Raw genomic sequence first — 72,089 nt, 5'->3', positions numbered from 1 at the left:
GGCTTCTATCATTGCAGCACATGCACCAATTGCCACACTCTAGATTACAGAAGCACAAAACCTACTACCACTTTCACCTCTGCCAAAACAGGTAATACATACAAGATACAGGAACACATTTCCTGCAACACCAGCCACGTAGTTTACCTATTAAGATGCACATGCAACCTACAGTATGTAGGCAGAACCATGAGGCCACTTAAAACAAGATTAGCAGAGCACCTCAGAAGCATCAGAAACAAATCAGAAAACCAAAACATTTCATTACATTTCCTGGAGAAACACCAAAGTAACCCCAAGGACATTGAATTCCTAGGTATCAAGACCATCACTCACAACTGGAGAGGGGGTGACATAACCAAAAGACTCAATAAAGAAGAATTAAAATGGATGTTCACTCTGGACACCCCGCGGCCTCAACATAGACAATGAGATCCAGTCAATCATCTCCAAATAACGCACATCCGAACCAACCACCACCCCAACATAAGACTCAAGTTATTGCTCCACTGCAACTCCATAGGATGACACCATACACCAAAACCCATCATTCTTCACAACACACAACTATAACCCATCCCAGTCACACACACATGACACACCCAACCCCAACCTGTACATTAGTAACCACCACGCAATCAGCCCCTGCACACACCTGCACCTCATCACCATTCAACAAGTCCCTGCATACACCTGCACCGCAAATTAAAAAAAAAACACTCATCACTCCAGCCAGTCCCCTGCACACACCTGCACCTCATCACCATTCACCATTCAGCAAGTCCCTCAACACACCTGCACCACATTACCATTCAAACACACCATTGGTTTAATCTGATTACACTCATTACTCCAAAAAACAAACAGACAAACAAACAAACACTCATCGCTCCATACAGTCACTGCACACACCTTCACCTCATCACCATTCACCATTCAGCAAGTCCCTGCACACACCTGCACCTCATCACCATTCACCATTCAGCAAGTCCCTGCACACACCTGCACCACATTACCATTCAAACACACCATTGGTTTAATCTGATTACACTCATCACTCCAGCCAGTCCCTGCACACACCTGCACCTCATCACCATTCACCATTCAGCAAGTCCCTGCACACACCTGCACCACATTACCATTCAAACACACCATTGGTTTAATCTGATTACACTCATTACTCCAAAAAACAAACAAACAAACACTCATCGCTCCATACAGTCACTGCACACACCTTCACCTCATCACCAATCACCATTCAGCAAGTCCCTGCACACACCTGCACCACATTACCATTCAAGCACACCATTGGTTTAATCTGTTTACACTCATCACTCCAACCAGCCCCTGCACACACCTGCACCTCATCACCATTCAGCAAGTCTCTGCACACACCTGCACTGCATTACCATTCAAACAAACCATAGGTTTAATTTGATTACACTCATTACTCAAAAAAAAAAAAAAAAAACACTCATCACTCCAGCCAGTCCCTGCACACACCTGCACCTCATCATCATTCACCATTCAGCAAGTCCCGGCACACACCTGCACCATATTACCATTCAAACACACCATTGGCTTAATCTGATTACACTCATTACGCCAACCAGCCCCTGCACACACCTGCACCTCATCACCATTCAGCAAGCCCCTGCACACACCTGCACTGCATTACCATTCAAACACACCACTGGCCTAATCTGATTACACTTATCACTCCAGCTAGTCCTTGCATACACCTGCACCGCATCACCATTCAGCAAATCGCTGCACACACCTGCACTGCATTACCTCTCAAACACACCATTGGCCACTTGAGTCACCTGACCACACCCCCACCCCCAGAAGTGCACTACATAAGTACCTCAGAAGCATTGATCATCTCACACCTCCTTGAAGAAGGCACCTGTGCCGAAACGCGTTGGAGACCCCCAGACACCTACCCATCTTTAACCCACCTGTATCTACATCCACCCCAATCCAGGCACCTGAATGGCAGCAGCAGCGCTTAACCGGACGCTGGTCCCCACTCACACCAGCCCCAGGCTCTGCCAAACGACAGCGCTGCACGCGCTCATAACACCACCGCACGCAGCATAGGTTTCACCTGCACTGCATCCACAGATGTGAGCCACTGAAACAGTGCATGTCCCCCACCGCGGCATCATACTAGACTTTGAGAAGAAATGATCCCACACCAACGGACCTGGGCACCTACCGGTAGGTCAGCACTCATTCTCCTCACCAGTGCAGTACACCGCAAAGTGGGAGCACCCCTGATCACCTCCAACAGGGCATCCCAGTTCAGAAGTCTGTCAACCATAGGTCCAGCAGGGAAGCATGCAGTAGTCAGGACCACATGTCAAGGAGCCCCCTGAATGGGTTGACCCTACTCCCCACACTGTGGATACACCCTGTCACCCCAAATCACTTACAACTGGGCAGTGTGTGCTGCCACAAACCATCTAAGAGACATTTATCTTCCAGGAACACTGTGCCTCCTACTGAGCAACTACCACCCTCTATGTGCACACACAGATACAAATAAACGTATTTGTTTCTTCCACCGTCCATCCAGCCTCCAGAATTTCTGTTCTACCACAACACATCCACCACAACACACAGCCATCTGCTCCCCCCAACCTCCTCCCCCCATTTTTTTCCCTCCTCCCTCTCTACCTACCAATACACACACAACCAAGGAGCGCACGTACCCTCCAATCTTACCATATCTATCCAATAGAAGGATCAGGTACCCCTACTGTATGGTGCAGCACCATCCACACCTGGATCCCCCTCTCTTTGTCTCTCTCCCCCCCTCCCTTTTTATTCTGTCCTCACACTTCTCCCCCCTCCATCATCCAACCCCCTATATCACACAACACCACCACCACCCCGAAGAGCATCCCAAACCCAGTATTACCGATCAAAAAAACTGATGCCTATCTTAATCCTGACACCGGAATGCTGAAGGATGCCATACCGATCGAAGTAAGTCCAGCTGTACTTAGCACTTAGCTACTGGGGACAGAGGAGTAGCGTGTAGCCAGGGCGCCTGGACCGTGCATGCTATGGCACCCCCCTCAAGTGTTCCAGGGAAGAGGTGGGTCCTTAATATGGTAAAAACCAGTAGCAGATAGCGTTGTCAAAAAGCTGCTGTTTCTACGAGGATGTCACTCTCTTAATAAATGAATGGCAAAGGATATAATGAAAGAAACTGCACTGAAGTCTCTATATAGATAGAGATGTGGTATCAATATCTAATGGTCAATGACACAAATATCTCCACAATTCACATAATTGGCATAACAATAAATGCTAATGGATACTGAAAAGTAGATGAAAACTGTATAGGCTTGATCAGTGGCGTAACTATAAATTTTGCTCCCCCATGCCAAAAAAGTTTCAGGCACCCCCTCCCGCCCAAAGATCAAACACACCCAAAGACGACATTTAAGGTGTGTGGTTACATGATACAGCAACGTGCCTTACACATTATGACACACTAAGTAATGCCACTTACAAACACATGTGCCACACCGGAATGCCCCTTACACATGCCACCCTATAATAGTGCCCCTTATGCAATGCCCCCTGTAGTAGTGCCCATTATGCAGGGCCCCCTGTAATTGTGCCCATATGCAGTGCCCCTTGTAGTTGTGCCCCTTCAAGTAGTGCCCCCTGTAGTTGTGCCCCTTCTACTAGTGCCCCCTGTAGTTGTGCCCATTTTAGTAGTGCCCCCTGTAGTTGTGCCCAGTAGTTGCCCCCTGTAGTGAGCCCCCTGTAGTTGCCCCTTGTAGTTGCCCCCTGTGGTTGCCCCCAGTAGTGAGCCCCCTGTAGTTGCAACCAGTAGTCAGCCCACTGTAGTTGCACCTAGTTGATCCCAATAGTGAGCCCCCTGTAGTTGCCCCCAGTAGTGAGCCCCCTGTAGTTGCCCCCAGTAGTTAGTCCTCTGTAGTTGCTCCCCCCCGCACGCACACAAACACACAAAAAAACAAAACAATACAAAAAAAACCACAAACACTTACCTTTATACCCACTCCAGTGCTGCTGCCGCCCATACCCTGGCGTCCGTTCCTCGGCACTATGGGACCAGCATGACGTCACTCCCATAGTGCTCTGCGGGACCCGGAAGACGGAGCTCACTCCTGAGCTCCGTCCCCGGCGTCCGCTCCTCGGCACTATGGCAGTGACGTCATGACGTCACTCTCCCAGTATGCCCTGCGGGACCCGGAAGTCGGAGGGAGCTCCGCCCTCCGGCTGCCGCCGGGGGTTTCAATAGGAGCCGAGCGCCCGCTGGTAACACACTCAGCGGGCGCCCGGCAGATGGAGGGAGTCACGGGAGTTCCTCCACTGAGTGGCGTAACTACTGCCCCCGTCGCCCCCAAGCTATCCAGCGCCTCCAAACCACCGCGGGGGCTGCGGGGGCAGTAGTTACGCCACTGGGCTTGATTGATATTAAGATGTATTCATTTAATAATGCATGTCATGACATGCCATAAGTGATGCACAAATTTAAATAGTATAGATATAAAATCCAATTGGAAGTTTCAGGCAATAACATGTGATGAATATATGTGATGAAATTCATGAACGAACAAATTAAAAGAAATCTCAGTCCAAAAGGCCCTGTACTGATACCCAAAGGTAGTCCTCAATGGTAGAATCCAGAATAATGTCTAGCTGTATAAATGTATAGTTACCAACTGTGTTGAAACATATGTCCCGACGAGTAGGCGGTGAGCCCACAGATGGTGAGGAAATGAAGCAACGTGGTTGGAAGGCAATAAAGGAGCTGGTCCGGAATTCGCAATCCGCAAAAGAGGTTCTCAGTCAGTTAAGGCCACGTCTGATTGGGTGCTAGACACGTTTTTCATTGGCGAACAAACAGCTTCCTCAATAGCATAGTCCCCTTTGTTAGAAATCACGGTTTTAAATACCTCTATCTTAATGAAGAAGTGCAACAGCTGTGTTTTGGATAATTTAACCAATCAATCAAGCCATATACAAAAGTATATCAATCTCCTATTCTCACCGGAGACTGATATATACATTATTTATATTGTCCCTAATTAAATACTTAAAATAAAGAAAGGTATACATACTCTTTCTTGTTGTAATCAGCGGCATTTAGTCACATGGTATGTGTATCTGAGACCACGTGACTCGATCCCACCTATCAACGGGCGGTTCAACATCATTCATCACGTGACATAAACAAGGCATATTAGATTACGTGTGTGGAAAAAGGAGCATTGACATATCATCACATGATGTATACGTCAGAGAACACGTGACTCGGTCCACCAGGGAATGTAAATACTATTCGTCACGTGATAAATATCTCCAAAACGTCACTTGAATGATCATAATATATTAGTTCTCTTATATTCTATCCAACACGTGATATATATAAATGAGACGATACACCATATCTCACTGATTCTATTCAATAAGTCATTGACATTCAATCTCAGGGATTAAAAGATTACGTGATATGAATAGCGTCCCGTGTACACATGACTCCTAATGTTCTAAAGTATGCTATAAATCACGTGATGTAAACAAAGCCGCATGATCATATGGAGTATAGACGTTAAAAATGTCTAATAGTACCAACACATACCCTTATTGTTATATAAAAGAAACACTGGAATGTAGCATAACTAACACCATAGTTTAATCATTGTAAAGGTTCTAAAAAACAAATAAAATAAGACTTTATCTATGTATAGACCATTGTTCTAAATAGCATCAATGGTGATCCTGGTCTATTAAATGGGTGTGGGATTTGCACATATTTATTGTCAGAACATTGAAACATAGATATACTTAATTTTGTAATAATATATCATCTCTAGCTTGTATACACACTTGTATAGAGATCATAACTGAATATAATGTAATTGGAAAAGAATATTATACAGTCAACACAACTTGCTTGATATAATACATAAACTGCAACATATAGAATAAGTGAAATTGTTCCACAAAAATGATAGATATAGTAGAGAAAACCAAGAGATGTAAGAATATATTCATGATTGGAAAAACACATAGGTGATGGGGACACATGATTAAAGGATTGTCCAATAGTGTTTTTTTTAGGAAACTGAGTAAATATTTTAGCCAATCATCTTTATTTTACCCCATGTATATTTCATGTTTTCTGTAAAATCGGCCATTCCCATCATGAGAGCCGCGGCCGTTACCCGTCGGGAATTGAGCATCCTGGTAAACATTTTGGACAGGCGGCTTACAAATGCCCAGCCTCCCATTTCCAACCGCTTAAACCGTGCGGCTTATGCGGAGGTGAGGAGATCACTTCGCCGTGCTGGATTTCGGCGCAATATAGGGCAACTAGAGAGGCGGTGTTCCGATTTGCACTGCTGGTCGCCAGTCCTTTTGGTTAATTTGCGGGCACGATTAAGCAGACGTAAGTATGCGTTTGTATAAATGTTAAAATTAGTGGACTGTTAAAAATGTCTGTTCCTTTTCCAATTCTTTTCTTAAATGTAAACAAACCCTCCTGTATGTTTTTTGGCGTGTTGTTGTTATCCATGTTTTTCTTTAAATATTTTGGCTGTGTGTTTGTTTTCATTTTTACAGTATGGGTGTCATAATCATTGCGCAGTAATCCTGTTACTCAATATTTTGTGGTTATGTTTTGTGCCTGGGCCCTTATTTTTTTGGGGGTGCCCAAAAATGTATGCCTTTTTTTTGTGTAAAAATTGATTACATTTTGATTTGTATTTTGGATTTAAATAAAACATGTCACAGAACTTGGGAAGGTGATAGGAACCAGACTAACCTTGTTAATGTTGTGTACACTGTGTTTAAAATGTACTAAGATGTAACTTCATTAGGAAAAGTGATGTTAGCCATAGCAATCAAACACATTGTAGTTTTGGATTATCAAGAACATTCTAGAAGTGAATACGTGCAGTGTGTTTTAAGGATATGGCCATCATGACTTAAGAATACACCTCCCAGTTGTTTATAAATCATCCTAGAGTATTTTTGATTATGCCACATAGTTAGGGTTTCAAAGTGTTTTTACACCATAAAAGTTTCTACATAATAATAATGTTGTGTGGAGTAAACTTTAGAACACACCCTAACATCATTGTGTCTACCCACTGTTTGGGACATTGAATAATGTTTAATGTTAAAATGTGGGACTTTTTTTTAGATGTTTTTAACCTACAAATAAATGTTTCTGTCCACAGATCTAACCAACATACTTGTTGGAATACGTGAGGAGCTCACTCGAACAAGTGCCCATCTATTGGAGGCCTACTGCTGCCTACAGCGGATTGTGGGGAGTCTGGAACGTTTTTAGTTTTTTTTTTTCCCTTTGTACATTTAAAGATGTTTACATTTCCAGTAAAGTTTTTGTTCTAAAAACATTTGTCCTCTTTTTTTCATAAAAATTAAATGGTGTAATTCTGCATTTCAAATACTTTGTGAACAAAGCTTGGTGCCTTTCCATAGTGTAACTAATACAAAAATGTTTATTTTAACCTTAAGAACATTTGCAGTAATGTTTTTTTTGTTTTTTGTTTGTGGTTGCCCTACATTATCCACCTCAAAATGGGTTTCAAAATACGTTTACACCAAACCTTTTTTTTGTAAAACATTTATTAAATAACAAACATGTTGCCAACATGCTTTTAATTGTAAAAAGCATTTCATCACAGAATCAAACAAAAAAAGGCCTCAGTTTTTTCTAAAAAAAAAATATCTTGCTTAGTCAGACACAAACAACAAAAGCAAAACTCAACATAATATTTCTTTTTTAACAAACAAAATAAAAAAAAATATCAAAATGAACTAAACATGTGGTGGTATATCTGGAAAAATTATGTTAGTTGTCCAAAAACAGTACAGGGTATTGCCAATGGGTTCCATTAGTTTTTCAGTTTCGGAAAGTGTTGTGATTTTTGTGAAAAAAAAAAAAAATAAGGTTCACCTTAAAATACATTTGCTCGAAGTGTAAAATTATAAATAAAGTTCAAAATTATTACCTGAAAAATCTAGAAACCACAGAATCGCATCTGCCCCCCCCCCCCCTCGACAGCATCACAACACCTTCCTCTGGGGGGCCATCCTCTGGCAAGGCATCCTCTGGCTGCATGGGTGCTCGACTCCTTATTGTAATGTTGTGTAAAATCCCACACAGGACCACAATGCGAGAAACCATATCCGGCGTGTACATGAGTGCACCACCAGAGTGATGGAGACACCGGAACCGGCCCTTTAAAAGGCCGATACAGCACTCCACCACCTGCCTGGTGGCAGTAAACGTGGCATTATATTGAGTTTGTGGCCCTGGTGTGGGATTCAAATAAGGAGTCAGCAGCCAGGACGTGCAAGGATATATCCACTGTCACCTGATGGAAATGGGACACCAAAAGATCCATAAATTGTCAATGAAAACATGTTTACACTATTACTATAGCTACATACTGGATTTATACTTACCAAGAAGCCACGCGTCACCAGCGTGCAGTGTGCTTAATTTTGGCCAAATCCCTGAATGCTGGATCATGTACGCATCATGGCTGCAGCCTGGAAATTTAGCATTCAGGGAGAGGATCTGGAGGGAGGCATCACATAGCACCATTACATTTAGCGAATGGAAATGTTTATGGTTCCTATAGATTTGTTCTCTGCATGCCGGGGGCTGAAGTCCTATGTGAGTGCCATCCACTACCCCTATGATGTGTGGAAAGCCTGCAAACTTAAAAAACTTCTGCTTTACCACATCAAGGGCTTCCGTATCCTAAGGCATACTAATAAAATGTGCTATATGATTGAAGAATGCATCTAGCACATGCCTCAGGATCCGTGAAAATGAGGGCTGGGAGAGGCCACCCACTAGCCACACAGTGGTTTGGAAGGACCCTGAGGCACAGAAATGTAACACCACCAACAACTGTGTAAGTTGTGTGATTGCTGTAGGAATGTTAATCTGACTTTCTAGATCATTCTTTATTAAAGAGTGTCTAGGATAATATTTGGAGGCAGGCGATAAGTGGTTACAACCACATCATCAGGCATTCCAAAAAGGGTGACACGTGTTCTATATATCTTGGCCTTTGCACGCCTCCTATGCCTACACCCAGGAGAAGGCTGAGGAAGGTTGGTGGGGGGCAACATGGCCACTATTAGCTGGCCCACATCGCTGTGTAAAGTTAGAATTTAAAAAAAAAGTGTTGTTGAGAAAGAATTTATATTTTTCAAAAAATACTTAGCTTAGTAATAATGGTGCATATTCTTACAGGGTCAGGCTGTGCCATCTTCGGGAACCCCTACAGGTGTTTGTGTATGGGTTTTTATTTTATGGAAGAAAAAGAAAATATTATTTTGAAAAAAAAAACATCTATTACTACTATTATTGTTAAAACAATCCTTAACTTTGAAATTGGGCAATATTAAAAATTGAAAACATAGTTATTGTTTTATCAATAAAAACCACAAATGCATTATTAAATGTAAAAAATACATCATAAAACACTTCATTATTAAATACAACAAACATTAAGGTTTTTAAAAATAGACACTTACCTGAATCCAGTACAAACTGGACTGTTAAACACCTAAAACAAAACAATAGAACATGACAATAATTTTTTGAATAATGTCCTTTTTTTGGTTTCATATTCCAAAAAATAAAAAAACAGCTTGCAGTAGGCTGGCACACTTACTGGAGTCTGCAAAGAACGTTGTTATTTTGTTCCTCCAAAAACACATCCACCCAAACACACAAAGTAACCGGGTTTGTTAAATTTAAGGCCAAACAAGAATTAAAAAATAACCCCCCCCCAAAAAAAAAAATGGAACCTCCCAAAAAAAAACAATAAAAACCCACCACCCAAAAAAAAAAAAAAAAAAAAAAAAAGGAACACCAAAAAAAAACAAATAAAAAACCCACTACCCAAAAAAAAAAAAGTAAAATAAACAAAAAGCACCACTCAAACAACACACACAAGCACCACTCAAACAATACACACAAGCACCACTCAAACAGCTCCAAACACTGTAAACACTAGCAATACCTTCCTGCACCACAAATCACTCCACCTACAACCCACAAGTAGGGGAACATTTGGCTTTGCCTTAAATAAGGCCAAAAAAACACAATGATTGAATAATGCAGGCAAGGTGTGCATTCTACGTAGGCAAATAGGGATGCATGGGTAACCATTCCAGGGATGCGCTCACATCTCGGACAACCCACGCAGTGGTTACGGAATGCAGGCAAGGTGTGCATTGTATGTAGGCAAATAGGGAAGCACGGGTAACCAATCCAGGGATGCGCTCACATCTATAAAATAGTCATCAAAAGCATTATTCTTAATGCTCTCTCACAAGTTTTGAAAAAGGCAAGCGAGGAGCATGGTGGGCAGAGGACAAATGAGGCAGGTAAGTGTTAAACACATTTTTTTAAAAACACAATAACAGTTCATATCTTCCACAAATGCATTTTTTAATTAACAAAATTAAAAAATATTGTAGGTGCTGGGAATCCACTACTACCAACAGAGGAGGAGGAGGCGGGCCAAGCAGGCCAAGGCCCAGAAATCCACCGTTTTCAAGCCTAGAGCTTGAGACATTGGTGACCATGACAATGGATAACCTTGTCCATGCCCCAAGAAATATGGGGGCTGGAGCCAAAGACAGGATTTGTGAGGAGAAATCCAGGGCTGTTAATGCTGTGGGGACAACCCACAGAACCATGAAAGTCGTAAAAAAAAGGTAAACAAATGATATTGTGAATGTACTGAAGTCAAAAGCGACATCTTAATTAAATAAACTAACCCTTAAAAAATGCCAAATCACATTGTCAGATGGACTGATTTCAAATACCAGCTGAAGAGGAAGCTACGGAGTAGGGTGGACCATGCTGCGGGGACAGGTGGTGGTCCCATCCCTGAGGACCTAAACTTTACAAGGCTGGAGACGTTGGCTCAGGGATGTGTGACGGAAGAGGTGATAGTCGGCGTGTCCACTATGGACACTGACATGGCTGACTTCAACGCTCCACATGTGCAAGAATGTAAATATTTTTTGGACTCAAAAAAGTATAAAGCTAAAACGTGTATGCGTTTTTTTTTTATAAAAGATACAAATGTTTTTTTTTTTTCCCAGACACAGAGGAGGCAGTGCCTGCTCCTGAGGTCAGGTCTGGGTCCAGCACAGATGGAGACTCTGCAGGGGAGGATCCAAGTACTCCATCTGGGGACCCTGTGGAGTCTACTCCAGGGCAACCATTGGAACGAGCAGTGCCTCCCCTCACCAGGTTGGTCTCCCAAACTCAGGAGAACAGATGTGTTCTTCTGAGGATGGAGACCACTCTAGTGATGGTGGCGGTGGCCCTGGAGACCATTGCTGGGGCCATAGATCGTTGGGCCAATACCCAGGAGCAGGCAAACCCACCTGCCATGATGGAGCGAGACTCCCTTCCTCCCAGGACTACCATCTCTGGCAGCCCAACAGCCACCCCCACAAGTATGGATAGCCCTATGCCTAGGCCTGAGGAAATACCATCTACCTCTGGCCAGGCCAGTCGGCGGGTTACACGCCAGTCGGCTGTCCGTAGCTTACCTCTTCCTCCGAGCTGGCCCAAATGATGCAAGTAGCCCTGGATATCTCCTCCCTCACCTCTTGTCAAGTCCCCATATTTCTTGTCACCAATGTCTCAAGCTCTTTTTTTTTTTTTAATTTTAGAATTGTGTTTTTTATTTTTATTTATAGGCAAATGTTGCCCTAACAATTGTAACTAAAATTGTGATTAAAGCCTAATTTCCTAAAAATAAAAAATTTTATTAACAAAATGTCTAAATTTAACTATATCAATGTATACATGGTTTAAAAAGTATGGTATCTGAAATGGCTGCTACGCAAAACACAATGCTATATGTTTTAAAAAATGCCCGAGAAAAATACGTTTAAAAAGCACAAATAAACAGTTGTGTTACGAATTCCCTAATGCACACGCAAGTGAAATCATTTACAAGGTAATTAGCAGTGTTAATAGTTACAATGCACCAATCTTAGCTGCTTGGCTTGTGTGGTTCCAATTAGAAATATCACAAGTAACATCGGATTAACGATTGAACTGTTGTGGCTTACGGACGCTTCTTGCCTACCTTAGCCTGGACGATCATCCTGTTCGTAGAGTGACGTTGTCATGCATCCGCCATTCATGGTAGTACGAAGCAGATAATTTATGCACTCCCCTAAAACGCCTGGAAACGCTGAAGCACGCCTCCGTTTGCAGACCACCACCCCCGTATACACCCACAAACGGACTTTCCTGTCAATCAACTTTCGCAACCCACTTCCGTTTCGGAAGCCCTACGACCGACAGTATTTTGCATCGGTAGAGCTTGTACGCACATGCGCACAGCTAGCCGTGCGCAGGCGCAGAAAGAAAAACATCGGATGCGTACGACCGTGCGGCCGCTACGACCGACTCTGAATGAGGTCCTGTGTGTGGTAACTTTATTTAAAACATTTCTATGATGTTCTTGGTTTTCTCTACTATAGCTATCATTTTCGTGGAACAATTTCACTTATTGTATATGTTGCAGTTTATGTATTATATCAAGCAAGTTGTGTTGACTGTATAAAATTCTTTTCTAATCACATTATATTCAGTTATGATCTCTATACAAGTGTGTATACAAGCTAGGGATGATATATTATTAAAAGATTAAGTATATCTATGTTTCAATGTTCTGACAATAAATATGTGCAAATCCCACACCCATTTAATAGACCATGATCACCATTGATGCTATTTAGAACAATGGTCTATACATAAAGTCTTATTTAATTTGGTTTTTAGAACCTTTACAATGATTAAATTATGGTGTTAGTTATGCTACATTCCAGTGTTTCTTTTGTATAACAATAAGGGTATATGTTGGTACTATTAGAAATTTTTAACGTCTATACTCCATATGATCATGCGGCTTTGTCTACATCACGTGATTTATAGCATACTTTAGTACATTAGGATTCATATGTACACGGGACGCTATTCATATCACGTGATCTCTTAAACACTGAGATTGAATGTCAATGACTTATTGAATAGAATCAGTGAGATATGGTGTATCTTCTCATATATATATATATATATATATATATATATATATACACAGTTGTCCGGCACTCGCACTTCAATTGGTCCTTTTCACTGGGGTGCTATCCAGGGTTGCTTATTCAGCTTCCCGTGTATATAGTTATGCAATCATCTACCGACGACGCGGAAACACTCTCCAGACTTGGGCCCTCATTCAGAGCCGTACGCTCTGAGCAGAGCGCACGCTCTGAATGAGGGCCGCCCTCCATAAAAATGGAGCGTCCTCCTGGACGCTCGTATAGCCGTGGGTCACCACCCACAGCATATACGAGCGTGCAGTTTGATGGCCGAGATGGACTTGACCATCGCGACCATCTAAACTGCGAGCCGGAGCCTGCGGTTGAGGTTTTCAACCGCAAGCCCCGGAGTGATTTTGGCTCTATCAGAGCCAAAATCACTCCCACTGACATCACTAGTGATGTCAGTGGGCCGGCTTCTGACGGGAGGCGTTCCCGTGGGAACGCCCCCGTCAGGGAGGCACGCCCCCGGCACGCCCACCAAAGGGGGCGTGCTGTCAATCAACATCGACAGCACGCCCCCTTTGATCAGACACAACGAGCGAAGGACTTTCCTTCGCTCGTCGCGTCTGGCGCATGCGCACGACGGAGCTCCCTCCGTTGTGCGCATGCTCAGTGCAGACCATCGACCCACTTGCGAGCGGACAGCCGCTTGCGAGTGGGTCTGAATCAGGGCCTTGGTTTGTAGTTGCAATATTAATCAGCTTTATTATGCATACCGAATTAATTTGCCGACATTTCGGTTCTTACTGAACCTTATCACGGCATCAGAATTCTTAACATCAGGATTAGTTAACTAAAGTATAGGTAGATACAATAACATCAGCCAATGGTCTAACAGGTCCTCTCATATGGACTCAATATTGGAAAATCAAATATCAATGGATAATAAACAACAATAATTATTCATACAGTAAAAAGTGCCTAGTCTGTAAACCATACTAGTGTATGGATATCAATTTACTGTACGTTTAGTGCATATCTGCACTCATTGTATTATGCCCAACATAAGTAATCATACTTGTAAATTCCTAAATGTGTTATACTGGCTGGCTGTACACTCCGTCGATAGGTATCTAACATGATAGGGCTCAGACAATAGCTTCATACTTATAAGTGATATTATTCAATGTTTAGCCGATGGCAGAACAGGTTAAATAATAGTATGTTAACCATATCTTTTTAGTGTGTACTAGCACGAGATGGCTATTGGTGAATTACCAACAGCTTCCTGACTCAATGTGTGGCTTAATATCAGCTACTGCTATAAGTGGTAAAAAGCTATGTCTTACCTGCTTGTCATGATTTCTATTGTGGTATGCCGTCCTGCTGCTGGATCAGTGTGGAGCTCTACTGCCTGTATTAGTACCCGCCTACCCGAAGTGCGTCACTCGTGCCTGGCCGAAACCGGAAGTGCACGCGCGCTCAGTTGTTAGCATATTAAGTTGCTGATTACTACTCAGCGGGGGGTATGGATGAATTAATGTATGTGCATGGTCCTATGACTTGCCCCTGTGGGTCTGCCCCTTAAAGTAGTGCCCCTATTGATCTGCCCCTTAGAGTAGTTCCCCTGTAGTTGTGCCCCTTAAAGTACTGCCCCTGAAGTTCTGCCCCTTAAAGTAGTGCCCCTGTAGTTGTGCCCCTGTAGTTGTGCCCCTTAAAGTAGTGCCCCTGTACATCTGCCCCTTAAAGTAGTGCCCCTGTAGTTCTGTCCCTTAAAGTACTGCCCCTCTCCCCCACAGTACTTACCTGATCCATTGTGGCCGTCGTCCAGGTCCCCTGCTGCCGTGCTGACTGGATCTAACTAGATTCAGCACGTGTGGCCGCGCAGGCTCCACAGCGTGCGGGTGACGTCATGACATCACCCGCACACTGCATCACTGGGAATGCTGGCCTCCGAAGTGATCAGAGGTTTCCTTAGCCTCTGATCACTTCAGAGGCCAGCGTTCACAGTTGCAGTGGGGAAGCAATGGCCCCAGGTGGCTGTCAGCTTAGACAGCTGCCGGTTAGACTCTCTGGCAAGCCAGCAGGCACAGCGTGTGGCGCCTCCTGACACCTTTTGTGCCTGGAGCATGCGCTCCACTGGAACCACCCTCCCTACGCCCCTGGCTGGGGGGATTAGGTTTAGGCACCCCAAGGGGTACTTATGGTTTTTCACCCCAGGAAGAGTTTGGGATATGCTAGGGTTAGGGGGGGTTAGGGTTAGGTGCCACTGGGGGAGGTTAGGGTTAGGCACCCCCCTGGGGAAGGGTTAGGTTTTGGGTGCAGGTGGGGGGAGAGTTAGGTTTAGGCACCCCTGGGGGGGGACTTAGGGTTAGGCATCACCCAGGAAGTTTTAGGGTTAAGCACCTCTAAGAGAGGGTTAGGGTTAGGGGGGGGAGAAGGGTAGGGTTAGGGGGATTACCTGCTTCATCGGGATTCTCCTCTGTCGGGCTTCCGGCATCAACATTTCATCCCAGCGGCTATTGAGCCACCGGGATATCATACCCAACCCAATTGAAACATATGATTCTATATCATTCAAACTTCTGTGCACTAAGAGAGCATGTGCAATGCAAGAATGTACAAGATACAATTGCCAGACAGATATTTATTCAGTTGTGCATCAGTCCAATTGTCTTTCTAGACTAGGTCTGGCCAACTTGTGGCTCTCCAGCTACAAGTTCCCTGGAAACAGTTTTGCTATTAGGGAATGCTAAAACTGTGGCTTGTAGGACTTGTAGTTTCACAACAGCTGGAGAGCTAAAGGTTGTCCAGGCCTGTTCTAGACACTGTTGAAGGATTTACGATGGTACAGTTGTTTCTCCAATATATTGAATAGAAAAGTTACAAAAAAAAAGGAGATCTCTTTTCTAAAACTCTGTAAGAGAGATGACTACTGGATCTTTTGCCTTTAAGAAAATATTTGTATTTTTTACTTAAATATTATGTACTAGCTGCATTGCCTGGGTTTAAATCTTCAAGTTATTAAGTTTTATTATGTGATGTCATCCAAATCCATCCAGTGGAAGGCCCTAAACAGGCTTCTTGGGTCAAAGTTCTGCCCAGCGCACTCCGCTGTGAAGTCCAACCGGGACCCCAGCCACAACATTAGGCATCCCAAACCAATTGCCACCCCTCTGTGAAGTTTTCATCTAAATACATCAAGTTGGAGGCCCACAACAGGCTCCCTGGGTCTGCCCAGTGTCCCCGGGTCAAAGTTCTGCCTAGCATACACCAACGGGAGGTACGATCGGGACCCTAACCCCCCTAAAACCTTGCCAGGATCCAACTGGAGCACCTTGCATTGGTTTCATCCCAATCAGGGCAGGAGTGTTGGAATGCATAACCGGAGAGGCAAACAAACAAGCAGACCAATGAATTTTATTTGTCACAATGTCGCTATGTGGTCTAATAGCTTACTTTTTCAATACTAAATAACTGTAAGATTTGGCAGCTTCACCTTGAGAACTGTGGAATATATTTGCCAACAAACAAACTTCTTCTTTTACATATATATAGATTTATTTATTTATTTCTATTTCAAGAAGCTCCCTGTCAACTGCCATGTACTAATATTACGCTCAGTTTAATAAGTGCCAGCTCATATCCACATTTTCTGTGAACATTTTTTTGGTAAATACAAATAGTCAGTGCTATTTTTCAGCAGGAACTCGGGACCTTATTCAGAGTCGGTCGCGAGCACCGATGCGCTCGTAACCGACTCGATGGTTAGGCCTGCGCATGCGCAGCGGCCGCACTGTGCATGCGCAAGCCCCAGAGCGACAGAGAAACTCTGTCGCTCCGGAGCTCGATACCAATGGGGCGGCTGTCGATTTTGATTGACAGCTGCCCCCGTTTGGTAGGCGGGCCGGAGGGGTGGTTTCCAAAATGGATGATGTCAGTGGGGAGCTTCCTGCTCCATCAGAGCAGAAAGCTCCCAGGGGCTTACGAGTGCCCAGACCCAACCTTAGGGTCTGGTCGTAAGCCCCGATGGTCGAGATGGTGATCACCATTGTGACCATCAACCTGGTCGGTCGTTAAGCTATGGGTGGTAACCCACAGCTTAACGATTGACATGGAGGCGGCCGTTCAGGATGCAAGCGGTTGCCCTGATTCAGTGCGACCACTTGCAACTAACAACCGCCTCTGAATGAGGGCCTCAGGGCCTGATTCAGACCCGCTTGCGAGCACTAAGCGCTCGCAAGCGGGTCGATGTTGGCCCAGTGCACATGCGCACGACGGAGGTGGCTCCATCGTGCGCATGCGCGAGACCCGGAAAGCAACGGGCAAGCCATCACTCCGGGTCTCGCTACAAAGGGGTGTGCTGTCGGTGGTAAGTGACAGCACGCCCCCTTTGGTGGGCATGCCGGGGGCGTGGCTGCCCAGATGGAGGTGTTCCCATGGGAACGCCTACCGTCTAGGGCCGGCCCCACTGACATCACAAGTGAGGTCATACATACAGGTATGTCTTGATAAAAGTGTGTCTACACTGAAACGTTGACCCTAAGCAAAGTCGTGCTATTGTTATTTATTCAGCTGTGAAGTCTCACTGAGTGCCGTTCTGCGTATCCCATTGTCTATGCTGTTTTTGGAAAGGGCACCGAAGCATTGTTGTTTGGTTGCGAGTGCCGGGCCAGTTTGGACTCTATATATATACATACAGACTGGTACATAGAAATATATACATTTGCTTACACCTCTATACAGACATATGAACAGATAATACATTACAGATAATATATATATATATATATATATATATATATATAGATATATATATATATATATATATAAGGTTATGTTGCCTTGGTGTATAATTACCATATGTATATAACATTGATCCCAAGTTGCTGGTTATAATCATATTGTGCTATGGAGATATACCTAGGCTATGTGCTTGCGATCCATGTTGTATCATAGTGTAATACTATGTAATTAATATTGCAAACTTCAAGCCAAGTCTGGAGAGTGTCTTCCTTTCATTATATGATGATGTTATATGTATATATATATATATATATATATATATATATATATATATAAAAATATATCTATATATAAACTTGTTTTCTATAGCTCCACCCCCAGTAGCTCCACCCACAGTTCCTGAACCTATTTTTTCAGAAAAGCTGCCCTGTAAACAGTATTTCAGATTATTTTTCAGTTTGTTAAGATACTTCAGGCGGAATTAATGCCGGCTGGCTATACAGTAACTAACATTGATTTTAGTGCCTCAACGGACACTCATACTACTGTATGCAGGATAATATGTATTAAACATATTTTGAGAGAATGGTGTTCTAAAAATATATTAAATTGTATTGGAAAAACATTGTTTTTCTTCATTGTCCCTCTTGTGCGCAGTAAGAATTTTTATGATTGGTTATGTTTTAATAAATGCATTTAGCTAAGTTAAACTCTATGAGTGTTCCTTGGAATTTGTTTGTATATGGTTATATTAAATACAGTTACAGTAGACAGTGCTTCTTACATCAATTTGATTTTTAGATATGGGAAATGGCTACCAAAATGGCACATGGTCCAATGACAGAATGAATTGAGTGGGAGTAGGGGGTGGGTAGGACATCCTGTCCTCCCTCTTCGCTTGTTTAGGTCTAAGAGATCCAGTAAGTGCCAGAAAGCCGAGGACTAAAGGCAGGGAATAGCATAGAGCTCTTATGGAAGAAACAGGCAGCATACTAGCTTGGAATTATCTCTCTTTCACAGAAAAGATCCCAATTGGCAGATCCCGCTGCATCAGAGCTCAAGGACCTCAAACAGTTTCCCAAGGCTCATTTTCTGAATCATACTTACATCTCATTACTCACGCTATGTCCAGAATCAAAGTGTCCAACAATTAGGACAGTCCTTCCTTGATGGCTTCAGGATGGACTAGCAGAGAATGCCTCTATGAGAAATAAAGGGTACAGAGGATTAGAATGGTGCTCCAGAAAAGGTAAAAAGCAACCTGAGCATTTACAGGTTTCACCCAAATAGAAACCCAAATCATTCAACAATAATATATAGAGGAACCTTTGAAGGCGCTAAACCTTAATGACTACATTTAAATACATATAAGCAAGTAAATATAAGAAGGATTAACACTTCCCTTAGTCGTTGAAGTAGTAATGATGTGATTTCCCTTAGGTCGATGCCAGATTTAAAACAAAAAAAGAAAAACAACAATAGCGTGATACTGTAATAATAACAAATATAATGAATGAATAAAGTGCAACAGAAAAAATCAATGTGATGATTTTTCAGGGTTTCACTGTAACCCCTTAGGTAATATGCTTATACTGAAATAGACTTGAATACTCTGTAATATTGATCTTTGTATGCATTTGATTTGTTCTAAGAAGAATGCCTCCATGCCTCCATGAGGCATGCAATAAAATTAGAAAATCTACACATAATAAAGGTTTAATAACAATACAACTGTTTACAGTAAAACAATAGTAGATAATGTAACCATACCAGAACTACACTTCAAGAAAGTATTGGAGTGATTAAAGATGGGAGGTTCCAAACCTCAAATATTCTTTAAAGGTGGTTCAGATATGGGTTCTTCTTCTCATATCATTCCTTAGGACATCGGGGTCCAATTTATGTAGCCAACATGTTTTGAGTTGTTTTTCAAGCCAGACGTGGTCATTACTTCCAGTAACCACTTGCTGGGTGTCCCAATGATGCCTTGCAGCCTTGTTGCAATATAGAGGCTGTCCGGGAGTTTCCCTCATGAGTGAAAGGTTTTAATTTGGTTTCCTTGACAACCTTAAAATGTGAAACAATCTGAAATACATTAAGGGACTGGGTTTTATATACAAGTAAAAGATGGGTAATAAAAATGTAAAATGATGTGTTCATATTTAGGACATTATAGTATAGTAGAAGTACATATAAAACCAGCCAGGAATAAAGACGCAAATCGTCACTTCTCTCCAGTGCGGCACCGCATCCTAGGACTTTGGACTTCTTTTTCTCACTACTTTTTGAGACAGTTTTTGATTTTTTTCTTACTGAGACAGTTTGTACTTTTCTTTCCTCTTTTTCGAGACAATTTTGTCTTTTTTTTCTTCTCCTTAATGGCATTTTGTAGTTTTTTAATAATCTTTATTGAAACAGTTCTGATGCACTGTAACACATCCAGATCAACCATGTCTCAGTTTACAGCCACTTTTAAGATATGTTCTGTATATACAATATTTTTGCTGGGTTGAGATAAAAGTTAGGACATATTTTTTTAGAGCAGGTGCGGCAACATCAGCAGCTGAGGATTAGTGCTTCCCCTGGGATATTCAGTGGTAGAGGAGATGGAAGTGAAATAATTACGTGAGGCTAGCAGTGGCGCAGCAGAACAGAGGGGTATAATTTATTAAATTATTCCCCCTTCTATATTTACCATTGACCCCGTATCTGCATTTACTGTACCAGTCTCTTCATAGCTAGCAGTTGGAGGAAGCAAGTGTGGATCATGGACTACTCCTAGGTCCATTGGGCAGCTAAGTGGGCAGCTGTTTGACTTTTTGGGCAGTGCTTAGGTTTATAGCAAGTGGAAGTGATTCTGATTTTTCTAGGTTAGAGGTGCATTGCAGGTCAGCCAGATGAGTTTCTTCTAAACCTTGGAGTGAACAACCGCAGAAAGGTTAAATCCCTGAATTTAGTCAAGGTCATCCATAAAGATATAGCAGGGATGAGGGAGTATTGGAGATCCGTGACCCTAATATGGTCAAATATCTTACAAGGCACCAGAAATGGGTCAGGCAGTGACAAGGTGAGGAAAATAGTGAAAAGCCATTATCAAGCTCATTGCAACCTACAACAGCAGCAGCCTACTGTACACCATAGGAATAATGGCATGAAATACACAGGCAATACAGCAGTGAAGGGTATTTTGGAGAAAGCAATCATAACATAATAATTAAGTTTTCTTCTAATAAAACATTACCTAGAGGAGCAACAAAGGTAATCATTTATGTAAAGATTACATTTAATCAGCTCAGGAAGGCATTAAATCTTCTGGAGAGGGATAATAAAGTATGAAAGGTAAATAGAAAAATACAGTGTTTTAATTGTCAAAACTGGAATTAAGTAATCATCAAATAAATACTCAAATGCAACAAAGTGTCCAAAAAGGTCAAAGTCAAATTAACTGGGATAGAAGCAGAAATATAAATTGCCAAAGTAAAATACTCTAATCTCATCAAGCTTTATAGGTGCAAGAAAAAAATATATAATAGTTTTGTAGTACTAAAAAACCATTAAGTCACCCATTTGTTTTATTATTCCCTTTTGTTAATTTAACTTAATCCTAAACCTAGGAATAAACACACTGACACATGTATGGAATTAAAAGAGGTCACAGCCAGAATTTATTGATCAAATTGAAATTTTAGAATAGGTGGCAAGAAGAAAGCAGTGCTCCAAGGCCACAGCCCGATGGATACCAATACTAAATAATAGGGGCGGATCCCCGCCCTGCGCAGACTGACCTGGGGCAGTACCATCCTTCCCTAATTGGCACAGCATTGGCCCCTCCCTTAGAACAAAGACCATGTCCCCCCTTTAGGCGGTGACAAACTGGCCGCTCTCAAAGGAAAGATGATACCACAGGCACTCCTGCGCTAATAATAGGCCGCCCGTGAGCACTGCTTCCCGCCAAAGCCCGGTTCGCAGAACCAGACCCGCCACCAAATTGTGACCTTCCTGAAAATAAAGGGAAACTGCAGAGGTCACTGATCAACCACACTAGCCCCGCGCCCAGGAGTTTAGCCCCATTGGGTCTTGCATGACGCATCCGCCAACGCTAAATGACAAGTGTGCAATGACCATATCCGCTCAATACCCATGCATGCGCCCAAATCATTGCCTCCCAAGTGGGGCCCCAAACGTCTCGTCTGCTGCCCATAGGGCATCTAGCAGGCGCTTCCAATGCATTTCTCGTAATCCTAACAATTGCAACTTACCCACTCACAACAAAAAATTGGACCTGCAAATCCAAGGGGTGCTGGCTAGCCCAGTAAAAAATAGGAATTTACCCACACCCAACAATTAGCATTCCCGGACAAACCTGTCCGAGAGTTCAGGTAGACATAAATTGGCATTTATACAGACAGATATTGGAATTTAATACAGACAGAAATTGGTATGTAATAATAACAACAACAATTTAACCCCAAGGAAAGGGAAACAAAATAGTTGGGTGACCCATCTGAAGATGAAAAACAGCAAAACCTCTTTGAGGGCAAAAGCTGAAAATCCTTTCAGAATCCCTAGCGGCAGTAGGCATAAGGCCCCTAGGTTTCCCAACAAACTCGCAACTACCTAGTGCAACTTATCCTCCTTTAAATACGACCTCACCACCCTAACTGTTTTTAATAAGTCGACTGAAACACCTGCCCCCGCTGCGCAAGCTGCTGCCCCTAACTAAATTAATGAGTCCTGCAGAGCTCCGTAGCTATACCTAAAGCAATAAGATAATTCTGAAATACCCTCATAAACTGCCACCTGGACAAAGGGGGTTAGATTAGCAAGGATAAACCAGTGCCCGCCACCTGGAGGGAGAACATTATTAAAGCACCCTGCCTGAGCAACTGGACAAAATCACGAGATATGCAAGCGCCTGAATAGAAATGCAACGCCCCTTGGCCAGCTAATCTGTCTTAAACCTATGTAATTAGCATAAGATCAATACCTGCTTAATAACCACCTTATTAAACCTTAAACCTGCTAGCGCATAAAGCTTATTAGCAGCAACTAGCTTGCCCATGCTTAGTATAATGTAATTGGCCAGATCCGCCCACGGCGTGCCTGGAAAAATGTAGAGATACTTGATAATGCTGAAGACAAACCGCCTTGGAATGACCCCTTTCGTGGCATGCCCCAGACAAACTGTGCTATATAATCATCAATCGACCTACCTCACCCGCTCTTGGAAGCTAAGACCCTGCCCATCGTACCAAACCGCCGTGTAGGTCTTTAATGTACTAGGCGTCAATGACTTCAGTGTGAGGTCCTTGATGCCAGCCCAATGAAATGCCGGGCATGGAAAGGGAAGGTTAAACCATTTAAACAGGAGGCACGATAAAATGAACCTGTCCCACTGAAAAAGATTTTAGGCGTCTGCCATACCGTTTGCAGCGCCTGAAACCTGCCATGCCCTAAATTCAATATTCCTTACCCACTTAGCAGTGTAAAATACATCAACAACCGTAAGGCCGGATCTAAGTACGTCCCTGATTAGCACCGACCTACACCACGCTTAAGTTATCCAAAAGGGAATTCGCCTATTGCAAATCTTGCTCTCCTACAGCTACCTACCATTGGGAACACTCTCTAAAAGAAGGATGTTCTTGTTTAGGCCCTGAAACCCATAAGTAACCGGCCCGGGCTCCATGCACCACACCCTTACAAAATGCACCAAAACTTAAGGAACCGGACACATCTGTAAACAGTTGAAGTTCGAATTGGCTACAGATGCCGGAGGCCATATCTTTACGCCATTGAATTCGCACATAAACAACCAACCAAAAACGCAGAACCTCACTCAGCTCCAAAGAGATGCAGAATGAGGTTATGAGGCTTCCTAACCCCCGCTGAGGTTCCTCCTAGCCATCTGCTGAAAAAAACCAACTCCTAGGTATGACTCTAAATGCGAAACTTAGCGATTGCAACTACATTAACTAAACCTTCTTTACTGAAATGAACGCTTCTAGCAACTCCCCCGAAATGCCACGCCCTCTCCATAGACAAGTGGCATAACCCTATCAAGGTATCGGTTTCTACATCCAAGTAATATATGCGCATAAGTAGACCTTACTAACGACGAACAAGGCCGGCAAGCAAAAAAGTAACTAAACCCTCGAAAAGTACATGAAATGAAACAGCCCATCGACAGACATCAGTCTACGTAATAGAGCTCTACTACTTTAATTGCCACATATCTAAAGGACTCGGGGTGAATGGGCAACAGCCGTAAAGCGGATTCTATATCCGCCTTAGCTAGTAGAGCCCTCCCCCCGAAACCTTGTACTATCTCCAGGGCTTTTTATAAACAGATTGGCAAACGACACGATAATCTGATGGACATCATGCGTGGGAGCCCAACCCTTCTATCTGGGCAAGAGAGATGCTGTATCAACCCAAATCTACTCGGTTCCCTCTACGGTGCCGCCTTAAAGGCGGTGCACCTAAACTTTCAGAAAAGGGGGGGGATGCAAAAAGGTGGCCGCACATGCACCCTAACCTGGCTTCCGCCTCCACCGTACACCTAACGACTTCCAGATGGACATGCGCTGATTTCAGAATCCTCCTAGAAAACCCAGATATCGCCCATGTCAAAGGTAAACACCAACCCACGCCAAAACCTTGCCCCCCCCAAAAAAGGCTGCTTCCTCCCCAAGGGGATAACGACCCAACCAACTCCTCAAAACCCCCAAATTACTCAGCAACGGCGCTTCATTGAACACCTCCGCGATGCTCGTTGCCCTATTCTCCTCAACCTGTTCCTGCGCCGCAGACCCCCTGCACATCTTGGCTGGGAGACCACTCCCGCAGAGCATGCAGATATGCCAATATCCACAGCCTGCCCCTCATGATGCTGCGTGTTATTACACGCGTAGCACGACACGCAACTGATGCCTGCAGATCCAGGGCGGATCAGAAAAGGCTGCTTCAGACCAGCCGAGGAATCTGCAGGCGCGTTAGGCAGTTGATTGACTGCAAGCCAAACCTCGACGTCCTTGAAACCGAATTAAAACACTGCTACCCCTCCTGCTGTGTCCTAAATGCGTCGTATTGCCGCCAAGCGGTACCTTTAGCTGACTAGTTTAAGCCGTGTACCATGTGCATGTATTTTAGCACATTTATAATACTCCCCAGGCCTGGATTCAAGGGGCGTGCCACAAAAACATATACACACGCCACCGAATTCTGGTAAGAACGACATGTCGCCTCCGCAACTACCCCAGCTGACAAAGTCTGATCCAAAGACCTACTTGCGTAATCCGCAACCGCAAACATATGCACAAATTTACTCTTCTTGATCTGCTCCCTAAATTTAGAACTTAAACCCTTAAGGATAGCCATATTCGCGCAGTGAACCTAATGCATCCGGCACCTTAGTTGCCGACACTGTGTTAGACCTCTTATGGCTCCCCCGCTTTGCCTTAATTTTTATTTATTTATTTATTTATTTTTTTGCGCAAAGTAACGCCTGAAATTGCACGGCCTATCAGATGAACTGGAAGAATCGCTAGAATCAGTGGAAGATGAATGTGCGCTGCGAAATGTAGAAAAACCATGCTCACCAGAAATTGCCGCCGAAGGACCAGACATTTCCTCCTAAGCGTTCGCCAACTGTCCCTCGCTGCGCGGTGTGCCCACCACGATTTGACTCGCTGATACCACTGCATCATCCGTCTGCTGGACCTCGATAACGCGACTGGAAAGATCAGAAACTCCTACCTGGGGGCTTGAAACAGTAACTGGTGAATTGGACCGCACAGCAACTGTGCCTGCGGAATGGGGGACAGGGGGGGCAATGGGTGGCAGTGGGGGGCGTGGGCAGATTGCGGGGAAGGCAGGGGGGACAGAAGGGGGGAGGGTTGCAACTAGGGGTGTGCACCGGACACTTTTCGTGTTTTGTGTTTTGGTTTTGGATCTGGATCTTTCTTCGTGTTTTGGATCTGGATTGGTTTTGCCAAAACCACCCTTCCGTGTTTTGGGTTCTGGGTTTTGTGTTTTGGATCTGGATTTTTTCTTAAAAAATAAAAAAAACCCGCTAAAATCACATAAATGGGCCTTTTTTTGTTCCTACGCTATTAATAACCCCAATAACATTAATTTCCACTCATTTCCACTCTATTCTGAACACCTCACACCTCACAATATTGTTTTTAGGCCAAAAGGTTGTACCGAGGAAGCTGGATGACTATGCTAAGCGACACAAGGGGGCGGCACAAACACGTGGCCCATCTAGGAGTGGCACTGCAGTGGCAGACAGGAAGCCAATCAGCGTTATGGTGCCCATTTGCATGTAGCACGAACCCGGGAGATCCGTGCTACATGCATCTGTGTGATTGGCACAGAGCAATGACAGGTCCGTGAGACCCGTCTGTGCTGCTGTGGTAAAAAAAAAAAAAAAAAACCTGTGTAAAAAAAGAAAAAAATGGCGTGCACCCCCCCAAAAAAGAGCAACCAGCCCCGGGCATTAGTAACCCAGTGCTGGGTGTGCTTAAATACAGGGGACAAACGACGTAGGGGTCCCCTGTACTTAAGCACAACCAGCACCGGGCTAGTCAGAACCAGCGCTGGTTGCCAAAATACGGGGGACAAACGACGTAGGGGTCCCCTGTATTCTGCGCAACCAGCTCTGGGCTCTGATCCGGTCCCTGGTTCTGGAAATATAGGGGACAAAAAATGAGTAGGGTTCCCCTGTATGTTCCAGAACCAGCACTGGACTTTTTCTAGCGGGGGGCTGATGCCACAGCCAGGGGAGCCCTTTCACCGGGCCCCCCAGCCGCAGCATCAACCCTGACCGCTAGTCAGCCCAGGCCGGGGATCCCTGGAGAGCTGGGGACCCCCCCAATAAAGGGGTCACCCTCTCCAGGGCACCCCAGGCCCAGGCTGATAGCCCGGGGCTATCCCCGCCACCCCTGGTGGCGGTGGGTGGCGGGTTGATTGTGTGGTGTGGTGTAAATAAAGAATATCAAACATTGTCTTTACAAGTAGAACTGCAAGTCCCAGCTAGCCTGCCCCGCATGCTGGTACTTGGAGAACCACAAGTACCAGCATGCAGGGCATTAAGGGCCCACTAGTACCTGTAGTTCACCTGTAAAAAAAATGTTTAAAAAAACACAGGACACACACACCGTGACAGTATAAGTTTATTAAACATACATACACACACACACATGTACACATACTCACCTATGTAACCTGTAGCATCGGTCCACTTGTCCGGTAAAGTATCCCTAGGGGACCTGTGAAAAAAAACATACTCACCATCTCCTATGCGAGGTTCTGTCCTCTTCGTTCCAAAGTAGGCATCCCCGGACTTGGCAACAAAAAAAAAACGAAAACGCGATCCACGAACTTAGTACCGTTCTATAGAACGGTACTTCCCGAATGAGAGCTTAGCGGCGGGGTATCACCATGGAAACCCCGCTGCTAAGCGTTCATTGGCTGAGAGAGGTCATCTCCCGTCTCTCAGCCAATGAACGGCTCCCTCCATTGTAGTCAATGGTGGGAACCGCAGGGTAAACTTTAATAACCTTGCGGCTCCCAGCATTGACTACAATGGAGGGAGCCGTTCATTGGCTGAGAGAGACGGGAGATGGCCTCTCTCAGCCAATGAACGCTTAGCAGCGGGGTTTCCATGGTGATACCCCGCCGCTAAGCTCTCATTCGGGAAGTACCGTTCTATAGAACGGTACTAAGTTCGTGGATCGCGTTTTCGTTTTTTTTTTTTTGCCAAGTCCGGGGATGCCTACTTTGGAACGAAGAGGACAGAACCTCGCATAGGAGATGGTGAGTATGTTTTTTTTCACAGGTCCCCTATGGATACTTTACCGGACAAGTGGACCGATGCTACAGGGTTACATAGGTGAGTATGTGTACATGTGTGTGTGTGTGTGTGTGTGTATGTATGTTTAATAAACTTATACTGTCACGGTGTGTGTGTCCTGTGTTTTTTTTAAACATTTTTTTACAGGTGAACTACAGGTACTAGTGGGCCCTTAATGCCCTGCATGCTGGTACTTGTGGTTCTCCAAGTACCAGCATGCGGGGCAGGCTTGCTGGGACTTGCAGTTCTACTTGTAAAGACAATGTTTGATATTCTTTATTTACACCACACCACACAATCAACCCGCCACCCACCGCCACCAGGGGTGGCGGGGATAGCCCCGGGCTATCAGCCTGGGCCTGGGGTGCCCTGGAGAGGGTGACCCCTTTATTGGGGGGGTCCCCAGCTCTCCAGGGATCCCCGGCCTGGGCTGACTAGCGGTCAGGGCTGATGCTGCGGCTGGGGGGCCCGGTGAAAGGGCTCCCCTGGCTGTGGCATCAGCCCCCCGCTAGAAAAAGTCCAGTGCTGGTTCTGGAACATACAGGGGAACCCTACTCATTTTTTTCCCCTGTAGTTCCAGAACCAGGACCGGATCAGAGCCCAGAGCTGGTTGCGCAGAATACGGGGGACCCCTACGTCGTTTGTCCCCCGTATTTTGGCAACCAGCTCTGGTTCTGACTAGCCCGGTGCTGGTTGTGTTTAAGTACAGGGGACCCCTATGTCGTTTGTCCCCTGTATTTAAGCACACCCAGCACTGGGTCACTAATGCCCGGGGCTGGTTGCTCTTTTTTTGGGGGGGAGGACGCCATTTTTTTCTCTTTTTACACAGGTTTTTTTTTTTTTATTTACCACAGCAGCACAGACGGGTCTCACGGACCCGTTAGTGCTCTGTGTCAATGACACAGATGCAAGTAGCACGGATCTCCTGGTCCGTGCGTGCATCTGTGTCATTGAAATACACAGCAGCACAGACGGGTCTCACTGACCCATCTGTGCTCTGTGTCACTGTCAATCACACAGATGCATGTAGCACGGATCTCACGAGTCCGTGCTACATGCAAATGAGCACCATAATGCTGATTGGCTGAGAGCCGTGACAGACGGCTCTGTCAGCCAATCAGCACTTTGCCCATTAAAGGCAAAGGCATTTTTTTTTAAATGGCCGCTCGAGGCAAAACCTCGAGATCCGACAGCAGATCTCGAGGTTTTGCCTCGGGAGAGGGATCCGGGGCAGACAGGGAGATCCGAGCTTGGGCTCGGATCGCCCCGGATCCCCGAAGTTCGGGTGGGTTCGGTTCTCAGGGAACCGAACCCGCTCATCCCTAGTTGCAACATATGTGTAGTTTGGGAATATGCAGGTGCGGGGGCATGAGGCAGGGAAAAGGGGTGAAAAAACCTGATAGGAAGGTGCAAAAACCTTGTAAAAGGGGGTTAGGGTCTGGAGTTGCAGCAGGGGGGGGCTGATGGTACACGGAAGGGGCAGGATGGTAAGGGGCAGTATATTTCAAGGGGATTCTGCGTGTAGTGTGGTGGTGTATAAATATGGGGACCTGTCCTACTGCTGAGCCAGAAACGGGGCGAAGGAGTATAACTCCCGCCCCTGGGTGCCGGCAAACAACAGGGGAAAGATTGCTGGGTGGGGCACCTGGGGCCTTGGAAAACCCTGTTACTAAAGAACAGCGGGGAGTGCTGGGGGAGGCCCTGCTCCTGGAGCAGAGGGGGCGGATGAAGGGGGGAACAGGACCAAGCAGGGCTCCCTGCGTAGGCCGAAAATATATAAAATGGCCGCCGTGACCCTGTGGCCGGGGCCAACCGCCGGCGCAGGGAGCGGGCTGGCCGTGATCTGCGGTGCTGGGACGGGGGGCTGTGGCCACCTGAGCTACTCGCGGCGCCGCCGGAGAGCCAGACGGCCATGATCTGGGCCATGTGCGGGAGCACAGACAGGTGCGCGGTCGCGGCCTATAGCAGGGCGCGCCCCGCTAAGAGGAAGCCACTGTGGTGAGAGGCGGGGGGGAGGGCGTTGGCTGAACGGCGGGGCCTGGGAGTAACTGAAGGGGGTACTGGAAGGGGACGAGGGGGCCGCAGGGCGAGAGGCCTGGGAGCTTCCATAAGGCGGCGGGCGGGCGGGGGGTGGGGGGCGGCTGAACGGCTGGGCATGGCTGAGAAGATACTGGCAGGGGACAGGGGATGGATGAACACAAAAGCAGGGGAGGGAGGAGGAAAATGTGGAACAGAGTCTGAAAGGAAGCAAAATAGATAAACAATAAAAGAAATACTGACAGGAGCTAGAGAGGGTGTAAGAAAAGGGTAGATAAATGAGGTGTAAAATGCAGATGGGCAAGGGAAAGACAGGCAGATTAAATATAATATATAAATGACACTTAGCCAGCCTGGTTGAATAAACTGGAAAGAGGAAGATGGCTCCCTTCCCCAGACTATTTATATGGGACCTCTAAGCCCTCCCAGAAATCCTACCATAGGCTTATACTCCTCAAATGACCAATAACTAACCGCACCCCCCTCCAGCTTTTAACCCTTAACTTACCTAACAAAATTACATATCAAACAGGGTGCTTATCTATCCTCAAACTTATTCAAGTATTCGGATGCATAGAGGGCAAAATAAAGGAAACCTTTGCCTAGTATAAATGTTGTTACTTAAATTTGTATTTTCAAAGAAAGATATGCTAGTGTAATATGAGGGAATTTAGTAGACTGCAAATTAACAGCGACTTTTATAACATCCTACAATGTGCGTTGGGCTATGAACATTCAAATTGTCAGCATTCCGGTGTCATTTCAGTGATTTCTTTTTTTAAAACAAAACATGTTTATTTATAATTTTTTAAAACAAAAATTCAAACATACAAAACCATGTGCAACGTACAGGCCCTACACTCGGGTGTGGTATATCAGGTAAATATTCATCATGTCAATATGGTCAAAATGTTGACATGCTTAGCATGTCAACATTTATCATGTGGACACTGCTGAAATGTATACATGATAGAATGTCTACAGTATGCCCCTGGTGGCTTAGCAGTGACTTACCTGCTCCCATCAGCAGCAGAGTCACCAGCAGCACTAGCGCACGCAGCAGGGGTTTCTGAGTACCCAGAAACCCCCCCCCCCCCCCCCCAGCCCCAAAAATTTTAATTTTTTACAGACAGAGCCGGACCCGGCAGCTGCTGCAATATGTATTTGCCGGGCGCCCGCTGTGATGTATATCAGCGGCGCACCCGGCTTAGTCCTGACTGCTGGGAAGGTTGTTTATAGATCCCCTTTCCGTAGGTACATCTACGGAAGGGGATCTATCCACAACCCTTCTGTGCGCTCCGCCTCCCCCGGCTCCCGCTTGTCTCTCCAGTGACTTAACTCCTCTCCCACAGTGCTGACGAGGGATGGAGGAGCAGTTGGGCACGGCGCGGGAAGGCGGCACGGCACTGAGTGGCTCAAACGCTGAAGAATCAGGTCAGGTCACTCTTGTTAGTGTTGGCCAGGGTAGGTGGTATGTGTGTGTGTTGTATGTGTTTGTGTGTGTGATGTATGTATGTGTGTGTGATATTGTAGTCCTGGGGAGGAAGGAGGGGAGGGTGTTTGGGATGTATGTGTGTGAGATATAGGAGTCCCAGGGAAAGGGGAGGATCATCACGGCCACCCAAGCAGCAGCAGCCTGGCAACAAGGTTGTGTGTAAGTATGCTATGTGTATGTATATTGTGTGTGTGTTTGTTGTGTGTATGTGTATGTTTTGTGTGTGTTGTGTGTGTGTATGTTTTGTGTGCGTGTGTGTATGTTGTGTGTGTGTGTGTGTGTATGTTGTGTGTGCTGCGTATTTCTCACTATATATATAATAAACGGAACCCCCCCCCCCTAAAAATCCTGCATTTGCCCCTGCGCGGGGGCTTACTGGGATCCCCGGTGGTCACATGTGGAGCAGTTCCAGTGCAGACATGATAGAGCAGCAGTATCAGTAAGTGTTTCTCTCCTAACCCTGATCCCTACCCCTAACTCTCCCCCTAGTGTTATAGAAAAACCAATCACACCATACCTGAAGGAAATTACAGTATGAGAAGCATTACAGATGTGTCCTCATACAATGTTGCTTAAGTTGTGCCCAATAGCCCCTCTCAGCTTGTCAGGTCCTGGACAATTAGGCCATGCAAAACATTTTTCTTGCTCAAAATGTGCATCTTATTTGCATTAATACAACAACTGGGAGCGACAAAACTACATTGTTAGCTTGCACTGATCAATTCGACATTTGTAAATCAGTGTGCGACTGGATTTTGCCAGAGGTGTGTTATACGGGACAGAAGAGAGGTGGTCTGATAATGAGTTTTGCAATAGCCCCAGATGGAACATGAAAAAGCAATGATAGAAAGGGATTGCATTGAGTCAGGTCTTACAGAGGCTGGAACACTAACAATGGATGACATAGAGGAGATATTATAGTAGTTAGCCTCTAGTTGAAATAATGTGGAACCTGAAAGGTCACAAACCAAGTTACAGCTTGACTTAAGTGGGTATAGATGTGTGGTACCCCAATAGTTATGGGGTTACCCCTTAGACAGTTAGGGCTTCATTTAGATACTGCAGCCTGTCAGTTTATTTTTATTTTTTTGCAGTTCATACAGTACCATTAGCCCATAGGCAGATACAGTGAACTTTTATTGACTCTACACCTGTCAGCCCCTACTGAGCATGTGCGGACAAGGGGGAAGAATTCATCCCTTGGTCAGTAACCCATTTTTGCGGGAAAATCCTGCCCCACTCATTGGTAGCCTGGGTGTCCAGGCAGAGATCCTTGTAGGCGGCCTGTTGCTGGGGGTCCCCTGTCCACTCAGAGAATCTGAACATGCAGGGAGGAGAAAGAGGGGAAGTTATAAAATAGCAATCCCCTGGAGAGGAGAGGGATTGTACTGATGGGAAGTAACTGGGCAATAGGAGCTGCCATGTAGCATGTAATAAGGTGTACCAGCAGAAGGGGAAGCAGCTGAGGGCACCCAAAGCTGCCAAAGTGTAATGGTATTCCGGCTGCATTGAAGCCGGCACAAGACCCCCCCTAATCTACAAAGACTGTAGCTGTTCTGGTGCCCTAATGGGAAGTAGCTGGGCAGCAGGAGCTGCCATGTAGCAGGGAAGAGTGATATACTATACTCGCAGGGGGTACAGTGGAGGGGTGTCACAGGTGGTGGATATGTCTTGCAGGAGAGCCCCAGTATGCACGTTCCATGGAGGAAGAATGCCGGTGGGTCCCTGCGTGTGCCGTGGAATGGAATCCGGCCAGGGGAGCACCGTGCCGAAGCCTAGAGCCCACCCTCCACGTTAGTTGTCACTGTGGATCATTAGGGGAATGCTGCCAAGGCTTAAAATGAAGCAAAAGTGCTGCCATATAGGAGAGAGGATCCCCCCATGAGAAGCACCTACTTGTCCGTGACCGAGTCCCTGCGTTTACTGACCTGCCGCAGCCGGAGCTGCTGCTGCTGCTACTGCTGTACCGAGGAGATCTGTGGTGGAGAGCTGCCCAAAGTACTGTCTGACTTAAGGTCCCCATGAACTAGAGGACACTGTTGCCCTTGTCGCTGTTGGGGACTAGCGCCGGGGAGTGACTGCTGCCGTGAGGACCAAGGAGAGGTTTGTGCTGCTATTCTGAGCCAAACACTGCTCCTGTTTCTATGGACTCCGTGACTGGCCCTGCCGAGGACAGCCCCAGCCATACTAGAGGACCCTGCTGAGGAGTGTGTTACCAGGACCAAACGGAAGGAGCCACTGCCGCAAGGGACTCCCCGCCGCTGCCGACTGGAGGAACGCCATTAGGAAGAAGCCTGTTTGACCCTGCCCGAGGACCGCAGCCACGCCAAGCACCACGCAGAGAATACTTACCGGAGGAAGAACCCGCACAGGAGATCGGAGGGAAGTACAGCGCCTTCTTACAAAACCCCTGCTGCTTTGGATTATTGCCTCAGGACCCGATCTGTGGAGAACCGGGTATAGAGGAGGAGCTCCAGTATCAACAGCGCAGTCTGGTGCGGTGCTCTGCATCCTGGGCTGTGTCTGTTCCAGAACCCAGGAGTCGATTTGGGCAGAAGAGCCCCTGCTTGTGGTGAGAGCCCCCAGTCTATTTTCTTATGCCACCGCGGTAGCACCCCTGTAGACTCTCCTCCTAGGGAACAGGGTTGTATAAGGGTAGCACAGACTTAAGTACAAAGAAACCCTCTGTACTTTGTGGGGCAAGCAGGGGGGAAGGTTAGCTATTTACTGAAATTTGAGCAGCCCTGAGCAGCTATTGTCCTTTCTGACAGGACTTGACCCCCCCCCCCCTTCCTAATTAGAGAGCTGTTAGTGTGTTATGCAAAGGTTAATTTGGGTGTGTAAAAGATCTGGCTTAGCAGTGATTTCTTGTGAAACTCTGCCCGCCGTGGCAAACTGATGTTATGTGAAATTGAGCATTACTGTATGCTATAGCTACTGTGCAGGCTTATTCTCAGATATGTTGATGTTACCTAAAGAAATCTATGTTCATGAAATGTAACTGCACTGATTTGCGTTTGTATTTATTGCCTATATTCGTATGTTAGGTGGAGAATAGCCCCCTTAGTTAGGTAAATTCCTGGAGGCTGGTTACTGCTGTCCTGTCCACCTTTACTATAAATGCTAGTTAGCAATAAACGACTCTAATTTGCTAGTGTATGAGGTCTGTCAGTGAGATATTTAATAAGGTTAAATGCTATTTTTTGTAATGCAATGTATATGAATTAGGGGTGTGCACCGGCCACTTTTCGTGTTTTGTGTTTTTGTTTTGGATCTGGATCTTTCTTCGTGTTTTGGATCTGGATTGGATTTGCCAAAACCACCCTTCCGTGTTTTGGGTTCTGGGTTTTGTGTTTTGGATCTGTATTTTTTTGAAAAAAAGCATAAAAACAGCTAAAATCACAGAATTTGTAGGTTTTTCTGCTCCTATGCTATTATTAACCTTAATAACCTTAATTTACACTCATTTCCAGTCTATTCTGAACACCTCACACCTCACAATAGTGTTTTTATGTCCAAAAGGTTGCACCGAGGTAGATGGATGACTATGCTAAGCGACACAAACACGTGACTAATCTAGGCGTGATACTGCAGTGGCAGACAGGATGGCAGTTTGAAAAACTAGGCCCCAAACTGTACATAATGCAAAGAAAAAAAAGAGGTGCAAGATGGAATTGTCCTTGGGCCCTCCCGCCCACCCTTATGTTGTATAAACAGGACATGCACACTTTAACAAACCAATCATTTCAGCGCCAGGGTCTGCCACACAACTGTGGCTGAAATGATTGGTTCGTTTGGGCCCCCACAAAACAAGCTGGCAATTAATCTGTCCCTGCACAAACTGGCTCTACGGAGGCAAGATGTCATCCTCATCCTCCTCATCCACCGATTCCTCACCCTCTTCAGTGTGTACATCCTCATCCTCACAGAGTATTAACTCGTCCCCACTTGAATCCACCACCACAGGTCCCTCTGTACGATCTGGAGGCTGGTCTCCCTGGAAGAGCTGATAATTCATTTTGATGAACATCATCTTCTCCACATTCTGTGGAAGCAACCTCCTAGGCCTTTCGCTGACAAGGGCCCTCATTCAGAGCCGGACGCTATTTGCGGTCGTTCGTTTAAAAACAAGGGGTGGCTATTCAAATGATCCGTACGCACATTGCAGTCTGTTCACACCTCTAAGTCTGAACGAACGAGCAAAACATACGCTCGTTTATTTGTTAAAAACGCCCCCTGGCCGCACGCATCCTACGTCATGTCCGCTATTTATTAGATTAATCGAGTACATCGACCAGCGTATGAACTGCTCGCTATTCTTGTGGTTGGTGTTTGCTACCACAAATTTGCGTGCAGTTCTGGCTATAAAATAACCCAGTGACGTGGTCAATGACGCTGCTGTTTTAAATATACACACCCATAAAACGCCCGTTTTGACCTTTAAGCACGCCTGCGTTCGGATCTCCACTCCCCATTTTCAAGCACCTTCCCCTGTTACCACCCACATACGCCTCATTCTGTCACTCAAAATAGCAGGCACTCGCTATATAGCGTACAAAGGATTTTCGGCCGCACTGGTTCGCGCATGCGTACTAAAAAGCGTACGCATGCGCAGATGTGCAAACATCGCTCGGAGCGAGCGTACTGCCGCTAACGAGCGGCTCTGAATGAGGGCCAAGGTTCCCGGCTGCACTAAACACTCTTTCGGAGTACACACTGGAGGGGGGGCAACTCAGGTAAAATAGAGCCAGTTTGTACAGGGGCCTCCAAATTGCCTCTTTTTCCTGCCAGTACAGGTATGGACTGTCTGACATGCCTACTTGGATGCTGTCACCGATGTAATCCTCCACCATTCTGTCAATGGTGACAGTATCATATGCAGTGACAGTAGACATGTCAGAAATTGTTGCCAGGTCCTTCAGTCCGGACCAGATGTCCAAACTTGGTCCTTCCTGCCCTGCATCACCGCCAGCGGGTTGCTTAGGATAGCTAAGTTTTTTTCTGGCAGCCCCAGTTGCGGGAGAAAATGAAGAAGGAGCTGTTGACGTGTCACGTTCCACTTCAGCTGACAGTGTGTTCACCAGCAGGTCTTTGCACCTCTGCAGGCTTGTGTCGGCCGGAAAGAGAGACACCACATAGGCTTTAAACCTAGGATCGAGCACGGTGGCCAAAATGTAGTGGTCTGATTTCAACAGATTGACCACCCCGGAATCCTGGCAAAGCGAATGAAGGGCTTCATCCACAAGTCCCACATGCCGAGCGGAATCGCTCCGTCTTAGCTCCTCCTTCACTTTCTCCAGCTGCTTCTGCAAAAGCCTGATGAGGGGAATGACCTGACTCAAGCTGGCAGTGTCTGAACTGACTTCACGTGTGGCAAGTTCGAAGGGCTGGAGAACCTTGCACAACACGGAAATCATTCTCCACTGCGCTTGAGTCAGGTGCATACCCCCTCCTTTGCCTATGTCATAGGTGGATGCATAGGCTTGTATGGCCTTTTGCTGCTCCTCCATCCTCTAAAGCATATAGAGGGTTGAGTTCCACCGCATCACAACCTCTTGCTTCAGGTGATGGCGGGGCAGGTTCAAGAGTGTTTGCTGGCGCTCCAGTCTTCGGCACGCAGTCGCTGAATGGCGAAAGTGGCCAGAAATTTTTCGGGCCACCCAAAGCGTCTCCTGCACGCCCCTGTCGCTTTTCAGAAAATTCTGCACCACCAAGTTTATTGTGTGAGCAAAACATGGGACGTGCTGGAATTTGCCCAGATGTAATGCCCGCACAATATTGGTGGCGTTGTCAGATATCACAAATCCCCAGGAGAGTCTAAGTGGGGTAAGCCACTGGGCGATGATTTCCCTCAGTTTCTCTAAGAGGTTGTCGGCGGTGTGCCTCTTACTGAAACCGGTGATACACAGCGTAGCCTGCCTTGGAACGAGCTGGCGTTTCTGAGATGCTGCTACTGGTGACGCTGCTGCTGTTGCTGCGTAAGGTGATACATCTACCCAGTGGGCTGTCACAGTCATATAGTCCTTAGTCTGCCCTGTTCCACTTGTCCACATGTCCGTGGTTAAGTGGACATTGTGTACAACGGCATTTTTCAGGACACTGAGGACACTTTTTCTGACGTTTCTGTACAGTCTCGGTATCGCCTGCCTAGTGAAGTGGAATCTAGACGGGATTTGGAACCGGGGACACACTACCTCCATCAATTGTCTAAATCCCACTGCACTAATGGCGGATACCGGACGCACGTCTAACACCAACATAGCAGTCAAGGCCTCAGTTATACGTTTTGCTTCAGGATGACTGCTGTCGTACTTCATCCTCCTCGCTAAGGACTGTTGGAGGGTCAATTGTTTAGTAAAAGTAGTGGTGTTCCTACTTCCTCTCTGGGATGATGAACGACTCCCAGCAGCAGCAACAGCAGCAGCGGCAGCAGGAGGCGTAGCAATGCAGGATCCTCCGGAGGAATCCCGGATAGGAGAGTCAGTCATGCCAGTGACATGGCCTGCAGGACTACTTCCGATCCTGACTAAGGAGGAAATTGACGAGGAGGGAGTTGACGGTGTGGTTTGCAGGCGCTTGGATACAACAGGACAACGGGATTTAGGTGTCCCTGGACTGCTTACGGTCTTAGCCAAAGTTTCTGAACTTGACAGTAACTTATTATGAACACGCTGCAAATGCCGTATAAGGGAGGATGTTCCTAGGTGGTTAACGTCCCTACCCCTACTTATTCCACCTTTACATAGGGCAAGACAGTTGTTGTCCAGATTTGGATAGAAAATATTGCCAGACCAAAGAGGTGGAATGTTTGGTCTTCTGCCCAGGCATGACCGTGATGGGCTTTTTCATCCCACGGACAACAACTGTCTCCCCCGGAGCCTGATTTAAACAAACCACATCACCATCAGAATCCTCCTCGCCAACTTCCTCCTCAGCGCCAGCTACACCAGTATCCTCATCCTATTGTACTTCAACAGTGACATCTTCAATTTGCATATCAGCAAGTGGACTGTGGGTGCTCCTTTCAGCACTTGCAGGGGGTGTGCTAATGGTGGAAAGAGCCACCTCTTCCCGTCCAGTGCTGGGAAGGTCAGGCATCGCAACCACCACCACACTTGGACTCTCCTTGGGGATTTGTGATATCTTCTTAGAAAGCACAGTTCTTCGCTGTGCTTTTGCCAGCTTAACTCTTTTGATTATTTTAGTGGGAGGAGGGCTTCCATCGTCATGTGAAGCTGAACCACTAGTCATGAACATACTAGGGATCGACCTTAGCCGTTCCTTGCCACTCCGTGTCGTAAATGGCATATTGGCAAGTTTACGTTTCTCTTCAGATGATTTAAATGTTTTTTTCAAGGTCATTTTCCTGAACTTTGTCATTTGGGATTGAATGTGCCCTCTACTATGACATTGGGCATCGGCCTTGGCAGACGACGTTGATGGCATGTTATCGTCTATGTCATGACTAGTGGCAGCAGCTTCAGCACTAGGAGGAAGTGATTCTTGATCTTTCTCTATTTTATTTTTATCTGAGAAAGTTTTGTCCTCCATTTATGTTATATCGATTTGATATATACGTGCGGCTAAACAGAAAATATTTTTTTATTTTTGCTGGAGAGTAGTGCACTTTGTGGGTTACACCACCCTTTAAGAAATGAGCCAGCCGGCTCTTTACTTATGGGACACAGGCGCACGCTTGGCGCTGCTCCTTTGTTGATGCACGTGCGGCTACTGCGCACACAATTCACAAACACAGAAAATATATATTTTTTTGGTTTGGACTGAAGTGTACTTTGGGGGTTACAGCACCCTTTAACGGTCAAGCCAGCCGGCCCTTTACTTATGACACAGGCGCACGCTTGGCACTACTTTGTTGATGCACGTGCGGCTACTGCGCACACAATTCACAAACACAGAAAATAATTTTTTTTTTGGTTTGGACTGGAGTGTACTTTGGGGGTTACAGCACCCTTTAACGGTCAAGCCAGCCGGCCCTTTACTTATGACACAGGCGCACGCTTGGCACTACTTTGTTGATGCACGTGCGGCTACTGGGCACACAATTCACAAACACAGAAAATAATTTTTTTTTTGGTTTGGACTGGAGTGTACTTTGGGGGTTACAGCACCCTTTAACGGTCAAGCCAGCCGGCCCTTTACTTATGAAACAGGCGCACGCTTGGCACTACTTTGTTGATGCACGTGCGGCTACTGCGCACACAATTCACAAACACAGAAAATAATGTTTTTTTTGGTTTGGACTGGAGTGTACTTTGGGGGTTACAGCACCCTTTAACGGTCAAGCCAGCCGGCCCTTTACTTATGACACAGGCGCACGCTTGGCACTACTTTGTTGATGCACGTGCGGCTACTGCGCACACAATTCACAAACACAGAAAATTATTTTTTTTTTGGTTTGGACTGGAGTGTACTTTGGGGGTTACAGCACCCTTTAACGGTCAAGCCAGCCGGCCCTTTACTTATGACACAGGCGCACGCTTGGCACTACTTTGTTGATGCACGTGCGGCTACTGCGCACACAATTCACAAACACAGAAAATAATTTTTTTTTTGGTTTGGACTGGAGTGTACTTTGGGGGTTACAGCACCCTTTAACGGTCAAGCCAGCCGGCCCTTTACTTATGACACAGGCGCACGCTTGGCACTACTTTGTTGATGCACGTGCGGCTACTGCGCACACAATTCACAAACACAAAAAAAATATTATTTTTTTAGCACTTGGGGGGAGCACCCCTGATGGACAGAGCACCCCCTGGACAACACTACAGCACCCCTTTAGGACTGGGACACTGCACAGGACTTTGGAGTGGACACAGCCCCTATGGACAACTGACTGCACAACACAGTCCAGCCAGCCCCTGTGGACTTTGAAGTAGTGGACACAGCCTCTATTAACAACAGCAGCACAGCACAACACAGCCAGCCCCTATGGACTTTGAAGTAGTGGACAACAGCAGCACTACACTACACTACACTACACAGCCCAGCCAGCCCTAACTCCCACCCTCCCTCTTCACTGTCCACAGCCGAGTGAGAAAATGGCGCCGACGCGGGTACCTTATATAGGATCCAAAACCAGCGAGACTCGGAAGGCGGGAAGATGACGTTTTGCCTCGATTTCAGAATCCGAGTCAGGCGGGAAAAGTCGAGCCTGACTCGGATCGGACTCGGATCGGGGGGGCTCTGGGGGGTTCGGATTTCAGAAATCCGAACCCGCTCACCCCTAATATGAATGTAATGCTTCTTTAACCCTGTGTAACCCTGGCTGGCAACCTTTGTGGCAATAATTTGTGGTATATGCATCAAGGTATTATTGTTTTCATTTTCTCAGCGACCAGAGCAAAAATCAGGGATAACAAATGCCTGCATGGCGCCATCTTATATATAAAATTAATTGGTTTGTTTGTCTGACTGTCCAGTTATGCATTCGGACACCCCTGCACCGATTTGGATGAAACCAATGCGAGGTGGTCCAGTTGGATCCTTACCAGGTTTTATGCTGGTCAGAACATTGACCCGGAGAGTGTGTTCTGGGCATTCCACTGTATAGATTTGCATGAAAACTTCAAAGAGGGTGGCAATTGGTCTGGAATGCCTGGCAATTGGTCAGGGATGCCTAACTTAAAAACCTTAAGATTAGGTCCAGGTCGGACCTCCCGTTGGTGTACGCTGGGCAGAACTTTGACCCAGGGAGCATGCTCTGGTCCTTACACTGGATGGATTTGGATGAAAACTTCACAGAGGGGTGGCAATTGGTCTGGAATGCCTAACTTAATAACTTGAAGATTTAAACTTGGGCAACCCAAAAAATGCAGAAATGGATGAAAGCGCAACGAGATTTAACAATCAAATCATAAATAGTACTTTATTCTTAATAAATAATAAATTAAAACTGGCAATATATCACAATAAATGAGAAAATACACATGATATATAATAAACTGAATACTGTTGACATCAATAAAACATATACATGTATTAAAATTCAATAAAACACAAAATTTTGAACATTCAATATGGTGTTTGTGTTATACTAAATTATTAGTGCACCTCTATCTGTAGAAAGATAATAGTCTAAAATATTGAGGATAAAACCAGTAAAAATAATCCTGGTATAAGTATATTAGCGGTGGTATTGTGCACAATACTGGCTGACCTTATGGTAGTATTCTGTGTCTTCCAATGCAGATTTCCTGGCCCTGGCAGAGTGAAAACACCAGACATCCTGCTACATCTGAGGGCTACTCAGATGGTTGATGTTTTTGCAGATGATCCAAAGCTGCATCTTTTGACACAGCAGTGGATCCCAGAAGCTTGCAGGAGATATCTATTTACACAAGACGCCTTCTGCAGCGTTAGCACAGCAACTAATCTCTTTTTTTGCCGATGCACGTGCACCGACCTGGGTCTAAACTATGTGTGAAATAACAAAAAGCAATCCCCCAGCACTCAGAATGAAATCAGCAATAAGATTAGAAAACTACATGGTGATAGATAATTCAGAGATCTCGGTTGCATATATTTGCAAAAATTTGGCTAAGCCTCCAGGCCACATCACGGCTTCTCTAATACTGGAGGTCCATAAAACTAAGTCAAAGTCTGGGGTGCAGAACCCCAAAAAGCCGGCGAAGGCCAGCCGCCCCAGGGAAGCGCACCAGTGAAGGACTAAAGTGTTAGTAAGTGTTAATAAGAATAAAGCAAAAAATATGTGTTAATACTGTAGGTGATACATAGGTGAAAGGTGTAATCAAAATGCTAAGAAAAAAAATCTATACAGTATATATATTCTAAGAGAAAAAAATATAATTTGAAGGTGTTAATGTGCTAAAGAAAGTGTGCCACCCCAGAGCAGCCCAGCCACACCAAACTCATCCCCATTGCTGTACTGAGAGGCATAGATAGGGCCAGTGTTTGGAGGGCATGCTGGTTCTTGTACCGCCATTAGGAGGACTCCAAGGTAAGCTAGCTCTCAATTCAGGTATATTTGTATGTGCCATTATCATGTGGCTTTATATTGGGCAATTATATGACCCAAATTGGATATAGTTATCTGTTTTGGGGATGAGTTTGGGGTGCGGTGCACTCCGGGGTTGGGATGGCTGGGCTGCTCTGGGGTTGCTCACATTAACACTTTATTTAGCACTTTAGCACCTTCAAATTATATTTTTTTCTCTTAGTATATATATATATATATATATATATACTTTTTTTTTCTTAGCATTTTAATTATACCTTTCACCTATGTATCATCTACAGTATACACACATTGGCCCTTATTCAGAGGCTGTCACAAGAAACGAGCACTTGCTCTGAATGAGGGCGGCCGCTTGACTTTTCAAGTGCGGCCTCCTGGTCGCTAGTTAAGCTGTGGCTTACCACCCACGGCTTTAGCGACTGACCAGGCTGATGGTCGCGATGGTCAAGACCATTGCGACCATCGGGGCTTGCATCGAGACCCGAAGGTTGGGTCTCGGCAACCGCAAGCCCCAGGGAGCTTCCTGCTCTGATTGAGAAGGGAGGTCCCCATTGACATCACTGCAGATGTCAGTGCGGCCGCCCACAAAACGGCAGGCGTTACTTAAGGAACGCCTCCATTTGTGAAACCACCCCCCGCCACACCTACAAAATGGGTCGAGCTGTCAATCAACATCGACAGCCTCCAGAAGCTTGTGAAGATAGTTTACTCAAGAGCAATGGAGAGGTAGGGACAAAGCTCTAGGTAATTTATACATATCACAACGCCTATGGTCTATTTGGATGAAATGAATAGTGGGCTGTAATGGGAACTCTAAAAGATGATTGAAGTTGGGAGAATGGTAATAAAGTATTGCGTAAAAGAAGGTCATAATGAGTAGATTCCCCTTGGGAGATCAATAAGGTAAGAGACAGATGGGGAATTAAAAAACTCAATGCTTTAAGAAATGTTTCTGAAAATTAGACACCTAGAGGTAATGGTAGTATCCCAGGCCCTCAGAGCATCAGTAATGGCTAGTAGGTAGAACTTAGAAAGAGGGTGGGTCTGTCTTGGGAGCCAAAGTAGGTCTGCTAGAGGAAATCCCGTCATGGTAGCACATTTTAGATCAACCCAGGGCTTGATCCCAGGGGGCAGGAACCAGTTGTGAAGTTGTGCAAAATGCAGGCTGATTGATAAAGCGAAAGGTCAGGGAGTTTAAGCCAACTAAATCTCTTCGGAAGAGCAATTTTATGGGCCGCTGATCGTGAGCGCTTGTTTTTCCAAACATATGGTACCATTAGTGTTTTTAAATATAGTCAAATAGCGGGAGGGAAAAATGTAAGGGATAGTTCCAAACAGATTTAGGAAGTAATGTCATTTTGAAGGCAGCAATACGGCCTAGCTATGAAATCATTTATAAACCCCAGGTGTGAACTAGCGCAGACAGATGTGCAAACATTGGAGACAGATTAACTTCAAAAACATCTTTAATAGTTGGAATCTGCACACCAAGGTAAGTAAGAGACATAGGCCCTCATTCAGATGCGGTCGCAAGAAGCGACCACTCATTCTGAATGAGGGCGGCCGCTTGTATTTTTTAGTGCGGCCTCCTGGTCGCTAGCTAAGCTGTGGGTTACCACCCACAGCTTTAGCGACCAACCAGGTTGATGGTCGCGATGGTCAAGGTTGGGTCTCTGATCGAGCAGGAAGCTCCCCACTGACACCCACAAAACGTCAGGCGTTCCGGCGTTCTGCACCCCAGACTTTGTCCTAGTATTAGGAACCTCCAGTATCAGAGAAGCCGTGCGGTGGCCTGGAGACTCAGACATATTTTTGCAAATATATGCAACTGAGATCTCTGAATTATCTACCACCATGTAGTTTTTCAAATCTTATTGCTGATTTCATTCTGAGTGCTGGGGGGTTACTTTTTGTTGTTTCTTGTATAGAACAACCCCTCCCTTACATACACCTGTGTGACATTACTGAAGTGATTGAGCAGCTACCAACATGTATTTCTAAACTATGTGTGAAAGGGGCCGACCCAGGTCAGAGTCCTGTGTCTGCAACCCTGCTCGGTAGCAGGGTTATTCCCGGGTCGCATGTAGTGTGAATGGCAAAACCGGGGTCGCGATGAGTCATGCTTAAAAGGCTCTGACTGACCGGCTCAGTGGTGCTTGGAGATAACATAATCTCCAAGCGTCCACTGCCTGTCAGGTGACCCAGGTCACTGGAAGACCTGGATCCAGTGTCAAGGGTGACGTCCCGGGTCATCACACATGTGTGAATGGGGGTAAGTACAGAAAACCCCTGCTTCAACCCGAGCTCAGTGTCCCGGGTCCAAGTCGGGTTCAAGCAGGTGTTTACGTGTGATAGGGGTAATACTGTCAGTGGTAAGGAAAAATAGAGCATGTGCATGGGTATATAACTGGCTCAGGATTGGAGAGGGACTTTTCTTTTAATGTTCAGTTTGGACTAAGTTTGAGTTACCTACTACAAAGATCCACATGGGGTCCTGACTATATAAATATATAGAGATGACACTAAACTATGTATGGTTCTGATCATGACAGTAATGCATTATAGAGCAAAATTAAATAACAAAAAAATGGCACACAGTATTATGCAAAAAAATGGCAAAGGAGGTTCAAAGTTGTGTGTGTTTCCTAAAGCCTAAAGATAAGTCTATGTTACTATAGCAGGACGACGATTGGAAAATTATTTGCTAGTGTTATCAATTTTTATATTGAGATTTCTGTATGACATACTGGCAAAGATTAGAAGCAAGTTGCAGTGTTAGAAGTAAAAGAGATGAAGATGACAGAAATGGAGATTATACAGTATACTGCAACCTCTACTGTAAACTACTGTATAAAGATATTAAAAGCTAGTAATGAAGTCTGTGCACACCTAAAAGAACATGGATTGGATACACAGAAGTATGTTCTAGTACACATCACCTACCTGTTGCTTAATAACGTATTTTTGTAATCAGAGAAATGAAAGTTGATGGAAGCTGTCAGTCAGCTGCTTTTTCTGATGATTCTGGCAGTGGCAAACTTATTCATAAGGCAGTGGGCTCTCGGTGAGAGCAAATACGGGGATGCGATGGTTGGATTGTTGGCTGTGTAAAGTCTGTCTGCGGTAAATACGATAAAGGTGTATGGGCTCTATTTACTACAATCTGCATTCATTGCAAATTCAGGCAATATCACAGGGATTTACTACAAATCCCTTGCAGGGACAGAGCTTGCGAGAAAGCTCTGTCCCTGCGAATTCCCTTTGCACTCTACTCATAATTTCGCAAAAAAATACCGTGACTAGTGCCCCACGCATGCGCCGACCAGCCACCGCTGCTACCCCCCGGTGCTAAGCCCTGCCCCGACACTAATCCCCGCTCCCCGCGTCACGGACCCCACCGCGACCACCCGTCCCTTAATAGCACTTACCTGCAGTCATCGGTGCTCCGATGATGTCTTCTGTGCATCCGGTCAGCTGATATCCCATGCTGCACTGGGCCCTATCACCTGATGACCGGGCCGCAGTGCAGCATGGGAGACCAGCTGACCAAAGGGGAGTCATCACCGGAGCCCAAACCACCGGTCCCTGGAGTCAGGTAAGTGAATTTTTTATTTTTTGCAGTGTATCAGCTTGCGGTCTGTTTAGACCACACAGCTGATCACTGGGACCGGCTCCAGGCTCTGCTCTGCCTTTTAGAGCAGAGTAGGAGTCCGGTAACCAGGGGAGACCCTGGATAACGCCACCTCCAGATGGCGTTATTATCACAGGGCTTTCCCCGGTATTTTTTTACAATTTATTTTTAGTAACTTTGGTCGGATCACATTTCCCATTACAATTATGGGAAATGCGATCTGCTTACTAAAAATAAGTGATACTTAGGGGTTGGAGTAGAATTTTACGAATTCTACTCCAATTGCCCTGTAATAACTATAGGTGATACTAAAATCACTTTATCTTTGTAAAAATAATGTTAATAAATAGAGCACTATGTCACTGAAATGGGCACAGTAACTATTGTTCAAATGCAGATACTCTCTATCATGTCCTAGAATGGATATCATCTCGCAAGATGTTATCATTAATGACTAATGATGTCAGAGATGGACAAAAACAAGATTATCTTTCCTAGTTGTTTATACCACTCATGCATTATAGAAACATCATTAGCATATAACACACTTAATGATTAATGATAATGAGGTATGCACCAAGTGTCGTCAGTGGCATCACTGGGTGTGGTACACTGATTTGTGCCATTTTGAGGGTGTGACCGCATGTCATGCCCCTGTTCACATCATGTTGGGGGCTTGCCCAGTGCTCATGGAGCTGCTGGGCAGCCCCCAGCCTCTTCTGACACAGGCGTTGTGCAATGGTTGCGTGCCATCCATCACTAGTTGTCACTGCTCGGTGACACCATTCGAGTGGGTGACACAAAACAGTAGAGCAGCTCTGCTATTTTGGTGTCACCCCCTCGGATGGTGTCACCAAGGTGCTGCCCTTACCCCCCTAGTGATGCCACTGAGAGTCATTTAGGAACCACAAAATCTGCACACGCACAATGCCTCTTTCATTTCCTATCCGGGAGAAGCCGAGAGAGAAGATGCAGCTGGCTACTTCGGGGGCAGGATCATTCCCAGAACCACTGTAAATAGAAACTGCATGTTTCAGTATGATACCACAGCGGCCCAGTGACTGCCTGTAATTGCATGGGAGAGAAGCACCACCATTCACAGGGATGGCATTGCAGTATTTCCTCTCTATTGGTTCTCCATTGGAATGAAGGCTCAGGGCAGTGTAAGGGAAAGTTAAGAGAGGCTGGCATAAGGCTGTGATTTATGGGTGGCTGGGACTAAGGATAAAGAGTAGATTGTCAAGCGGAATCGTACGTCATAAGATCCCTCCCCCATTGAGGCAACATGCTGCAATATGCTGGCACATGGAGAGGAGGCGGGGATAAAATAATGTGGTTTTGCATAATTTAGCACTGCCCCACCCCCTCTATATGAACTGCGATTCCCGTTTTCATCTCTTCCATTCAGCCCACTTCACTAGGCCACGCCTTTGGGGAGGGTACAGGGACTGCCTGAAAATTGGAAGCCTCATCTCTACATCCATGGTCTTTAAGTAAAGGAAATAAATTGTTTGCCATAGTAAATGGCACTGCAAATTATGCATTTAATTTTTTAGTTTCATGAGTTATTTAGAATATAGGTGACTTTTAAAGAAATACAGCAACTTGCAAGAGGCAACTTCAAAAAGGTGCTATCATTAACCAGGTTTTCTAACAATTACTGGAAGACTACACAGTAAATTGTATATTTCTTTGATTTTCACCAAAAGAATGAAAGTCTAGACCATATTTTATTATTTCATCACCACCATGGGCTTTTCCTTAAGGATGAATAATGTATTTTATAGGTATTGGTATAGGTAAAGAACTGAAATTACAATATTTAATTGAAGTACAGAATATTATGATTTATTTTTTGATTATTTTTTTTTTAAAAGGGACAGGTAGAATAAATAATAGGAGGCAATAAATATTTTGACATTGAATATCATTATCGTCATCATTATCATCATCAGTTTTTTTGTAGGGCGCTACATTACTCTGGAGTAACAAACAATGCTGAAAACAAAAAGAGAACAAGGTTAGTAAAAAGAAGACAAGTGAGAACAAAGGTTAGTGTGGGCCATGCTTTTGTGAGATTACAATCTACTCTATGGATTGCATCTACCGTATCATTTGCAGGAATCATGGTAAATGTATCAGTCATATTGTGCAACATTGAAGAGAATGGGTGATGTGGGGATACAGGAGGTATAATGAGATAATAAAGAATATGGTTAATTCAAGTTTTTGAGCATCAATTTATTACAACACAATACAGAGCAGTTGGGAGCAATGTATATAAATGACTATGTTGAAGTAGATGTTTTATTCCAGAAACATAATTCATAAAATTTTTATGAAGTTTGTAAAATGAGTTCTTATCTGATTAGAATAAAAAGTAAAAATGCATTTACAATAATATATTTATATTTAAAGCAAAGCTCTTTTTTATTACAAATTATTTTAGTATCCTTGAGACAAACCTGCATATATGTATTTTTGGGTTTTTTACCAAATTAAAAAAATTGGTGTTTGGATATCCTCTGATCTGTCATCTGCACTTTTGAAGCTAGTGGGAGCATTAATCCCTATAAAGAAATGCATTGTTATACATACACAGGTGTTCATGTAGAGTTGGATGCATTTTGTCCAAAATACACAGATGTAAAATATAGCAAAGGAATGAAAAAGGTACTGGACCTGTGTGAATCTGTAAAATTGGAGGCACCCTGCAGCAGTATAAAAAGAGGTATGCCAGCCCCAAATATACACAGAAAGAACAAGATAATACTGCGCTGGTGTGTCCCTGTCAAAACAACACCAATAATAGGTAATTACATATATTTAATAAAATTGATCATGTACTAATAGAAATACACATAAAACTACACAGCAAATAAGACTAGACCTCAACAGTTGCCTGTATAGGAAATACTAGTAAATGTATCACAATCTATCTCAATAAAGTAACAAGTAGTCATATGAGACACAAATGTATCCAAAGGAAACTTAGATTACAACAGTGTCCCATACACAAATAAATGTCAATTAACGGATATAGGAATAGCGTGAACCGTGATATATTGAAGAAAATCCAGCACTTGATATAGAAAATATATAAAAAATTAATTGTGGACATTAGTAGTAGGTCGTAGCCTGCAAGTGTGATTTGGTAGAAATAGGGCAGTTGGATAATGTCCAATCACACCCGCTCAAAGTTTATTGTATCCACTTGGAGATAGCTGGGTATAGCCCCCGTATAGATAGTCTACTCACGGAGCATCTCCAGCCCAATACTCCACATACGGCAAATAGCCCAGAAGGCTGAATAAATTCCTTGGGTATCTGCAGCAGTCCCGCGCTCTCACTCTCTCCGCCGGTGGAGAAAGAGCAAACGGCATCCACCCAGCAACGGACCATGTCAGCCAGATGTCTCCGTGCAGTCAGCTGCAATGTCAGCTGTGATGGTAATCTGTTGTTAATCGGAATGTTTCTTCTGGTGGTGGTGGTGTTTTGGGAGCGAGAAGGAGGGTGTGATTGGGTATGGCAAAATCTTCCCATGCCCCCTGAAAGGGTCCATCTACCTCCCCAGTCTCATCACCACTCATCACTGAACCCTAACCACCTGCCCGGGATCTCAACAGAGCAGCATTTTGACTACACAATAAAAGATTTTGCCCCAAACGACTGTGTCTCGCTGGCCTCATTTTGATCTTAATCCCCTATTCACATTACTCCAAACTACACTCCATACCCAATCACACCCTCCTTCTCACTCCCAAAACACCACCACCACCACCAGAAGAAACATTCCAATTAACACCACTCACAAACACACACAAGGCATCTCCATCACCACTACTAGCAGGGAGAACTCACCTTACCCCCCCAATCCCCATACGTATTCAGTGCGGGAAAGGTACTCCCACACAAAGGTGCAGCACCCCGAAACAACACACCACCCCCTGGTCAACAAGAGCGCAGTTCTACCACCCATCTTCATGTGATGGTAACCACGTGGAAAGCAGACCATTAACATCGCCGGTGAGGCTTCAGGAGATCGGAGAGGAGACCTTCGTACCCAGTTACCTCTTTCAGCTGAGGTGAGCTACCTGGACCCAAGCGGGGAATATACCACGGCACCCTCAGGGTAACGAACATTTATTATTGGAAATATCTTTCCTTACTGTGGATTGGACATTGTGGACAGCTCTATTGGGTGAGACCCTTATTCCACTAATAATATATTCCAACACATGGACTGATATTGTCAGGGAAGTTATATTGAATGAACTTTTCATCTTCCTCATTTATAGCAGCTTGGTTATTCATTCACCACAGCCAATAGGCGCTTAATTTATATGTATATGTGTTTTTATGTATTGTTTTATTGTGTATTAAATTATTCTTGTTGTCTACCAGCGCTACACTTTTTTCTTATTCAGACTTCATCTAGTGGGTTGCAGATCCCATTACGTGTAGCAGCTCAGTAGTACAACTGATTTTCACACAGAATCCATTGCGCACCTAATTCTTATTATCTAATTAGCGCAAAAAGCAAGTAAATACAAAAGGTACAAGCCGATACATACGCGTGCGCATTGGTCCCTGTATACAGTTGTCTATCCAGAAGCCTGTGGTCATCCAAGAAGAATGGCTGTATACTATAATCAGTACTCAGGTTGTATACTTTATAGAACAAAGAAACTAGTTGACAGATTTCCATTGGGTCTTGCTCCTGGGCATTCTGGTACGATGCAGGTCATAGGACAGTTCATACAGCGTCACTAGGGGTATGTCCCAGTTCCTCAGATGTTGTTTTGTGTGGTTTTCCCGCCAAAGAACAGGTTTAGACTAGTCAAAAGACACTACATACAGATATACATTCTAACCACTAATTTCCTATAATTCATAACTTGCAGACGCATGATGTGATCTCCTTACCGATAGAACCAGAGATCTGCAAATAAACAGTTATTTAGAATGGTACCAAACATGACATGTCTACTAGCTTATGTACTTTAATTATCATATACATTACATTTCACAACATAAGTATTTGCTAATAAAACCTCTAATATTAACCTTAATGCTTGGGAACCTTGTTATAAGTGATTGCATGTGTGAGCGTGAGAATACTGTGTAAATTCGTTAGTATGCGGTGTGCGTCTATGTGTTTTGTGCTTATCTGCTTTGATGTACAGCGCCAATATGCGTTGTGCGCCTTGTATATTTTATATGTATTATCTAATGTGCGTATAGGTTTTGATTGGACTTTTAACATTATGCGGTAGCAAAACAGATAGACAACGCTAATAATCAAATATAGCATTGTACACAATGGTATCATACTGAGGACGCAAAATGGCATCGTTAGAGGCGACACAAAATGGTGTTGCCAGATATTAATTTACAAGATTTGGTCTCAGCCAATCATCCGGCTTCGACAAGATGGATAACTCCTAATCTATGGCTTTGGTTTAAATAGGAAGGTAATTTCTTTCATTGGTTGATTAAGATTAACTCCTTCATCCTATCTAATTCTAATACATCCCATTAATTTGGGTTTCTTATATCTATAAATAAATTAATTAATGCAACCATATAGTGTTTCTAATCAGAATTGACATGTTCCCATACTATATATAAGAAAACATATAAATCACATAAATAAATACAAATAATTAATTAATGAATATTTTGACAGAAAATATGACAGAGGAAAAAATTAAACTAACTATTAAATACCTAAGTCAATAAATAACAGTAAATATTGCTTTACACATTATCAGAAAACCATCATTATTATACAACATATAAAGACCTTCATTAATCTTTTATATATTTTATATATTTTTTATATCAAGTGCTGGATTTTTTTCAATATATCACGGTTCACGCTATTCCTATATCCTTGAATTGACGTTTATTTGTATATGGGACACTGTTGCAATCTAAGTCCCCATTGGATATATTTGTGTCTCATATGACTACTTGTTACTTTATTGAGATAGATTGTGATACATTTACTAGTATTTCCTACACAACAGACAACTGTTGAGGTCTAGTCTTATTTGCTGTGTAGTTTTATGTGTATTTCTATTAGTACATGATCAATTTTACTAAATATATGTGATTACCTAATATTGGTGTTGTTTTGACAGGGACACACCAGCGCAATATTATCTTGTTCTTTGGATGTAATATACACCCAAAAATAAATGCAAAACTGCAACCATCTTATGATACATTCAGCTCTGCAAATTAAACATATGGCAGCTTCAATGCCAGAAGAAAACGGTTGTATTTGTACCAGGTTCACAAAAGAGGAAAACAGTAGTAAATGAGCCAGAAGATGTGGCTTGACAGAGTTAGTAGTAAACAAACATTAAAGTTAACTAATATAAAAAAGATAACTAATTTAAATACAACATAGTACTGTAATTATCATACATATAAGAAAGTATGTGTCTGTCTTATTTATCATATAAAGTACATTTAAATGCAGGTGCAAATACAACATTAAAGTACCAATTAGGTTCAATTAAACATACTCATCTTCCTCTTTGAAAACTGAGAATTACAGTAGCCTTCCGGCCACTGACTGATTGCTAGTAGGTAATGCATAATGCAAAATTATTGCAGAGGCAAGAGTAGGAGAGATCAAGATATACTCAGCCAATCAGAAATGGATGTAGATATTTATCATCAATGCTTATTTTGCAGCAGGGATCAAGTTCCACAAGTGATACACCTTCTGACAGCTACATACAGATGTGCCCTATTGTATATTTGCCACTTTCGCAGCAAATTGCACCATGCACAGAGTGAGATGCTTATCCACGAGCAGGTATGCTCGCTGCATTTGCACCTGTGACTCCATAGGATTGCATGTTGCGAATGTAGCATGCGGCATGGTGTAGCGTAGTGCACTCAGCCGCAGCTAATTGCATTTTGCGATGTGTCTGCACATTTGTAGCGTGATTGGCAAAGATGCTAGAGGACACATCTGTATGCACCAATACATAAAGGGAAATAAATATTTACATTCAAGTGTTGTGCTTCTATGATGCCTTCAGATTTCCATCAAATTTTGTACAGTGCATATAAAAATAATACAAAAACAAGCAAAAATAATAGTAACAATATTTACATAACCATGCTGAAAGAAATAATGAATGTGATCCTTCCAGGGAGCAGGGAGCTTTGAGATTGGATGCAACATCTTTTCCATGGACAGACATCAGACTTCAAAGTTTTATATACCTTTCCCCTACCCGCTTTTTTATTGGGAATATTGCACAAGATCAGAGCAGACCAGATGTCTCAGATCAGTCTTGTTTACCCCTATGGCCCTCCAGGATCTGGTTTCCAGTGATCAGCCAATTATGCAGGGGTCCCAAAATTCTCTCCAATGACTGCTTCCAAGGAATTCTGGATCTCCCAGAACTACTAATCCTCATAGGATTAAGGGCCTGATTCAGACCCGCTTGCTAGCGCTATCCGTTCGCGAGCAGGTTGATGTTTGGCCACTGTGCATGCGCATGCCGGAGCCAGCTCTGACGTGCGCATGCGTGAGACCCGGCTAGCGACGGTCACTCCGTCGCTACGGGTCTCGCACCAAAGCGGGGCAGCTGTCGATTTTGATTGACAGCTTGTCCCGTGTTGGAGGCGGGCAGGGGGGGTGACTGGCCAAACTGCCGTTTGGGGGCGGCCCCACTGACATCACGAGTAATGTCAGTGGGTGAGCTTCTAGCTCTAATAGAGCTGAAAGCTCACTGGGGCTTGCAGGAACGAGACCCTACTACAAGTGTCTCGTAGCAAGCCCTGATGGTCGCGATGGTCGATACCATCGCGACCATCACCTGGCCGCTCGCAATAGCTGTGGGTGGTCATCCACAGCTATGCGAGCAGCCAAGAGGCGCACGGAAAAAAAAACGCCCTGATTCAGAGCTCTTTCAGAGCGTCCGACTCTGAATCAGGCCCTAAATTCCTCTAAGCAACCAACATGGAATGTGGTAATTTGCCCACTAGCTTCTGTTAGGTGGTAAGCCTCCCAATGAGTAAAAACTAGTTAGCAGGAATCAGTTACCAGCAAACTTTATTTGCTCTGTGGAATAGAATTGCCATCAAACAGCAGCTCTCATTTACTTTCTCTGCACCTTTTGCTTGGTCTGTTGGGTTCCCTGTTTAGATTTTATGTATTCATTTCTTTGTTTCTTCTCTCCCTTCATGGGAACTCCAAAGGAGTAGAAGAAGCCACAGATGTCAGAACTTAAAGATGTCAAATGACTCAGAGTTCTCCAAAGTGAAGTGTCTACAAAGTGAAGTGATTTCTTTTGTTCTGGACAGTTGTTTCATGCATTCATGGCTGTTTTATTTTTTGCATAAAAGTTTTCTTTAAAACTTGTTTGTAGTTTTCTCATTCTATACTATTATACTACTGAGGAAATAACAATTGCTCAAATAAGTGCACAAAAAAATAATAGATGACAGAACAATGAAGAAAACACCAGAAGTGTCAGCGATGCTTTTGCAAATATCAAGTGCTCATTATCCACTATTTGTACTTCTCCTAGATCACCCTATAATAACACAGCTTTCTCAGGTATATATGCCATCTGCAAGTGTTCCAATTGCGTATGTCCCCATCCATACTCTACTTGGCCTTTAGTAGAACACCCAATCCCTCCCCGTTCCACCTCTTCTGGCCCATGCTGGCATAAGTGTGCATGTGCACACTTAGTTGTTATCTATAATACCATTTCTTTGTCATTGAATTTGTCAGTGTGCATAGGTATCAGTCAAGTCATAGACAGTACTCTTTCTCCAAGGCTCAGCATCTACTCACTAATCTCCACTCTAAATCCCTTCTCACAAGCAGCCCAATCCTTTTCCCCTCTCCAGCCTCCACTGCTGCTTGCTGCCAGTTACCCTCACAAATATCAGTCATCAGTGAGGTTCATGTCTTCTCCGTTTCATGAGGGCTTATGGACCTATTCCTGCTTGCAGGCTGCTTGAGTGAACCTGCCTAGCAACAAGTACAATCTCCTCCAGTCCCTCACTCATCCCATATTTCCTGTAAAAGAAATGCCCAGCCCCCTTTCCTTTGGTATCCTTACAGCAGTAAGTGATCATAAAAACAGTAAGTAAAAGTGCCCATCAGTGGTGTAACTAGGGTATTTGGAGCCCAGGGCAAATGTAAAAATGGAGTCCCCCCTCCCCCTCCCTATTTGCGCATGCGGCGAAAAATGGGCATAGTCACTTAAAAATAGGGCATGTCAACATGACACACACCCCTTTATTGTCACTCTGAACATTCCTTTCCATATGCACCTTAACCCCAGTAGTGCCTTTTATATAGTACCCCATGTATGCAATGTCCCCAGTTGTGGTCCCTCTTATGCAGGTCCATAGTAGTGCCCATTATACAGTACCCCCAGTAGTGGTCCCCCTTATGCAGCCCCCCATTAGTTCCCCTTATACAGTACCCCAGTATGCAATGCCCCCTGTAGTGGTCCCCCTTATGCATCCCCTCATTAGTTCCCCTTATTCAGTGCCCCCAGTAGTGGTCCCCCTTATGCAGTGTTCCATGTACTTGGTCCCCCTATGAAGTGCCCCCCAGTAGAGGTCCCCCTTATATAGTGCCCCCAGTACGGTCCCCCCAATGCAGTGCCCCCAGTAGTGGTACCCCCTTATGCATTGCCCATTATATAGTGCCCCCAGTTATAGTCCCCAGTAGTGCCCAACCCCCAGTCGAAGTTCCCCCTCCCGATGCAGTGCCCCCAGTATTAGCCCCCCCAGTTGTAGTCCCCAGTAGTGCCCCACCCCCAGTAGAGGTCCCCCCAAGTAATGATTCCCCCAGTAGTAACCCCTGTAGTGCAGACACACAAGTAAAAAAAAAAAAAAAAAAAATCTACGCTCCGGCCACTGCTTCCGCCGCCGCACATCAGTCCTCCCAGGCGCGTGCGCTCTGCATTATGGGAGAGACGTCATGACGACATGACGTCTCTCCCATTACCGACTGCAGGAGCCGGAAGGTGGAGCTCATGAGTGAGCTCCAGCCTGGCTCTTGCTCTGGGCGCTGCAGCAGTCAATGAGAGTCTGTCTGACTTTCATTGGCTGCTGGATAACACATACATTGCCACCACGAGGCAATGATGTGTGTGCAACAGCAGCAGCCAGTGAGAGTCTGTCTGACTCTCATTGGCTGCTGCTTTACATACACATCGCTGCTGCGCTGGCGGCGATGTGTGTGTTAAACTGCACAGCCTGAGCCTGCCTCCCACCCTCCTCCTGGCGCTATTGGGGAAGTGCTCAGGGGGAGGGAAGGGGCTTGGCTGTGCAGCACAGGACCGGCGCTGGGCCTGGTCCTGTGTAAATGTGTAGTGCTGACCGCACACACTGCGGTCGGTGCTACACTGCCTAACTAGGATGGTCCGGGCCGGACCGCTGCTGGAGTTGCCCCTCCCGCGGGCTGCCTGTCCTACGGCACCCAGGGCACATGCCCCGCTCACCCTGCCCTAGTTACGCCACTGGTGCCCATGTAGCTTACTGATTTTATGATCACTTACTGCTGCAGTTGTTCATTTCCCCCTTTCTGAGTGTCGCTGCTCAAGACTTTTGCACACTGTTGCCGCAACTGGGGTGTACCATAGTTTGTGATTGCTAATCGAACATCCCATTTCCCCTGTGTGTATATCCACATCCAGAGCCCACTCCATTTGAGTGCTGCAGTTGGAACTTGTTGTTGGTGTAGGAGCACCCTGCATGTGCATGCCGCGGTGATAGCAGATTTTACATCCACTGAGCAGCGCTGTGTCATGTGGCCACTGCTGCGTATGTAACAGACCGAGGAGTGTGTCATTCAGCTGGAGGACATTCTGGTAACTAAACATTCACTCTAGTTGTGTCCGGGAACAGACTGTGTTATTACTACCGGATACAGTTTCTATTGGGACTGATTAATTTCTTCTATATACTGTCAGAGGCACAAAGAATAATTTTATATATATATTTTTGTAAAGCTCCACTTTTTGATTATCTGAATTTGTTACAGTTGCAACTCTAATAAGAACATTTTGGTCTGCAGAAGGGGTGTTTTACATATGAAATAGATATATTCTATTCCGGAAGTCTGCATGTATTTGTACAATACATACTGTATCTGTATTTAATTAGTGTGGTTATTATTTGTATATTGACTTTTATTCTACATTATTAAATAACATTTTTTATCTTTCTTTTTTTAAACATAGCGTGTCCTGATATCTTTATTATATGTGCCATATCAGATGTCTTATTTGGTCTTTTAAAAGTGCAATTCCTCATCAGGTATTATTTTGCTTTTTGTTTTATTCCTGTGGGATTCTTGGCTGATCCCATTATCCCTTAAACTCCATAATTCAAAGTGTTTGGTTGCCAACTGTTGTAGAACATAATTGATTCTTTAGACTGTACCACCATAAGCTTTGATTTATATTGATGATTCATCTAGATGCAAAAGTGCTACCCCAGTTGTAGTTAACTGGGTCAGAGTTCAAGATTAAAATCAAAGTATGTTAGCATAGGTAGTAGATTAATAGGAACTATTGTGGGAAAGTGTCTCAGAGAAGGTGCCTCCTCAAGGGTGTGGTGGGAGGAGTATGAGAAAAGGGGGTGACCCCATGATTTTTGGGGAAACATTTGGGGTTTCTGAGATGAAGGAGAAGTATTCTAGCATTATGGAGACCTTGATTACCAGTTCGATAGTCACAGTTGAGTATGACATAGCAGAGAGCTGGAACTAGAGGGTTTGGGAGTGTGCTATTAGAACTGAACATCAACAAGGAAAGAAATCCATAATCAGCAGGATCTACCAGGTGTGCTCTTCAAGTAGAGTAAAGAGAAACGAAGATCGGTTACTCTAAAATTACAGTCCAAGAAAAGACAATGGGCCTGATTCAGACCCACTGGCGAGCGGCTGTCCGCTCGCAAGTGGGTCGATGTTCTGGACTGAGCATGCGCACGACGGAGGGAGCTCCGTCGTGCGCATGCGCCAGATGCGACGAGCAAAGGAAAGTCCTTCGCTCGTTGTGTCTGATCAAAGGGGGCGTGCTGTCGATGTTGATTGACAGCACGCCCCCTTTGGTAGGCGTGCCGGGGGCGTGCCTCCCTGACGGGGGCGTTCCCATGGGAACGCCTCCCGTCAGAAGCCGGCCCACTGACATCACTAATGATGTCAGTGGGAGTGATTTTGGCTCTGATAGAGCCAAAATCACTCCAGAGCTTGCGGTTGAAAACCTCAACCGCAGGCTCCGGCTCGCAGTTTCGATGGTCGCGATGGTCTCGACCATCGCGGCCATCAAACTGCACGCTCGTATAGCCTGTGGGTGGTCACCCACAGCTATACGAGCGTCCAGGAGGACGCTCCATTTTCATGGAGGCCGGCCCTCATTCAGAGCATGCGCTCTGCTCAGAGCGTACGGCTCTGAATGAGGGCCAATATGTGAAGAGAGCGACAGTCCCACAATAAGTGAGTGTTAGCTCTTGAGCAACTGAATGCATTATCACCAACATGCCTGATGGTGGGTGGGATGAAAAAGTGTTTTCACTTTGGCTTTACCAGATGAACAAAGTACTTTGAAATGCTGTGAGATGCAAAGGCCAGAGAATGTAAATGAAGATGTAACTAAATAAATGCATAAAATGTAGTTTTCCAGCAACTTATCACACATTTGTTTAAATAAATTTGCATATGTATCACTAAACCTGTGATCAGTATGTCAGCTAAGCTATAACAGGGTGGTCGATTCAAGGGTAGGATTCATAATGGGCACATTACCACAACACACTCCAGCTACCAGGGATTATACTACTATTAAAGTATAGAGTACTTTGGCAAAATTCCCTTTTTATTCATGGATTCTTTTGCTTCATGTTGTTGACTGTTATGAGAAAGAAGTCACTACCTGATAGTTTCATAATGTTTTAGGCTAGCTATTATTTTCACTCTCCATTTCCAAAGTTTGTGACATAATAGTAATAGTATCACATAGGGGTGTGCACCGGCCACTTTTCGTGTTTTGTGTTTTGGTTTTGGATCTGGATCTTTCTTCGTGTTTTGGATCTGGATTGGTTTTGCCAAAACCTCCCTTCCGTGTTTTGGGTTCTGGGTTTTGTGTTTTGGATCTGTATTTTTTTTTAAAAAAGCATAAAAACAGCTAAAATCACAGAATTTGTAGGTTTTTCTGCTCCTATGCTATTATTAACCTCAATAACCTTAATTTCCACTCATTTCCAGTCTATTCTGAACACCTCACACCTCACAATAGTGTTTTTATGTCCAAAAGGTTGCACCGAGGTAGCTGGATGACTATGCTAAGCGACACGAGTGGGCGGCACAAACACGTAACCCATCTAGGCGTGATACTGCAGTGGCAGACAGGATGGCAGTTTGAAAAACTAGGCCCCAAACTGTACATAATGCAAAGAAAAAAAAGAGGTGCAAGATGGAATTGTCCTTGGGCCCTCCCACCCACCCTTATGTTGTATAAACAGGACATGCACACTTTAACAAACCAATCATTTCAGCGCCAGGGTCTGCCACACAACTGTGGCTGAAATGATTGGTTCGTTTGGGCCCCCACAAAACAAGCTGGCAATTAATCTGTCCCTGCACAAACTGGCTCTACAGAGGCAAGATGTCGTCCTCATCCTCCTCATCCACCGATTCCTCACCCTCTTCAGTGTGTACATCCTCATCCTCACAAAGTATTAACTCGTCCCCACTTGAATCCACCACCACAGGTCCCTCTGTACGTTCTGGAGGCTGGTCTCCCTGGAAGAGCTGATAATTCATTTTGATGAACATCATCTTCTCCACATTCTGTGGAAGCAACCTCCTACACCTTTCGCTGACAAGGTTCCCGGCTGCACTAAACACTCTTTCGGAGTACACACTGGAGGGGGGGCAACTCAGGTAAAATAGAGCCAGTTTGTACAGGGGCCTCCAAACTGCCTCTTTTTCCTGCCAGTACAGGTATGAACTGTCTGACATGCCTACTTGGATGCTGTCACCGATGTAATCCTCCACCATTCTGTCAATGGTGACAGTATCATATGCAGTGACAGTAGACATGTCAGAAATTGTTGCCAGGTCCTTCAGTCCGGACCAGATGTCCAAACTTGGTCCTGCCTGCCCTGCATCACCGCCAGCGGGTTGCTTAGGATAGCTAAGTTTTTTCCTGGCAGCCCCAGTTGCGGGAGAAAATGAAGAAGGAGCTGTTGACATGTCACGTTCCGCTTCAGCTGACAGTGTGTTCACCAGCAGGTCTTTGCACCTCTGCAGGCTTGTGTCGGCCGGAAAGAGAGACACCACATAGGCTTTAAACCTAGGATCGAGCACGGTGGCCAAAATGTAGTGGTCTGATTTCAACAGATTCACCACCCTGGAAACCTGGCAAAGCGAATGAAGGGCTTCATCCACAAGTCCCACATGCTGAGCGGAATCGCTCCGTCTTAGCTCCTCCTTCACTTTCTCCAGCTGCTTCTGCAAAAGCCTGATGAGGGGAATGACCTGACTCAAGCTGGCAGTGTCTGAACTGACTTCACGTGTGGCAAGTTCGTAGGGCTGGAGAACCTTGCACAACACGGAAATCATTCTCCACTGCGCTTGAGTCAGGTGCATACCCCCTCCTTTGCCTATGTCATAGGTGGATGTATAGGCTTGTATGGCCTTTTGCTGCTCCTCCATCCTCTGAAGCATATAGAGGGTTGAGTTCCACCGCGTCACAACCTCTTGCTTCAGGTGATGGCGGGGCAGGTTCAAGAGTGTTTGCTGGCGCTCCAGTCTTCGGCACGTAGTCGCTGAATGGCGAAAGTGGCCAGAAATTTTTCGGGCCACCCAAAGCGTCTCCTGCACGCCCCTGTCGCTTTTCAGAAAATTCTGCACCACCAAGTTTATTGTGTGAGCAAAACATGGGACGTGCTGGAATTTGCCCAGATGTAATGCCCGCACAATATTGGTGGCGTTGTCAGATATCACAAATCCCCAGGAGAGTCTAAGTGGGGTAAGCCACTGGGCGATGATTTCCCTCAGTTTCTCTAAGAGGTTGTCGGCGGTGTGCCTCTTACTGAAACCGGTGATACACAGCGTAGCCTGCCTTGGAACGAGCTGGCGTTTCTGAGATGCTGCTACTGGTGACGCTGCTGCTGTTGCTGCGTAAGGTGATACATCTACCCAGTGGGCTGTCACAGTCATATAGTCCTTAGTCTGCCCTGTTCCACTTGTCCACATGTCCGTGGTTAAGTGGACATTGGGTACAACCGCATTTTTCAGGACACTGAGGACACTTTTTCTGACGTTTCTGTACAGTCTCGGTATCGCCTGCCTAGTGAAGTGGAATCTAGACGGGATTTGGAACCGGGGACACACTACCTCCATCAATTGTCTAAATCCCACTGCACTAATGGCGGATACCGGACGCACGTCTAACACCAACATAGCAGTCAAGGCCTCAGTTATACGTTTTGCATCAGGATGACTGCTGTCATACTTCATCCTCCTCGCTAAGGACTGTTGGAGGGTCAATTGTTTAGTAAAAGTAGTGGTGTTCCTACTTCCTCTCTGGGATGATGAACGACTCCCAGCAGCAGCAACAGCAGCAGCGGCAGCAGTAGGCGTAGCAATGCAGGATCCTCCGGAGGAATCCCGGATAGGAGAGTCAGTCATGCCAGTGACATGGCCTGCAGGACTACTTCCGATCCTGACTAAGGAGGAAATTGACGAGGAGGGAGTTGACGGTGTGGTTTGCAGGCGCTTGGATACAACAGGACTACGGGATTTAGGTGTCCCTGGACTGCTTACGGTCTTAGCCAAAGTTTCTGAACTTGACAGTAACTTTTTATGAACGCGCTGCAGGTGCCGTATAAGGGAGGATGTTCCTAGGTGGTTGACGTCCCTACCCCTACTTATTTCACCTTTACATATGGTACATATGGCAAGACAGTTGTTGTCTGGATTTGGATTGAAATATTGCCAGACCAAAGAGGTGGAATGTTTGGTCTTCTGCCCAGGCATGACCGTGATGGGCTTTTTCATCCTACGGACAACAACTGTCTCCCCCGGAGCCTGATTTAAACAAACCACATCACCATCAGAATCCTCCTCGCCAACTTCCTCCTCAGCGCCAGCTACACCAGTATCCTCATCCTGTTGTACTTCAACAGTGACATCTTCAATTTGCATATCAGCAAGTGGACTGTGGGTGCTCCTTTCAGCACTTGCAGGGGGCGTGCAAATGGTGGAAAGAGCCACCTCTTCCCGTCCAGTGCTGGGAAGGTCAGGCATCGCAACCACCACCACACTTGGACTCTCCTTGGGGATTTGTGATATCTTCTTAGAAAGCACAATTCTTCGCTGTGCTTTTGCCAGCTTAACTCTTTTGATTTTTTTAGTGGGAGGAGGGCTTCCATCGTCATGTGAAGCTGAACCACTAGTCATGAACATACTAGGGATCGACCTTAGCCGTTCCTTGCCACTCCGTGTCGTAAATGGCATATTGGCAAGTTTACGTTTCTCTTCAGCTGATTTAAATGTTTTTTTCAAGGTCATTTTCCTGAACTTTGTCATTTGGGATTGTATGTGCCCTCTATTATGACATTGGGCATCGGCCTTGGCAGACGACGTTGATGGCATGTTATCGTCTATGTCATGACTAGTGGCAGCAGCTTCAGCACTAGGAGGAAGTGGTTCTTGATCTTTCTCTATTTTATTTTTATCGGAGAAAGTTTGGTCCTCCATTTATGTTATATCGATTTGATATATACGTGCGGCTAAACACAGAAAATATTTTTTTATTTTTGCTGGAGAGTAGTGCACTTTGTGGGTTACACCACCCTTTAAGAAATGAGCCAGCTGGCTCTTTACTTATGGGACACAGGCGCACGCTTGGCGCTGCTCCTTTGTTGATGCACGTGCGGCTACTGCGCACACAATTCACAAACACAGAAAATATTTTTTTTTTTGGTTTGGACTGGAGTGTACTTTGGGGGTTACAGCACCCTTTAACGGTCAAGCCAGCCGGCCCTTTACTTATGACACAGGCGCACGCTTGGCACTACTTTGTTGATGCACGTGCGGCTACTGCGCACACAATTCACAAACACAGAAAATAATTTTTTTTTTGGTTTGGACTGGAGTGTACTTTGGGAGTTACAGCACCCTTTAACGGTCAAGCCAGCCGGCCCTTTACTTATGACACAGGCGCACGCTTGGCACTACTTTGTTGATGCACGTGCGGCTACTGCGCACACAATTCACAAACACACAAAAAATATTATTTTTTTAGCACTTGGGGGGAGCACCCCTGATGGACAGAGCACCCCCTGGACAACACTACAGCACCCCTTTAGGACTGGGACACTGCACAGGACTTTGGAGTGGACACAGCCCCTATGGAGAACTGACTGCACAACACAGTCCAGCCAGCCCCTATGGACTTTGAAGTAGTGGACACAGCCCCTATTAACAACAGCAGCACAGCACAACACAGCCAGTCCCTATGGACTTTGAAGTAGTGGACAACAGCAGCACAGCGCAGCACAGCACAGCACAACACTACTCTGCACTACACTACACTACAATACACAGCCCAGCCAGCCCTAACTCCCACCCTCCCTCTTCACTGTCCACAGCCGAGTGAGAAAATGGCGCCGACGCGGGTACCTTATATAGGATCCAAAACCCGCGAGACCCGGAAGGCGGGATGATGACGTTTTGCCTCGATTTCAGATCCGAGTCAGGCGGGAAAAGTCGAGCCTGACTCGGATCTGACTCGGATCGGGGGGACTCGGGGGGGTTCGGATTTCAGAAATCCGAACCCGCTCACCCCTAGTATCACATTATATTTTTGAATAGAGGTTTTTAGAGTAAGGTTAGTTATCTTTCATTGTTTTTGCATAGAAAATAGAGTGCATATAGCTGATACATACTAAAACTTTTTGGTTAGGGTTGGTGTGTAAATGACCCCAAAAAAATCCTCAGAGCACAATTTCCCCAACTTAAACAAATTGCTTTACTAAAAATACCCAAATGGCTCAGTTCCTCAATATCATGAGCACCCTGACTACCAATCTCCATAGCTTTCCTTTTGACTTAGGCATGGATTAAGTCAAAGAGGAATATTTCAGAATGTTGCCTAAAAGTAAAAATGTGTACTAATACCATGGCAACCAATCAGAAACTTTGCTTTATTTGAATTGAAAAATTAGGCAATGAAAGCAAATGTATGATTGGTTTATATGGTTTTAGTGCATTTTTCACTGTTTAGAAATACTATAGATATAGAGTATTACACATGGATTCATCCATACCATAGGCATAGGAATGCTTTGGAGAAAGTATTCTGGGGTGACAAAGATAAAGGAGAACTCATAAATGATATGGGTGGTAGGGAAGCCATTTGTTTATTATAATGAAATGTGCCCTCAGGTTTATTTTACTAACTGTGTTATATGTACAGTATGTAATAGAGTTTGAAATAGCTGCAAAATCGCGTCACAATTTTGAAAGTGTTTTCAATAGAAATCACCAGATGTAATAATCACTGAGTTCACAAATTGCCACATACACTAGAGAAAAACATCCCGAATAATAGAGGTCTCTCAGAATGGTGAGAAAACTGGCATGTACGGAAAAGAACAGTTACTGTATCTGTAACCTCATACTTATCTGTCATGTATGACACTCAAAATACACCTTCACTCAAATCCCTTTCCTTGACCAAGATCCAAATGACTACTTTCCATTCTGGTTATTTATGCAGAAACTTTTATTGTTTGTTCATTTATATATTTTATATAGGCCTAGAGTATATATTAATGTAATTACAACTGTTGGTTATTATAAATAGAAAATACATGTCAAAGTAGAATTTGATCAAACTTTGAAAAGATTAAGGCCTCATAATTACTGGTATAAAAATAAATGTTTTTACTAGCATTGTTATACATTAATAAAAGTAATGAAAATAAAACATGTTAGATCAAATGATCCAATATCCACAAGCATTTGCACTTGCGGTCAGAACAGTTTGCATTGCGTTGTTTTCAATGCTCTTTGTTCCATTTACTTACAATTATCACAAGTGTGTGTGTCTTGAGGTGAATGGATTTAACTCCAGTGTTGACTGTAATTGTTTGTTAAACAACACATGTTGACATGTGGTGGAACTTGTTAAAAGAGAGCACCCTGTGCTGTCTCTCCATCTGTCACTAGGACCCTCGAGGCTTGATCTCCGACCTTGTGTGCTTCTGCACATGCGCATCATGTCCACACATCTTCAGCTCTGTTCTCCATGCTAGAAGTACACCTGAGAGCCTCCAGTTCCAATAGAGACCAGTGACCCCAAATAGTTCCACTGCACCACCACAGCTATACATACACTAGATGTATAGAGCCAGTTTGCATACTCTACTGTCACCATTGTATGTACAGTTACAGGTGTGTGCTCCCACCTGTCACACACCACCTGTGCTTTTCTATATGTTCCTGACTGGATCTGGTACATACATTATATATAGCGATGTTTACCTGTTATACATACTTACTGCATTAGACCTGTGCCACCCTGTAAACCTGTTCTGCCTGGTTAATAAACCTAAGACCTGATTAAGTTATCTACCAAGTGGACTATCCTCCATCACACACAGCTGCTACCTATATCAAATACAGGATCTGTCAATAGGTTATGGACCCAATCCACAAGGATCCAAGGCCATCAGCATGTGCAGATTAACAATACCAAGAACTCAGCTACTGTACAGAGACATAGAATCAAAGAATCTTAGTGAGTGCAGAAAAATCCTTTATACACACTAGAAGTGAAAATGTACAGTGCAGGTGCAAGCAAGAACTGTGCCAAGTTAGTTGGTTCAGAGAATTATGAAAGTTTGCAATGCAGATGAATTTAAAGCGGAAAAAATAATTAAAAGTTACTATCGATCTCAGTGATAATCCCAATTCAGATGATGTGGATAGAGCCATGGAAGCAATAGGTCTAGCTGTAGAACAGCATGTATATTCAATAGTTCATGGGAAGGTGACAGCACATGAAATGTTGATAGCATTGCAAACGTGTTATGAAAACTAAGGCCTGATGAGACAAATCAAACTGAGGTGCACTCTGTATGGCACTAAGCTAACTGCATGCAAGAATCTGAATGAATATATAGATAGGATATCTCAGCATTGATTTCAATAGGCATCCAAGTAGACAAAAGCTGCAATGGCGATGCTGCAAAAATCTATGCTAGGGTAGGATTTCCTAGTAGTAGCCTTAGAATCAAGCAAAGGTACTGCAGTTTCTAGAGTGCATACCTATTAAGACAAATGCTGAGAATTATATTTTATTGTCAAAGGGGGTGAAATCTAAAAGGCCCAAGTACAAGTGCTTCAAGTTACAAAAAATGGGACATAAGGTCTCAGAATGTAAATCGAGTGAACCAAGTGGTACTTCATCATGCAACCAAAATAGGAAAAATGAGTCAGCAATAAATGTAGCTGACAGTCACCTTAAAGGTTGCTGATACATGGACTCAGAAGCCATGAGGCACTTCAGCTGTAAAGAAAGTTGACTTAAGTCACTAAAGTCATGTGATCCTGTAAACATCAGAGGAATAGGAGATGAAGTCCTAAAGTAATAAAAGTTGGGACAATTACTGTGCGCTTAAAAATTAAAGGCAAAACAGTTGTCAATGATATAGAAGATCTACTATTTGTGCTAGATCTAGGGTCAAATCTTATTTCTATCAGTGTACTTCAGAAGAAGCGAAACAAGGCATAATTCACTGAGGGTCAGTGTGTTGTGTACAATAAAAGAGGACCTGTAATTGTATCAGCAACCCAGTGCCAACAACTGTATATACTAGGCTCTGAAGAGTGTTGTGCAATGGTGGCCTCAGATTCCCGGAAGTCTATGGAACTATGGGCCTGATTCAGACCCACTCGCGAGCGGCTGTCCGCTCGCAAGTGGGTCGATGTTATGGACTGAGCATGCGCACGACGGAGGGAGCTCCGTCGTGCGCATGCGCCAGACGCGACGAGCAAAGGAAAGTCCTTCGCTCGTTGTGTCCGATCAAAGGGGGCGTGCTGTCAATGTTGATTGACAGCACGCCCCCTTTGGTGGGCGTGCCGGGGGCGTGCCTCCCTGACGGGGGCGTTCCCACGGGAACGCCTCCCGTCAGAAGCCGGCCCACTGACATCACTAGTGATGTCAGTGGGAGTGATTTTGGCTCTGATAGAGCCAAAATCACTCCGGAGCTTGCGGTTGAAAACCTCAACCGCAGGCTCCGGCTCGCAAATTCGATGGTCGCGATGGTCTTGACCATCGCGACCATCACAATGCACGCTCGTATAGCCTGTGGGTGGTGACCCACAGCTATACGAGCGTCCAGGAGGACGCTCCATGAAAATGGAGCCCGGCCCTCATTCAGAGCGTGCGCTCTGCTCAGAGCGTACGGCTCTGAATGAGGGCCTATGACATGGGTCACTTAGAATATGATAATGTATAGAAGATTCTAGACGGTCTAGTGACAGGGATATCTGAGAACAACCTGGAAAGATCAGAATGTGAAAGTTGTGTGAAGGGTAAGCAAACACGTTGCCCCTTTCCAAAGTCAGCATCCAGAGATAAAGTACTATTGGAACTAGTGCAAACAGATGTGTGTGGACCAATGGAGGTGGAGTCAATGAGTGGGAACTGTTACTTCATGACAATCATAAATGATGCTACAAGGATGATGCACTTATACTTCCTGTTTGTACTAAGATGCATTATTTTATAACCAATTATACCAGTGGAGCATTCCGAGTCAAAAACATCCTAAAAAACATTGGTTGATATTACATCTGGATGAAAAATTAACAACTATTCTACCTGACAAACCAGATGTGGTATATAGAAAGGCACCTGATCTTAAACAAAAGCTCGTAAAAAATCACCTCAGAGAGAATCCCTCTAGAAAAAAATCCACCTTAGATGGACAACCTAGTAAGACAGGTTTCTATCATTGCGGGCGATGCCTACCATGTAAGAACTTGGGCTACCGCAGTACTATGTCGATATTGGATCAGAACCTCTATACACACCTTCCTATACCTTCTAATATCCTGCCTATACCTTCTAAGGATGACGCTAATTTGCGTACGCAGTCATACAGTAAATAAAGAATTAGACCTGGAATCTGTGGTTCCAAAGCACAAAGTATTATTCAAGTAAAAGTACAGTCAGTTACACGCAATTGATCCAGACACAATTTAGGCGCAAAGGAATTATACAGACCCAAGTACAGTATACATACGCAGCGCTTCCGGTACCAGATGTTAGGCATCAGCAAGAAACCCCTCAGTCAGCATGCAGCAAGAAGACTAAAGACCCAGTGTTTGAGCACACATGTTTATACCCCCCAGAATAGACAGGACAATAGAGAAGTTTGTTGCTGATATCATTGGTTCCCAGGGGAGAAGCATTTGTTACAGAGCATTTAACAGGCTGGTTCAAATAGACTCACCCAGCCTCTAACAGCTGGTGATCTCTGCCCACCCACCCCCTGCAACAACCTAACAGTTAATACATTTTGTTGCTTGAAGTCTCTACGGTCCATAACTCGAGAATACATGATGCGATCTCCCCACCGATTACACCGAAATACTGTGGAAAGAGTACGTATCAGTACAAAACCAAACACGGCTTGTTTAACATGTATAATACCTTAGTTACCAAATATCTTTATTTCACAGTGTTTATATTAATTGAACAAACTTAAATCTTATACCTTAACGCTAATGGAACCTTGTAAGTGAATATGTAATGTGTGAGAGTACGGGGTTTGATATGAAGACACTAGTTAACTGGGGACAGATGCGTGCGCATTTAGCTACTAAACGGTGTTTTCATTCGGGGTCTTAAGCATAATGGACTTTATTCAGAGGCGGCCGTACGGCCGCCTCGATGTTTGGCCAGTGCACATGCGCACGAGGGAGCCGGCTCCTTCGTGCGCATGCGTGAGACCCGCTATGACCAACAGCGCCGGTCGGAGCGGGTCTCTTTCCAAAGGGTGCGAGCTGTCGATGTTGATTGACAGCTCGCCCCGTTTGGAAGGCGGGCCGGGGGGGGTGGCAGTCCAAACGGAGGCGCCTACTGTTTGGGGGAGGCCCCACTGACATCACAAGTGATGTCAGTGGAGAGCTTCCGGCTCTGACAGAGCTAGAAGCTCTCCGGGGCTTACGACAAGTGAGACCCTACCCTAGGGTCTCGTCGTAAGCCCCGATGGTCTCTCATCTCCCGAGCGGTCGTTAGAGCTGTGGGTGTAAACCCACAGCCTAACGACCGAAACAGAGGCGGGCAGTCAGGATGCAAGCGGCCGTCCAGTTTCTAAGCGACCGCTTGCATCCTCCGACCGCCTCTGAATGAGGCCCACTGTGTGTATGTGATATGGTGAAAGATGCAATCGCATGATGCTAATAATTGTGCATTCGCTACTGGGCGCCATGTTAGCAGCTCAATTGTGCGTAATGTGCAGTGTTTATGCATGAGATTCCATCCATGATGGACTTAACATATTTATATATATATATATATATATATATACACATACATACATACATACATACACACACATATCATTCCTCACTCACAGTTTCAGACTGCAATGCAAATGTGTTACATCCAGCTGTGAAGCTAGGGCCATTCTGTCTGGGTGTGAAACTAAAACCTGTTTAGGATTCAGACACATTCAATTGTGTAGATCAATGCCTGGATTATATTACAATTGCCACAACTATACTTATCTGCATACTGGGATTCCCAATTTGTATGTAAAGCACTCACAGTTTCTGGTGCATTGTCTATTCTATTTACTTTTTCTCAAGAGGCTGTTCTTCTAATTGCCCTTGGTAGATTATCAAAAACATTGCCATCTGTTCTTAGCTCTTGAGTTGTAATTTAAAGTGACGCTGGTCGTAAAATGGCGTCTTGCAGATTCTTGTTTCTAAAATGGAGTTTAGCTGCCATTCACAAGATGGCGTCGCGCACGCTTCAATTTTAAACTGATCTTGTCTCAGCCAATTATCCAGCTTTGACAACTACTCCAGTAGATAGTATTACCAGTAACAAAACCCAGCAACAGTTTAAAATAAGACATACATTGAGCTGTGACAGCAAAAATATCATCTATGTTCTTGAATGCCCCTGCAATCTACAGTATGTAGGACGAACGACTAGAAGTCTAAAAATCAGGATAGGCGAGCAGGTTCGCAACATCAAAAAGGGATTCGAACAACATAGTGTATCTGAACACTTTAGAGCCAAACATCAAAGTTACCCAAAATGACTAAAATTTGTAGGAATAGACCAAGTCACCCCCAATTGGCGAGGAGGGAATCATAATTCAAGAATAGATAAAGTAGAAAGTAGGTGGATTTTTAATATGCGCACCCTCATTTCCGAAGGTTTGAACATTGACCCCTGATGATCCCTGGCCCATAATAAGAACCAGGAGATGCTAGGTATATACATACTATATTGTTTATATCCACTCGTAATAGTAACATTATGAGTGATATCATCAGCCATTTTAATTGAATTGGATCAAGTGTAACAAAGAATAATAGTAAGAACATATACATAAAAAATAAAAATTTGAAACATATTCACTGTAAATAGAATATGGTCTATTATATAAGTACTTAGTCATATGACAATTTTAGTTATTGGTAATAGACTACAGTCATTTTTTATGCTAATTATATATAGGATTTTTAGATGTGTATATAACTATGAACAGAGTGTGGGTATAATGAGTACAGAATTAGGAGGGTTAACACACTGCACTGCCTCATACTATCTACAGAATGCCCTACCGGAGTAAAATGACTTATTGGGGAGAAATTTCATGTAAATCATAGGAGGATCTAACCAACAATATGGTGGCCTAATGAAATAACATTAAGGATGGGAACAATAGAGAATCACTGATAAGATGGCCGCCAGGGACAACGCAAACGCAGTGGGTACTTAGAGACCTGAAAATCACACTCTAGTGCAAACACCATTAAACCGGGACTAATATCACTCCCAAAATGGCCGCCGATAGCGGAGCATGCGCAATGGAGTTTTTGAGGACGACAAATCACACTCTAGTGACCATCTAACAGAACAACAACATAGTGAGCCGGAGATGTGAACCCGGAAGTACAGGATACGCGGGACGCGGGAACAATGCAATTAAGGTACAAGTAACCATTGGGCATTATACCTATTTAAGGAGGAAGACAGAGAGGCATGGACACCCTTGAAAAAGAGGAGGGGGAGTGGTAGAACATTATAACAACTCTGTTAGAAGTCATTTTGGTTAGGTGAAACAGTTGCATCACCATGTGTTCTAGTTCTGCACCATGGCTAATCATGACTGAGATGCTAAGCGAGCTCCTCTGACAGTGTAATATCTGTTGCTGTAAAAAAAAAAAATCAGCTTTGTAGATTTAAGGTGATGTCAAGGTCAACACTGATAACAGGGGAGTTGAGATGGATCTTTCTGGCTGCTCTCTGAGTCCCATATGGTTTAGTTATAAAAGGAGTTTAGATACAGAAATATTTTTAAGATGATCGCTGAATTTAAAAGAAACATTTTGCCAGTAGATAATTATTCTAATCTATTACAGTTAAAGCAGTTTAGGATTGAAGAAAAAGTTGCTTTTGCAGTGCACATAAGGGAGGGGGTGATGCAGGGAAAGCGTTAGGCGCAAGTGGTTAATACTTTCCTTCTGTGTATGTGTCTGAGATGCACTGTGCATGTGCCCCAATGGAATACTACATGAACACACAGATTGTCATCACAAGTAGATCCATGCTTTTTTGATCTGCATTTCTGGGTGGTAACTGTGGTTGTGACTAAGAGACGTGGGCATGTCGGTGCCAGCAATTGAGTCTGAAGATACATTTGCACAGACACCAGCGGCCATGGTCAGTCAGACATTCTGCGCCTGCCATAGGCAGTGGCAATGTCTGCTGGTTGCTTGCCGGCAGTGTTTCTTTGTATGTACATCAGCGGATTTGCCCAGAAGCCAGCAGGCATCTCAATAGGACGCCCAATGACTGCAGAATAACCATAAAGATGTAGTAGCAACTGCGCCAAATTATATAGCCACTACTGCAACCACCCCTGAATCACCCCCATTGTGAAT

The sequence above is a fragment of the Taudactylus pleione genome, unplaced genomic scaffold, assembly GCF_031769625.1.
Source record: "Taudactylus pleione unplaced genomic scaffold, aTauple2 ptg000707l, whole genome shotgun sequence".
Lineage (NCBI taxonomy): Eukaryota > Metazoa > Chordata > Amphibia > Anura > Myobatrachidae > Taudactylus > Taudactylus pleione.
The sequence above is the reverse complement of the archived record's forward strand: the minus strand, read 5'-3'. Positions refer to the sequence as shown.